Source organism: Lepus europaeus, chromosome 7 (assembly GCF_033115175.1).
Source record: "Lepus europaeus isolate LE1 chromosome 7, mLepTim1.pri, whole genome shotgun sequence".
Taxonomy (NCBI): domain Eukaryota; kingdom Metazoa; phylum Chordata; class Mammalia; order Lagomorpha; family Leporidae; genus Lepus; species Lepus europaeus.
The window spans coordinates 28,256,442-28,328,530 of NC_084833.1; positions in this window are offsets into that span (position 1 = coordinate 28,256,442).

Here is a 72,089-nt window from a genome sequence, read left to right on the forward strand (position 1 = left end):
TTATGAGTATAAAGTTAACTGAAAATAGATGTTTGTAAAAATTAAGAATGGGAATAGAAGAGGGAGGAGGAAGAAGGGTGGAAGCGTGGGTGGGAGAGGTAGGAAGTATCACTATGTTCCTGAATCTGTATACATGAAATTCATGAAATTTGTATACCTTAAATAAATTTTAAAAAAAACTGTAGAATGTTAGATAGTACTTTGAATAATAGATGTTAACTGGAAAAAAGCTGGAGTTCTGCCCGAATAGAAATGGACATTCCCTTTCTATTCAAGGTTAGAATGGTTAGGGTCATTAAGTATGGTTTGGAGTTTATTTGACAAGCAAGGTTGGCAAGACTTACTTTCAGGACCATCCACTGATCAATAAGCTACAAAACACTGACATTATATACTATAGTGTACATAGCTGGCTCTCCTCACTTTTTCTCCTTGTTGTCTGTCTACCTTACTAGGTAACACTTTCTTGTGCAGCAATTTCTGATATGTGATTCTACCACTGGAGAATGTAGTGGGCATGGAGAGAACAATAGGTTTCCATAGCCATAACTAAGGAATCACAATCAAATTTACTCCCTCAATATACTGCAACTTTTGGGGCCAGCACCATGGCTCACTTGGCTAATCCTCTGCCTGAGGTGCCGGCATCCCATATGGGTACCAGGTTCTAGTCCTGGCTGCTCCTCTTCCAGTCCAGCTCTCCTCTGTGGCCCGGGAAGGCAGTGGAGGATGGCCCAAGAGCTTGGGCGCCTGCACCCGCGTGGGAGACCAGGAGGAAGCACCTGGCTCCTGGCTTCGGATGGCGTAGCTCCAGCTGTGTTGGTCATTTTGGGGGTGAACCAACGAAAGGAAGACCTTTATCTCTGTCTCTGTCTCTCTCTCTCTCTCACTGTCTAACCCTATCTGTCAAAAAATATATATATACTGCAACTTTTTAATCTTAGCCTCCTGTAAGTGGATCATAGGACTAAGGAACTCTCATAAACAGACAATGACAATTTCAGAAAAAGCAGGCAATTTGCTTCTAAAAGAAATCTTCTTTGAGAAAGGGTTTGATGAGGCTTCTGATAAGAAGAGTTGAGGCCCTAGGAGAATTAATATGGAGGTGAAGTGTTCTGTGGGACACGAACAGGAGAGAAATAATAACAAGCAAAGTGGTACCAGGGAGAAAAGTTAAAATGAAAGCGAACACACAGAGTCTGTGAGATGTATTTAAATCTCAGAAGCAAACTAGCTCTCCAGGGGAAGCTGCTTTTCATCTTCTGAGTTGACACGAGCCTTTTGAAATCTCTGTGGCTTTGACCTTTCATTATTGCCGAACACAGCCACCTGCCTTCACCCCTCACCCAGCCTCTCAGGTGAGGTTCCAGCGAAGATGCCCTCGGCCACTCAGCAATAGCATGAGGCCTTTGCTGCTTTCACTTCAAAACTGGCCAGATTGTGAGATGTAAGTCTTGGAAGAAAAGATTTTTCTCTCAGCGCCAATGTTTTTGGTGAGAGATGCAATATATCAAAGCGGAAAAGAGATGCAATCATGCAGGGAATGATTTCAAAAACTTTAATGAACCGTTTAAAATAAACTCATTTGAAGGTAATTTAACAACACCACTCCTACAATTAAAAAATACTATTTTAGCATGCAAATGCAGAACATTAGTCCCATGTCAAGATGGAAAATGGAGTGAAACTGAAAGACATTTGAAACATGAATACTATCTCAGTAATTTCTCATCACTCCACAGCACTCTTAGGCAGCCTAATGAAAGAAGCAATTGATTTAAACAACATTTGTTGGAGCAATGGGGTTTGAGGAATTGAATTAACGTGATGGTTGGTTGTAAAAGCCACGCCTGGATTTGGCATGATATTGTTACTAAAATTAATTTCCATACTTTCTTAAGTCTTATTTGGGCACTTTTTTTCTATTTATTCCTAAAATATCAACGAAGGGTTTCCACAATGACTGAAACACTTCATCAGGTCTCTGTGATAGATAGATACACATTTGCTCAAAGATGTCTAGGTTAAGACAAAATTATACTCTCTGGAAAAACAAATTGGACTCCAACTGCTGCCCCCAGGAATTCGATTCACTGCTGAGAGTTCCTTGGAAGGGTAATAGGAATAACAAGCTGGCAAACCAACTAAGCCAAGACAGCAACTCTGAATCCTTTTCTTCACCAGAAAACAGTTGACAAATCACATTCACATAGCACATGTGTAACTGTACCAGGTCTCAGATTTCAATGGTGCTAAGACAGCCTGCACCTTGTGAGCAATTCCCAGTGCCTTCACTTTGTTTGCCATTCAAGAAAGGGGATCAGAAAGCTAGTCAGTGAAAGTGACATTGTAAGTGAAAGGATCTTATAGAAACTCCACACTTTGAAAGTAGGTCATGAATTTTGTACCTTAACTGTTACCAAAAAAGAAAGTAGGTTAAACAATAGTATATATAACATGTATATGTTAATGGGATGTTATTGCCACACAGATTTGCTGCTACAAATTACTGCCTTTTATACATTTAACTTTAGTTTTTTAATAGAAGCCTCAAAAGAAATTCCTAAAACCAGATGCTTGTTTAATAATAACAATATGACTGGTGGTAATTTTTGCTGTGTTTGAACAGTATTGAAATAGCATGTACCAGGCACATAATATACATTTTCTCTCTTGATTCTCATGTGAATTCTCCAAGATAATAATATTGTATTCTTCCCATTTCAAGGAGAAACAAACCAGGGTTCAGACTTTCTGATAAGTGATACAGAACTGGATCCAAGGTCTATGCCTCATTTTGACTTGGTAATCATCTGTCAGCAATGTCTATTGCCCTATGAAACACAAAAATCAAAATGCGAATATAATGCTGTCATTTTTGTTCTTTCTGCCATACAAGGCCTCATGCATCTCAATGAGCACTCTTCTCTTTCAAAGAACTCCCTTGAGAGGCTGCATAAATATTCCCTTCAGGATGCACTTGCTCAATGCTTGCTTTTTTAGAGAGGACCTTCAAATCCAATGTATGAGTCACATGAGAAAACGCATCTCATTTCCCCCCAATCTTTCGGGGATCCTACAAATGTAATTTTAAAATGTTATCTCCATCTTTCTTACCCACTTAATCCCTATAGAAATTTTTTAAAGAGGACTTACAACACGTTTTTAGCAAAGACAGTATCTTTAAAGCAAGCACATAACACTCTGAAGAGACTATTTTGAAGGGCAGAACAGATGCTCAAAATTTTAAATTCTAATATATCTATTTTTTATAACTTTTAGAGCAGTTTTGGGTTCATAGAAATACTGAGAAGAAGGTTCAGAAAATTCTCATATACTGCCTTATCCCAACACAGTTTCCCTGATTAACATATGTATTAGTATAATAAATGAATTATAATTGATGAACCAGTATTGACAATTATTAATTAAGTCCATAGTTAACGTAAAGGTTCAAACTTTTTGTTGTACAGTTTATGAATTTTGACAAATGTATGATGTCATGAATTAACCCTTAGATTATTATACAGAATACTTTGACTGCTTCTCCCTAAGTTCACGGTTCTCCAGCCACTCTTCCCTTCAGCCTTAAATATGAGCACCTAGGAAACATTGATCACATTATTATTTCCAATGTATCAACTTTTGCAGAAATGATATAGTTGGAATCATATTGTATGTAGCCTATTCACAGACTCCTTTCACTTAGCAATATGCTTTTAAGTGGCCTTCATAGCTTTAGTATATCAATTTTAGTTTAGCAACATGTTAAAAGAAGAAATATAAAAATGTCTATCCCCCATCTTTATCTACATTTTAAAATAATGCATAGGAAATTGGCTAAAATACACGAGAATGTGAATGTTGGAGTTATCATATGTGATTTCTGTAATTTCCAGATATGAATTTTAATTGAAGAAATTCTTAAAATATTATTTAGAAAAAAACAAAGAAGAAATCTATCATATGTACTGTATTATTACTTTCAATTTTCCTAGCATTCCATTTAAATATTTTAATAGCCTTTCCTTCTTCATGTCATCTTTTTAAACTGATTTAAAACTGCACATCTTTTAACTGAGAAAGACAAAAGTTCAAGAAAATGAAAACAAAAAGAAAATGGGAAAAACACATTTGGGAAGAGTTGACGGTATCAGATAAGCCCATGTATTCATTAGCTCCCTTATGGATTTATAAACAGTTATGGCCAAAAAAAGCAAACTTTATAGTGACAAATTAAATGTAACTTATTCTTGCTGTGTAACCTCTTCTATCTCAAGAATTTATCTCTCTCAACTCAAATCAAGTAAAACCTGAATCTCATTATAGCTGTGGTGTGCTGAGCCCTTTCTTGACACCCAAACTGTGCTCAGAATTCTGCATGCGTGAGAAACTATGAACCCTGCACCAATTAAGACAGTTTAATAACTGAGGAACCTTGGGCTTAGATGGGTTGAACAAGTGAGAAAGGCGGATTCAAACACATCTCTGCACCAAACCCCTGCTCATATACAAACACTGCCACAAGTTATAATGTACAGAATAAATGCAGCGTCCTGTCCCAAATTGTGTTTTCTCTTCTGTAACCAGTGCTCATGGAGGGAAAGAGAAAGATGTCTGAGTCAAAGACCACCACTTAGAACCTACTGTGAGATTTAGCATATTATACAGGAGACTTAAGTGATTAATATCTTTTCAAAATCCTTGGATAAATATACTGCAGGTCCAAGGTTCCCTGAGAGGTACAGCATATAAGATTTTGAAGATATTTAAACCTAGAGTCACCTTTCAGCCCCAACTTTCCATTTCCCATGCAACTGCTCTTGTCTTCAATTGTTTCATTTATAAGTTGGGGATCAAGTAAAGGGATGGCTGAAGAAAGACAAACTCAACAAAGTCATCCAATTTGGAAAATGTGATGAAGCTCTACATGGGCAGAGATAAAAATGCGACAAAAAAATCACACTGAGTGGCATTCCTGATTCCACCACATGTAAAATGACCTCAGGCAAATTCCTTAACCTCTGTATCTTTATTGCCTCAACTGTAAAATGGGGTTAATAATAGGGCTTGACCCTGGAAGTTGTTGTGAGAATTAAAATGAGAAACTATATAAAACATATAGTGAGATGCCTGTCTTATAGTAATATAATGTTTCTGTTCCTCGGATTGGTATTAGTGGGGCTGTTTTTCCAAGACTTGTAAGGTAAGGAGAGCAGGGGGCAGAGAGTTAATAACCAAGTGAATAATAACTCAGAGTCTATTTTTCATATGTATCAAGGTCATCTCATTAAGATGCTGGAATAGAAGCAAGAACTGAAGAGTTGTGGACAATAACCTGGAGTGATAGAGTAAGGAAGGTCAAAGTCATTGTGAGGAGAATATATGATCCATTGTGCATTTATTGTACATTTACAAAGCAGCATCGCTCAGGTAGTGATGGCTTGCTGAAAAGAACCCTGGCTTTGGCATCAGATAACCTGTGGATAAAATCTTATTCTTACCACTCATCAGTGTGAACACCTGAGAAATTCATTGAAAATGTCTTTTTTTTTTTTTTTTTGACAGGCAGAGTTAATGAGAGAGAGAGAGAGAGAGAGAGAGAGAGAAAGGTCTTCCTTTTTCCGTTTGTTCACCCCCCAAGTAGCCACTATAGCCAGCGCATTGTGGACAGTGTGCTGTGCCGATCTGGAGCCAGGAGCCAGATGCTTCCTCCTGGTCTCCCATGTAGGTGCAGGGCCCAAGGACCTGGGACATCCTCCACTGCCCTCCCGGGCCACAGCAGAGAGCTGGACTGGAAGAGGAGCAACAGGGACAGAACCGGTGCCCCAACCAGGACTAGAACCTGGGGTGCCAGCACCACAGGTGGAGGATTAGCCTAGTGAGCCGTGGCGCCAGCTAAAAATTTCCGAGTCTTTGATTCCTCACCTATAAAATAAGAATAGGATGCCCCTGGTGGAGCTATGAGGATTAAATCAAGAAAGTGTATACATGTAAATACCTAGAAACATTAGGTAGACTTAAATAGGGATTTACTAGTTTCTTGCTTCATTGGGGGGCTAATTGTGCCAAGAAAAAACAAGAAAGCTCTTCAGCTATACATCAGGAAAAATTATTCTCACCACATCCTATTGTCTGTGGTCAAAAAGTAGAACAAGTAAGAAAAATGTAAGTAACCACTAATCTTGTGTTTCTCAAAGAGAATGCAAGGAGTCAGCTGTTCATTTACTTTGACACAGTTTGCTCTCTCTTGTGTCATCATATCAATGAGTGTTCTCTCATCTCTATTTGATAATTAGAATATGCTTCTTCTGAATAAATTTCTATCATTTCGTGTTTTCTACACATTTGTAGGTCAGAGGACCCAGGGTAAAATGAAGCACTGAATTTTGCTTTCACAAACAGAACCAGTGCTCAAGTGAGTCACCATTGCACACAAGAGAAAGCCTCTACTTGGCTTGAAAAATTCAATGCACCTCCTACAAAGCTAGTCTATTTCAATTGAACTCAGACTTTCAGTACTTAATTTGAAATGGAAAACGAAAGCAACCTCAAGTGATTGTGAGAATCATCTGGTAGCAATCTATATTCTGGGGCTTCAGCCTGCCTTCCTGGATTTCTGCTTGGGTCATCTGGGTCTGGGCAATGAATCTTGCTGTGAACCCCAAATCATGGCTGAGTGAACCTGACTCTATCACAGGTTTTTCTCAGCCCCATCTTTTAGCACAGTCTTGAATAAATCCCCTTATACTGGATCAGAATCCCTTGATTAAAGACCAGTTTTTCCACTTAATTCCAAGAACATATGCTGAGGTTATGTACTGTCTTTCCTCCTTACATATTGATAACCTAAAGGAAAACTTTTTAACAGGTAAAAATTGAGTTTATCTCAAACTCCTTAAAAGTAAGCTTTTCAATTCAACACCCTACATGGTGGCTATTATCAGACAAACAGAAAACAATGAGGAAGTGGACAAACTGGAAATTCTATACACTGTTTATGGGGAAGCAAAATGATGCAGTCAGTAAGGAAAATGGCATGCAATTCCTCAAAAAAATTTAAAATAGAATTACTTTCTGATCCAAAAATTCATTACCTGGAATATAATCAAAATAACTTAAAACAAGGTCTCAAAAGATATTTGTACAATGATTTTCAATAATAGTCTTGTTTACAATATCCAAAAGGTGCAACCAATCCAAGTGGCCATTTATGGATTAATAAGCAAAATATAGTATATCTATATAATGGAATATTATTTGCTCTTTAAAAAATAAATTCTCACACAGGCAACAACATGGATAAACCTTGATGACCTTTGTTATCTGAAATATGTTGGTCACAGAATGGCAAATACTGTATGATTCCACTTACGTGAGGCACCTGGAATAGCCAAATTCATAGATACAGAAAGGATGATGTTTTCCAGGGATTATGGAGAAAGGGAATGGGAACTTGTATTTTAATGGGTATAAAGTTGGACAATTCAGTTTTGTGAAATGAAGAGTTCTGATGATTATTTGCACAACAATATGAATATACTTTTTTAAAAAAAAGATTTATTTATTCATTTGAAAGGCAGAGTTACAGAGAGGCAGAGGTATAAAGGCAGAGAGAAGTCTTCCATGCACTGGTTCACTCCCCAATTGGCCACAATAGCCAGAGCTGCACAGATCTGAAGCCAGGAGCCAGGAGCTTCTTCCAGGTCTCCCATGCGGGTGCAGGGGCCCAATAGTCAGGCCATCTTACACTTCTTTCCCAGGCCATAGAAGAGAGCTGGACTGGAAATTGGGCAGCCAGGACTCAAACTGGTGCCCATATGGGATGCCAGCACCATAGGTGGCGGCTTACCCACTACACCACAGTGCAGGCCCCAATGTAAATATACTTAACACTACCAAATGTACCTATACTTTAAAATGGTTGAAAAAGCAAATATCATGCAATGTATATTTTACCACAATAAAGTAAGCACAAAACACATGTCATAACCAAACTCACTAACAGAGCATGTATAATCATTATCCAACCAACAAAATGACAAGTCTTATTTCTTATCTATCAATACTAACCTTGAATGTAGATGGATTAAATTCACCAACTAAAAGACATAGATTGGCTGAATGGATAAAAAGCCATGACCCCACTATATGCTGCCTACTTACTTCACAAAGTTACACACAGACTGAAAGTGAAGAGTTGGAAAAAGATATATCAGGCAAATGGAAACCAAAAACAAGCAGGTGCAACTCTCCCGATATTAGATATAATAGAGTTTTTTTAAAAACTGCAAAAAGAGATAAACACATTATATTTTTATAAAAGATAGTATTAAACAAGAAAGCATAAGAATAATGAACACATAGGCTTCCAACACAAGACCACCCAGATACATATAGCAAATACTATTAGACCTAAAGGGAGAGATAGACTCCAATACAAAAGTAGTGGGTGACTTTAACACGCCACTCTCATCAATGGACAGATCATCCAGACAGAAAATCAATAAAGATACATTGGAATGTAAACGTGCTATCAAACAAATGGACCTAACGTTTACAGGACATTTCACCCAACAGCTACAGAACATATATTCTTCTCATCAGCATGTGGAACATTTTCTAGGACAGATCACATATTAGGCCATAAATCAAGTCAGCAAATTTAAAAAGATTGAAATCATACCATGTATCTTCTCAGGCAATGAAGGAAAAAAACTTGAAATCAACAAGAACAATAGAATACTCATAAATACTTGGTTATTAAACAATATGATTCTGAATTATCAATGGTCAATAAAAAGGAAATCAAAAACTTTCTTGAAATAAATGAAAATCAAGTAAAAATATATCAAAATCTGTGGAACACAGGAAAAGTAATATTAAGAGGGAAGTTTATAGAAGTTTATAGAAGTGGTTAAATTAGTGGACTCATATATCCTATCAAGATTAAATCAGAAATATATAGGTGACCTGAGCAGACACATGAGAAGCAATGAGATTCAAGCAGTAAACAAAAATTTTCCATCAAGGAAAAGTCCAGGACCTAATGGCTTTACTACTGAATTCTACAAAACATTCAAAGAGTAAGTAACTCCAATACTCCTTAAATTATCCCAAAATATTGAACAGGATGAAATTCTGTCAAACTCTTTTTATGGATTTTGTATTAAGATGGCGGAGTAGGGAGGGAGCTTGCTGCTTGAGTCAAGGAGAAGGTACTTTATAAAACATGGAAAGAGGCAGTCTCAGTGAAGAGTTAGGGATAAAACAGCAGAGAAAACTCGATATAAATCAGAGGAACAGAGTGGACCTATGTGGAGGGCAAAGACACATACAACTTAGGACCCTACCAGCTGAGAGCCTTCCACACCACATTGGAGAGCAAAGTGAGACCAGACTGTAGCAGCCCAACCCCATTGGAGAAAAAGCTGATGGAAAACCCTAGAGGGAATCTGGCTTGGATCCCTGTTGGGGATAGTGTACCCACCAAACTAGAGGAGAAAAAACAAAGGGAGGGCATGTTTTATCTCTCTCAAATCATCCTGAAAAGGCATCCTGCAACAAGCTGACAGAGAACAGGAACCATTTTGGACATATGTAACAGCTGTGCCAGCTCATGTCCATATCCAGCAACCAGCCAAATGGAGACTTCTGAGTCTGGTGGGGAGAATAGACAGGGGGCTGTGTGTTCATGACTGTGAGAGGATTGTGTGCTGGGACTGTGAAAACACTGAGGCTGCATGGAATGACTTAGGGTATGTGTGAGACATTGGGAAGTCACTTTGGGAGGCCCCACACAATCAGGGCTCCCTGGTTACCTGGCAAGAGACATTTCTGGGGAATCTGAGCTTATACTGATCTTTTGTGTGATCCTTGTGGCAGAGCAGATCAATAATATTCTCACTGGATCTAGAGCCCAGGTACAGCTCTCTTTTGAGGAGAGCAGCTCAGCTGAGTCTAGACCAATAAGAAAGAAGAAACATCCCCTCTGATAAAAGAGAAAGAGGGAGGGAGGGAGGGAGGGAGGGAGGGAGGAGAGAGGTAGGGGAGGGGGGCAAAGAGAGATAGGAGATTTAACACACCAAACCTGGGTGTGTCACCTCAGATACACCCTTCACACTGGAGTACTGATCAAAGCTCCATGGCCACTCTCACCACATGCCTCTATGTAATCCCTGAAAGCAGACATTCATTAATCCAATCAGACACAGTCCAAAGATAAAAGCCACCACAGTGAAAAATCAATGAGTATCCTCACAAATGCTGACTATCAAACACACCAATCCAAGAAACAAGAACAAGAAAGACAACATGATACCCCCAAATGAACAAAATGCCTCAATACTAGATTTTGAAGATGAAGCAACTGAAGAAATGTCAGAAATGGAATTCAAAGCAAATGTATGAACTAATGAAATACATACATGACATAAAAGAAAATTTCTCCATGAAATTGAGATCTTAAAGAGAAATCAAAATGAAATCTTGAAAATGAAGAATTCAATAAACAAATAAAAAATACAGTGGGAAGCCTTAACAATGAAATCAGTGAACCACAAGAAAGAATATCTGACTTAGAAGACAAAGCACAGGAAATTATACAGCCAGACCAAACGCAAGAAGAAGAAATTAGAAAACAAAAAACACTGTTGAGAATATATTGTATACTGTCAAATGATCCAGCATATGGGTTCTAGGAGTCCTGAAGACATGGAAAGACAGAAAGGATTAGAAGGTGTTTTTAGTGAAATAATAACAGAAAATTTCCCCAATTTGGAGAAAGAAAGGTACATCCAAGTACAGGAAGCACATAGAACTCCTAGTAGACATGACCAGAAAAGATCTTCATCATGACACATTAAAAATTAAGTAAAAATTAAGAAAATATTCTAAAATGTGCACAAGAGAAACACCAGATTACTTTCAGAGGATCTCCAATTAGATTCATAGCAGACTTCTCATCAGAAACCCTACAGGCTAGGAGAGAATGGCAAGATACAGCACAAGTCTTAAGAGAAAAAAAACTGTCAACTCAGAATACTATACCCTGCAAAGCTCTCATTTATGAACTAAGGTGAAATAAAGACCTTCCATAACAAATAGAAATTTAAGGAATTTGGAACTACCTGTCCAACCCTGCAAAAGATACCTAAAGATGCAGTGCACAAGAAACACAGAAACATGGTATCATTGCAAAAGAACATGAAGGAAAGAAAGCTCCAGATAAAAGTACAAAGGAAATCCAAAGTAAAAATAAGAATGTTTATGGAAAAATGAAAGGGCAAAGTTGTTACTTATCAATAGTCATCTTAAATGTAAATGGTCTTAGCTCTCCAGTTAAAAGACACAGACTGGGTGAATGGAATAAAAGACAAAACCCATCTGTTTGCTACTAACAAGAAATACATCTAAACAACAAAGTTGCATGCAGACTGAAAGTGAAAGCATGGAAAAATACAATCCATGCTAACAGAAATCAAGAAAGAGCTGGTGTAGTCATGCTAATATCATAAAAAATAGACTTTAACACAAAAACTGTAAAAGAGACAAAAAGGTGCACTATGTGATGATTAAGGGATCAATTTAATAGGAAATTCCAACTATTATAAACATACGTGCAACTAATTACAGGGCACCTGGCTATTTAAAGGAAAGATTAAGGAATCTAAAGGGAGACAAACTCAAATACAATAGTAATGGGGATTTCAATACCCCAATTTCAGCAATGGACAGATCAACCAGACAGAAAATCAGCAACGAAGCAACAGAGTTAATTGACACTATAGACGAAGTGGACCAAACAAATATCTACAGAACTTTTCATCCTACAGTAGAACACACATTCTTCTCACCTATGCATGGAACCTTCTCTAGGATTGAGTACATGCTAGGCCATAAAACAAGTCTTGGAAAATTCAAAAAACAAAAAAAAAAAGAAAGCAAAATTATAGCATACATGTTCACCATACATGTTGTCAGAACACAATACAATGAAGCAGGAAATCAGCAACTCTGGAATCTCTAGAACATATGAAAACACAAAGAGACTGAACAAATGCTCCTGAATGAACAGTGCTTCACTGTAGATACTAAAAAAGAAATAAAAAAATTTCTGGAAACAAATGAAAACAATACTACAACACATCAAAACTTATGGGATACAGCAAAAGTAATGTTAAGAGGAAAGTTTATAGCAATTAGAGACTACATTAAGAAATTGGAAAGGCACCAAATGAATGAGCTTCAATGCATCTTAAGGATCTAGGAAAACAATAGCAATCCAAACCCAAAAGTAGTAGGAGAAAGGAAATAATTAGAGAAGAAATCAACAAAATTGAAACAAAAAATGCAAGAGATCAGCAAAATGAAGAGCTGTTTTTTTGAAAAAATAAGCAAAATTTATGCACCATTGGCCCAACTAACAAAGAGAGAGAGAGAGAGAGAGAACACCCAAATCAATAGAATTAGAGATGAAAAAGAAATGTAACAGCAGACACCACAATAGCTAAGACATGGAATCAACGGAATCAACCTAAATGTCTGTCAACTAAAGACTGCTAAAGAAATAATGGGTTATGTACTCTATGGAATACTACACAGCATTAAAAAATTAAATCCAGTTATTTGCAACAAAATGGATGAATCTGGAAAACATCATACTTAGTAAAATAAGCCAGTTCAAAAGGGACAAATATCATATTTTCTCCCTGACTTGCAATAACCTATAGAGCACCTAAAAGGAAATTTGTAGAAGTGAAATTGGCACTTCAGTTGTCAGGGAACAGGTTTTTTTTTCTTCATGGAGAAGGGACTGGGAATGGGAGAGGGAGAAGGAGGTGGGGTGGGAGGGCAGATATAATCGGAAGAGTCACTACATTCCTAAAATTTTACTTATTAAATAAGTGGTTTCTTTAGGAAATGAAAACTCTTTTTATGAGGCTGGCATTACTATAATATCAAAACAAATCAAAGACATGACTAAAAGGAAAACTGTAAATCTGTATCTTTAATGAATATAGATGCAAAGGTTCTCACCAAAATACTAACAAATCAAATCTAAAACCACATCAAAAAGATCATACATCATGATCAAGTGGCATTTATCCCAGAAATGCAAGGATGCCTCAACATCTGCAAATCAATAAACATCATGAATGACATCAATACACTGAAGAACAAAAAATCATAGGGTCATCTCAATAGATACAGAGAAAGCATATGATAAGACTCAACACCCCTTCATGATAGAAACCTTCCACAAATTAGGTATAGAAGGAACATTCCTCAAAACTACAAATGCTATATAGCACAATACAACAGCCAATATCATACTGAATGTGGAAACACAGAAAGCATTTCCCCTCAGATGTGGAACAAGACAAGGATATTCACTTTCACCACTTTTACTCAATATAGTAATGGAAATTTCAGTGAGAGCAATAGGTAGGGAAAGAAACAAAGGACATCAAAACTGGAAAAGAGGAAGTCAAATTAACCTTGTTTACAGATGAAAGGATGTTATACATGGCAAAACCTAAACACTCCACCACAGAACTGTTAGAATTGATAAACAGGCATGTTCTGTAGTAGTTTTTCTAAGGTAGACAATGCCCATGAGGAAAATTATATTCTCACTTTAAAATTTTCTTTCCCTTTGGTCTGAAAGGGAGGTTTTTTCTACTTACTGCATACTTCACTGATGGCGAAGTGAATCTAGCTATGAGATTATTATTTAAATTCTTATTTTGGCTATGCTATCACAGAAAAATGTTAGCCATCTCTTTTATAAGGTCTAAAGATTAAATTATGCATCCTACAGATTCCTTCATAATAGAATTAGTTTCCTACCTTGAAGAGAATAGAGAAATGAAAGAACAAGTTGGGCTTAGAATAGAGAAATGAGGGAGCAAGTCCTAGATCGCTTGCTGACAATAGCAATATCACATGAATACTTAGCAAACCGTTTCAACCATTAGATAACAACTTAAGAAAACATTTACCAGAAGGTCCAATGCCTCCTATAAATTTTAAGAATCATGTATTTGAAAACACCTCTGAAATATCTAACATGGTGTAGTTTGTTTAGCACAACCATCTAAAATGTTTTTAGTTTCTTTCTACCAACAAGTCTAAAATATATGATACACAGATTCAGGTCCCACAAATTAAAATGTATCTTTGATTGATTTTAGCAGCTTAAATTTATGGACAATCTTATCTATAAGCCATTTAAAATAAAACTCTTAATAAAATTTCCCCATGTGGATATACAATATGTACACACATATAATATAGCATAATAGACCAATATAGCAATTTTAATAATAGCTTTTAAAATCTTTAACTCTTTTTGTAGATTGCCAATTGATTTGAATTGCTTTTTCTTTTTAGTACTACTACAGAACATGCCTGTGACTATAGACTTGTAGTTCAGGCCACCGAAGATTAGAGATGGGACTGGGGCACTCCCTTGACTTGCATCCTCTGGTCTGCTTTAACACAAACCAGGAGGAAAAGAAAGCTCGGCATCAGAAGCAATGGGTGGCAGGCCTATTAATGGCTGATCTGTACAGTGATCTGCCCTCAAGGAGACCCAACAGGCCAGTCCACTGCAGTGGCTTTCAAAGTGGTAAGCCTGGGCTTCAGCAGAAGTCAGCTTGTGAAGAGCCCTCGCAGCTCTGCCAAGAGTTGGATCACTGGAAATGGACCTGCCCTGGAGTCGAAGGATGCCCAGGTCAGAGCCACAGATCTTATTGGCTCTAAGCTGAAAAGCCCTTCACTCAGCCCAACTTCCAAAGGGACCACTGCAGCTGAGGGGATGGTCAAGTAGGGTCAGCAACATTGCAGGCAGAACTGTAAATTTCTTGTTAGAGATGCCCCCTGCCTTTACCTGGCCAGCTCTCCTCCCAGGCCAGCCAAGTAATGAAAGTCAACAGAGTGCCTTCCCCTAGGAGGTTCACACCTCCCTTAGGATATACCCCATATTAAGAGATTGATAGGTCTGGGCCTCTGAATTTACAAGGCCTAAAGCCCACCAGATTATTATCAAGCCCCTTCTATCAGGTTCTATTTGCCTCTCAATCAGAAAACTTAATTGTAGCTTAGACAGCACCTTTCTTAGCTCCTCTAATAATGACTCTGTCCTTTGTTCTAGGCCCTGTCTAGTGCACTTGGGCCTCATTCCTTTGTAATCATAACCTCTACTCTACCACCAATGGCTCTACTCCCAACCTGTGTGTACTGATGGTCCTCTTCCCCACTTAATGCTGTATAATTGTTCAAACCTGGTAAATGCCACTCTTAGGATCATTGGTTACTATCCTCACTCTGTCTTTTATGACCTTGTCTAAATATGATCAAAGTCGGGGAACTTGGAAGGCTTCCATAGCCTTGGCAACTCATGACGACAGCCTAGGATGGTTACTGGCGCCATAAACTAGAGTGTCAATTTGTTGGGTCAACAACAGGAGCCACTGTGCACTTGCTCCTCATGTGGGATCTCTGTCCTTAATGTGCTGTACATAGTGATTTAATGCTATAACTAGTACTCAAACTGTATGTTTCACTTTGTGTTTCTATGTGGGTGCAAACTGTTGAAATCTTTATACTAAATTGATCTTCTGTATATAAAGAGAATTGAAAATGAATCTTGATGCAAATGGAAGGGGAGAGGGAGCAGGAGAGGGGAGGGTTGCGGGTGGGAGGGAAGTTATGGGGGGGGGGAAGCCATTGTAATCCATAAGCTGTACACTGGAAATTTATATTCATTAAATAAAAGTTAAAAAAATATAAAAAAAAAGAATTGATAAACAAATTCAGTAAAATTTCAGGTTACAAAATAAACATACAAAAACATTGCTTTTTGTATGCTAATGATAAACCCACAAAAGATAAATCAAGAAATAAATTCCATTCACAGTAGCCACAAAAAATCAAATATTTAAGGATAAATTTGACTAAAGAAGTGAAAAATCTCTACAATAAAAATTACCAAACAATAAGGAAAGAAATCATCAAAGAAACAAAAAAAATGAAAAGATATTCTTTGCTCATGAAGCAGAAGAATCAATATCATTAACATACACTACCTAAAGCAAGCTACAGATTCAATGCAATCTCTATCAAAATGCCAATGGCATTCTTTACAAAACTAGAAAAAGCAATCCTAACATGCATGTGGAATCACAAAGGAGCCAGAGTAGTTAAAGAGATCCTGAGCAAGACAAAATAAGCTTGAATTCAAAGTATACTACAAAGCTATAGTAATTAAAATGCATTGATTCTAAGATGGCAGAATAGGGAAAAGTCTGACTAGTCTAAGGTAGGGAAAAATAGTAAAAAAAAAAAAATAGTGGAGAAAGCACATTCTCAGGGGAGAGTAGAAGGGAAAACAGCATGAAGAGAAGGAGAGATGCCATGGATCTGAGTGGAAAGTGCAGACACATATCAATGAGAATGGACACAACTCACGACCCCACAAACCCTGAGCCAGCGAAAGTGCCAGCTTTCAAGAGCAAGGTGAGATCAGACTGCATTATCCCATGCCACTGGTGATATAACCAGAGGGAGAGCCTAGCAGACTATAAATGAGTCCAGCCCAGAGCCCCGAGTGAAACAGGGTGCCTGCTTACCCAGAGGAAAAAAATAGGAGCATGTTTCTCTCTCTCTCTCTCTGCCTACCAACAACAGCACCCAGCAACTGGCTAAGGGTGGGTCCCATTTCAGACATAGGTGGGTAGCAGCTCTGGCAGCTCTTGTGCATCTGCCCAGCAACTGGTGAGGACAGATGCCATCTTCTCAGCGGAGAAACCTGCAATAGCTCGAGTGCATACACTGAGCAACAGACAGGGAGAAGGAGCCAGTCTGACTTTAGCACCAGCTGCAGAGACTCGTGAACACACCCACAACCAACAAGAAGGTATGATTGTGAAATAAGCGAGGCTGTGGCCAGCAGTTATTGAGCACACATGTGATCCAGGGATGTTACCAGAGGGAAAATTCTGCATTCCCCACTGACTTTGAATCTAGCTGAGATGAATGACATGCTGCTGGACTTTCACATAAGACTTATGTGCCCCCAGCCTCTCAATATCTCACAGGCCCTGGGGCAATCAAAAAGTCTAGGTGGAGCATCCACAAGCAGCTGGCTCTGAGAACATCTCAGCCTCTCTGTGAATGGGACAGGCTAGCAGGGCAGAGTGGATTCTCTGCATCCTGTGACAATTGGAGCCCTGAGTGATGAGACTGTAGGAACTCTGACTGCATGGGTGCACAGGGTGTATCTGGGTCTCTAGGCAATAACTGAACACTTCCACTTTCTCAGAGCTCCTTGATGATCTAGGGTGGGACATTGCAGCAGGATCAGTGCCTACATTGAGGACTGCACAGATCATTTGTGCAGTTCCTGTGGAAGCGTGGATGAGTATTGAGCCTGCAAAAGGCTAACACCCTGGCATTGATAATCTTCGAAGAGAGGAGGTGAGGCTATGTTTATGCCAACAGAGGTGACCATACCACCCCCTTTCATTAACAAGAGATCTACCACAACCAACTTGGGTGACACCCTAGATACTCACCCTACCCTGGAACAGTGATCAGAGCTTGCTAACAATACCCAGCACACACCTCTGGGTATTCACTGAAAGGGCAAACATTCCACTAAGCCACAGAGAAATAGTTCAAAGTCACCAAAGGAAAAAAAAAGACATCTATGAATACCTAAAATAAATGAGAAATTCAAGGAATAAGAACAAGAGACAACATGACCCACCCCCAAATGGAACACAAAAACAATTCAATATTAGAATGTGAAGATGAAGATGAAGAGATTGATTAAATGCATCAAATGGAATTCAAAAGATTAACCACAGGATAACTCAGAAGTAATGAGAAGAAAATTCACAAATTAAAGAATTCCATATATGACATGAATGAAAAATTTTACCATGAACATAAGATTTTAAAAGAAATCAAACTGAAATATTAGAAATGAAGAATTCCATAGGACAAATAAAAAATGCAGTGGAAAGCATTAACAACAGTATTGGGGGGACAGAGAAGATTATTCAAGCTAGAAGACAAATTTTTGTAAATTTCGTAGACCAAAGAAAAAGAAGAAATTAGAAAAATTAAAAAGAATGTTGGAGATTTATGGGATACTATCAAATGACCCAACTTCAGGAATTCCTGAAGGTGTGGAAATAGAGAATTGACTACAAGGCCTACTTAGTTAATTACAGAAAATTTACCAAATTTTGAGAAAGAAAGAGACATCCAAGTAAAAGAAGCACACAGAACTCTTAAGAGACATGACCACAGTAAAATATAAAGAAAAAATTCTAAAATGTACATGAGAGAAATATCAGAGTAATTTCAGAGAATCTCCCATTAGACTCATGTCTACCTTCTCAGAAACCCCATAGGCTAGGAGAGAATGGAGAGATATAGTTGAAATATTAAGAGAAAAAAACCCTATCATCCCAGAATACCATACCCTGCAAAACTCATCTATGAATGAAGGGGAAATAAAGATTGCCCATAACAAACAGACATTTAAAGAATTTGTCACCACTTTTCCAGCCTTACAGAAGATGCTTAAGGATGTGCTACACACAGAATCACAGAAAGATAGTCATTATTATGAAAGAATGTGAAGCCAGAAAATCTACTGATAAACTTACAAAGAAAATCCAAAAACAAACAATAGGAATATTTACATAAAAATGGCAGGGCCAAGTCATTACTTATCAATAGTAACCTTGTATGTAAATGGTCTAAATTCTCCACTATAGGATACAGACTGGTTGAATGGATTAAAAAACGAGACCCATTGATTTGCTGCCTACAACAAGTACAACCCACAAACAAGAGATACACGAAGACTGAAGTGAAAGAATGGAAAAAGATATTCCATGCTAATAGAAAGCAAAAAAATCAGGTATAGCTATCCTCATATCATAGAAAGTAGAATTCAACACAAAAATTGTTGAAAGAGACAATAAGGTACCAATCCAACAGGAAGATATGACTATAATAAAAGTATATGCACGCAATGCCAGGGTGATTTGATATATAAAAATGTAATGAATTTATTGGGAGACATAGACTCTAATACAATAGTAATGGGAGACTTCAAGACCCCACTTTCATCAATGGACAGATCAATTAGACAGAATAAAAACAAAGAAACAACAGAGCTAATCAACACTAGGGACCAAATGAACCTAACAGATATCTACGGAACTTTTCATCCTACAGTTGCAGAATATACATTCTTCTCAGTGGTACATGGAACTGTCTCTAGGATAAACTATATGCTAGGCCATAAAGCAAGTCTCAGCAAATTCAAAAAAAATTGAAAATATACGAAGCATCATCTCTGACCACAATGAGTGAAGCTGGTAATTAACAACTCAAGAATCTCTAGAACATATGAAAACACATGAAGACTGAAGATGATCCTGAATGAACAGTGGTTCATACAAGAAATCAAGATATCAAAAAATTTTTGGAAATGAATAAAGATGACAATACAACATGTAAAAACTTACGGGGTACAGAAAAAGCAGTCTTAAGAGGGAAGTTTATAGCAATTGGTACCTACATTAAGAAATTGTAGGTACCAGTGGAAGATGGCCTAAGCCCTTGGGCACCTGCATTTGCATGGGAGGCCTGGAGGAAGCTCCTGGCTCCTGGCTTTGGATCAGTGTAATTCTGTCTGTTACAGCCATCTGGGAGTGAGTCACTCGATAGAAGATTGATATCTTTCTCTCTCTCTCTCTCTCTCTCTCTCCCCCCCCCCTCTCTGTAACCCTGCCTTTCAAACAAATAAATCTTTAAAAAAAAGAAATTGGCTGGGCCTCTTAACTTACAAGGCCTAAAGCCCACCAGATTATTATCAAGCCCCTTCTATCAGGTTCTATTTGCCTCTCAATCAGAAAAATTACTTGTAGCTTAGACAGCACCTTTCTTAGCTCCTCTAATAATGACTCTGTCCTTTGTTCTAGACCCCATCTAGCACACTTGGGCCTCATTCCTTTGTAATCATAACCTCTACTCTACCTCCAATGGCTCTACTCCCAACCTGTGTGTACTGATGGTCCTCTTCCCCACTTAATGCTGTATAATTGTTCAGACCTGGTTAAGGCCACTCTTAGGATCATCGGTTACTATCCTCACTCTGTCTTTTATGACCTTGTCTAAATATGATCAAAGTCGGGGAACTTGGAAGGCTTCCATAGCCTTGGCAACTCATGACAACAGCCTAGGATGGTTACTGGCGCCATAAACTAGAGTGTCAATTTGTTGGGTCAACAACAGGAGTCACTGTGCACTTGCTCCTCATGTGGGATCTCTGTCCTTAATGTGCTGTACAATGTGATTTAATGCTATAACTAGTACTCAAACAGTATGTTTCACTTTGTGTTTCTATGTGGGTGCAAACTGTTGAAATCTTTATACTAAATTGATCTTCTGTATATAAAGAGAATTGAAAATGAATCTTGATGTGAATGGAAGGGGAGAGGGAGCGGGAGAGGGGAGGGTTGTGGGTGGGAGGGAAGTTATGGGAGGGGGAAGCCATTGTAATCCATAAGCTGTACATTGGAAATTTATATTCATTAAATAAAAGTTAAAAAAAGAAATTGGAAGTACAAAATAAATAATCTATCAATGCATCTCAAGTTTCAAGAAAAATAATAACAAACTAAACCCAAAATTAGTAAGAGGGTAAAAATAATTAAAATTAGAGAATAAGCAAAATTGAAACTGAGAAAAAAATTTATAAAAAATCAATTAAATGAAGGGCTGTTTTTTTGGGTTTTTTTGTTGTTGTTTGTTTTGTTTTGTTTTGTTTTGTTTTTTTGACAGGCAGAGTGGACAGTGAGAGAGAGAGAGAGAGAAAGGTCTTCCTTTTGCCGTTGGTTCACCCTCCAATGGCCGCTGCAGTAGGCGCGCTGCGGCCCGCGCACCACACTGATCCGATGGCAGGAGCCAGGTGCTTCTCCTGGTCTCCCATGGGGTGCAGGGCCCAAGGACTTGGGCCATCCTCCACTGCACTCCCTGGCCACAGCAGAGAGCTGGCCTGGAAGAGGGGCAACTGGGACAGGATCAGTGCCCCGACCGGGACTAGAACCCGGTGTGCTGGCGCCGCAAGGCAGAGGATTAGCCTAGTGAGCCGCGGCGCCGGCCAGGGCTGGTTTTTTAAAACAGAAACTAAATTGATAAATCATTGTCTCAACAAACCAAAAAAAAAAAAAAAAGATAAAAAATATCAATCAATAAAATCAGAGATGAAAAAGGAAATACAACAAATACCACAGAAATAAAAAGAATAATCAGGAATTACTACAAAGAGCTGTATGCCAACAAAATGGGAAACATAAAAGAAATGGATAGATTCCATGCAAACTACCAAAATTGGATCATGACAACAAAGAAAACCTACAGACCAATAACCAAAAAATGAAGATTGAATCACTAATAAAAACTCTCCCAACAAAGAAAGTCCAGCAATGATTGGTTTCACTGCTGAATTCTACCAGAAACTTAAAGAACTAATTCCAATTCTCAAGTTATTCAAAATAATTGAACGGGAATGAATCTTCCCAAACTACGTCCATGAGGCCAGCATCACTTTAATTCTTAAACCTGAAAAGATACAACAAAGAGAGAAGTATAGACCAATTTCCCTGATGAACACAGATGCAAAATGCATCAACAAAATACTACCTAATCAAATCCAACAACACATCAGAAAGATCATTCACCTGGATGAAGTGGGATTTATCCCTGGTATTCAGGGATGGTTCAAAATTTGCAAATTCATCAATGTGATTCATCACATTAACAAACTGAAGAGCAAAAAAAAAAAATAATTCAATAGATATAGAATACAAGATCCTTTCATGAAAAAAAAATCTGAAGCAATTTGGCTATAGAAGGGCCATACTTTTAAATAATCAAGGCAATTTATGACAAACCCGCAGCCAGCATCTTACTGAATGGGGAAATTTGAAAGCATTCCCACTAAGATCCAGAGGAAGACAAGGATGCCCACTCACATGATTGCTAGTCGATTAAGACCTGGAAGTTTTAGCCAGAGCCATTAAGCAAAAAAAGAGAGAAAGAGAGAAAGAGAGAAAGAGAGAAAGAGAGAAAGAAAGAGAGAAAGAAAGAGAGAAAGAAAGAGAGAAAGAAAGAAAGAAAGAAAGAAAGAAAGAAAGAAAGAAAGAAAGAAAGAAAGAAAGAAAGAAAGAAAGAAAGAAATCAAAGAGATACAAATTAGAAAGGAGGGAGTCAAACTATCCCTATTTGCAGACAACATGATTCTATATATAGGATAAGCAAAAGACCCCACTAAAAGACTACTGGAACTCATAAAGTAGAAGAATATAAAATTAAGAAACAAATCAATACCCTTCTTATACACAGACAGTTCTATGGCTGAGAAAGGACTTCTAAGATCAATCTCATTTATAATAGCTACAAAAAAATACCTTGGCCAAAGACCTTTATGATAGAAATTACCAAAAAAATAAAGAAATAGAAGAATACACAAAAAAATGAAAAAAACTTTCATGTTCATAAATTGAAAGAGTCAATATCATCGAAATGTCTATACTACCAAAAGCAATTTACAGATTCAACTGTGATACCAATCAAAATGCAGCATTCTTCTCAGATCTAGAAAAAATTACAATGATAAAATTCATTTGGACGCACAAGAGACCCTGAACAGCTAAAGCAACATTATACAACAAAACAAAGCCTAAAGCATAACAATACCTGATTTCAAAACATGCTATAGAGCAGTTATAATCAAAACAGCCTGGTACTTGTAAATGATACAAAATATAGACTTGTAAAATGATGGAACAGAAGAGAAACTCCAGAAATCAATCCACACATTTACAACCAACTTATCTTTGACACAGGAACTAAAATCGATCCCTGGAGCAATGACCATCTTTTCAACAACTGATGCTGAGAAAACTGAATCTCCAAGTGCAGAAGTATGAAATAAGATTCCTACCTTACACCTTACACAAAAAGCCACTCAAAATAGATCAAAGACCTAAATCTACAATGTGATACTATCAAATTATTAGAGAACATTGGGAAAATGCTGCAAGACATTGGCAAAGGAAAAGAATTCTAGGAAAAGACCCCAGAGGCACAGGCAATCAAAGCCAAAAATGACAAATGGGGTTACATCAAATTGAGAAGCTTCTGTACTACAAAAGAAACACTCAGCAAAATGAAGAGGCAACCAACATAATAGGAGAATTATTTGAAAACTATGCAACTGATAAAGGATTAATATCCAGAATATATAAAGAACTCAAGAAACTCAACAACAATAAAACAAAGGCATTTAAACAGGCATTTTTCAAAAGAGGAAATTCAAATGGCAGACACATGAAAACACACTCAATATCACTAGCCATCAAGGAAATGCAAATCAAAACAACAATGAGGTTTCACCTTACCCCAGTTAGAATGGCTCTCATACAAAAAATTAATAAATAACAAATGCTGGTGAGGATGTGGGGGAAATGTATCTAATCCATGGTCACTGAGAATGTAAAATGGTACAGCTACTGTGGAAGACAATATGGAAATGTCTTAGAATACAGACCTATCAAATGACCCAGCCATCCCACTCCTGGGAATTTGCCCAAATGAAAAGAAATCAGCAGATGAACAAGTGATCTGTAACCCAATGTTTATTTAAGCTCCATTCACAATAGTGAACATAGGGAATCAACACAGATTTCCATCAACTGAAGACTGGAAAAAGAAATTATGTTATACCTACACTATGGCATACTAGAGGGCAATAAAAAAAAAAGGCATCCGGTTGTTTGCCACAAAATATATTCAACTGGAAACCATTATACTTAGTGAATTTAACCAGTCCCAGAAGATAAATACTATATGTTTTCCCTGATCTAGTGTAACTATTAGAGTACCTGAAAGGTAATCTATAGAAGTAAAATCAACACATTGAGATTCTATGATTTTTAACAGTCCTTGTCTTGACTGTTGAAGAACACTGTTTTTTTCTTCACAATACTTGTTGAACTCTTTACTCATGGTAGGGTTAACATTATGAGAATAAAGTTAACTGAAAATAGATCTTTGTAGAAAAAAAAAGAATGGGAATAGGAGAGGGAAGAGGAAGAAGAGTGGGAGCATGGGTGAGCTAAGAGTGGGTATGGAGGGAAGTATCACTGTGTTCCTAAATCTGTATGTAGGAAGTACATGAAAGTTTTGTAATTTAAATAAAATTAAAAATAAATAAATATATATACATATGTATAAATAAAATAGCATAGTACTGGCATAAAACCTGATACACAGATCAATGGAATAGAATAGAGAGCCCAGAAATTAATCCACATACATATAGCCAACTGATATTTGACAGAATGCTCAGACCATACAGTGGAGTAACATAGCTTATTCAACAAATGGTGTGGACAAATCTAGATTTATATATGTAGAAGAATGAAATTATATCCATACATCTCACCATATATATTACAGTATTCCTGTAAATATAGTCTTGTAAAACCTTGCTTTTATACCTTTGTGAAATCAGTGGTTTAACATGTTATACTACTGTAGTTTTAATTATCTGTGATTATTTTAAAATTTACTGTATATGGATGAAATGGTCATTTTTCCATTCAATTATTGTTTATAGCCATTGCCTATATTTTCACTAAATTAGGAATTATTTAAACTTCTTATTCAGTGAAGAATTAAGCCTTTTTACTGTAATGTGAATTTAAAATATGTTATCTCAAAAGCTACAAAAAGAAAGGGAAAAGGAAAGAGGGTGGGAGGGAAATGAGGGAAACAGGGAGGCAGGGAGGAGGAAGGGAATACCATTATGTTCTTAGGATTGAATCTACAAGGCACATTGAATCTGTCAAAAACTACATAAAACTTAAAAATAGATAAGTAAATAAAAAATAAAAATAAAAAACCAGAACCTGTGTCCTTGATTAGAATAAATTCTCATGAGAGAAACTTCTTCAAATAATAATAATTTAAAAAAGCATTTCATTCAGTTTGTTATCTGAACATTTCTGCCCTATGTGAATTCTAGGTATTTCTGTCCCACCAAAGAGTAAATTATCACACTGCTTATCCCAGGATAATGGAACAGTGAGTCTGACCCATAGTCTCCTACAAGAAAAATTAATTGCTATGAAAATTGCAAGGAAAGTGTATGCCACCTGTGAAGGTGCAGGGCATTCGAAGGAATGAGAACAGAGTCAGAAAACTAAGAGAGAGAGAAAAGAAAAGTGAGTTTGTGCTCACAAAAGAATTAAGAATGAAGAATGGCTCTGTGGAAAAGAGAGATGCTCAAGAGAAAACAAGTTACCTAAAAAAAGAAGAAGGCATGCTAAATTAATTATGACTTTGAAATATTGCGCCCATTCCTTAAATCTAACACAACCTCCAAAAGAATGAAAAGACACTTGTACAAGTTAGAAGTAACAGAGCCTGTGAGGATTTAGCTGTCTATCAAGACCATTACACAGGATGTTTGGAGAACAGGAACAATTGCACACCCACAGGTCCTAGTGCTTCCTTACAGCCAATTTATTGAATTAGCACTTTTGATTTCACTTCTAAAACAAAATATAAACAGCTGAAAGACCACGGAATAGTAATGTGGATGACAGACCACAGGGCACAAAGTCCTTGAAATTGCGACTTTAAGTCCGATGGCTCTCATAATGAAAATAATATATATATATATAAAACAAGGTGCTTATTAAAGTAGACACTACACTAAGACTCAGGGCTCTTGTTGCATTTTTCCCACTGACATTGATAAAATAAAAGTGTTCATCATTGAAACTTATTAAATTTCCTCTTTATTTTTTATTAGTTGAGCAACTTGGAAAAATCATGTTCTAAGTCCCACTTTCTAAGGCTAATTTCTTCCTTTTCATATTCTTCTCAGAGACTTTTTTTAATTGACTACAAATAAGATATGGAAATTACCAAGCCAGGTGTCAGGTATATCAAAATTATTTCAGTATTGATTATTATTATTTCACTATATTTGATAGGTTTTTCCCCCTTCTCTTCCCCTTTTCTGACATTCTGTTGCCACATTTGATCTTTGAATCTGTTTTTCTATAAAAATACTGTGTTTTCCTGGCATCTATGGGGGTTGCTATTGGTTGGATATGGTTTTAGTGTAATCTGACTCAAGTGTTGGAAGTTTGGGCCTCACTGTGGTGATTTTGAGAGGTGGTGAACTCTTTAATATGTGTGGCCTGGCACCCTGGATGCCAGAAGTAAGTGGGCCAATATCATCAAAGTTCTGCAAGAAAAAGGCTTTAAGCCGAGAACCTTGTATCCAGCCAAATTAGCATTTTATTTTGAGGGTAAAACAAAGGTATTTTTCGATATTGAAGAATTCAGGACATTTGTTTCTTGTGTATCCCCTTTGAAATAATTACTGGAGAATGTGCTTAGTAATCTAGAATGACTACCAAGACATACACGCCATGTGCTTTCCTCCTGCCCGCACACACCACGTCATGTAAAGCACCAATCGTACTCAGAAGGATGGACAGCCAGTGGCTTACTGGACCTAGGCAGGAAAGGTCAGGCGTTGTCTTTGTGTTGCTGTAGCCAAAGGATCCATTGAGCGGGTTTCACGACAGCCATCCGCCTGTACAGGGGGAGACTGCTGCTGGTGGGAGGGGAATCGTCGAGGGAACAATGGATGAGAAGGGGGAGGGCAGGCTTGGGAAATGGTGACAGGAGACTCCTTTCACAGAGGGGTTTGAATAGATTTTTAATTTTCATAATGTGAATCTTAAATCTTTACATTAAAACTTAAAATATATTAAAAAAAATATGCGTGGCCTGGTTCAGTGTGATTAGATCATTGGGAGTGACAGAAAGGACCAGTGAAATTCTCTCAGGACCCCGGATAATTCTTATCAGAGTGAATTGTTATAAAAAGAGCAAACCTGATACCTAAATCCATCTGGCTCCCTGTCTTGCCATGTGGTCTTTCTCTTTTGCAAGTGTTCCCACTGTGATGCCATCTGTCATACGGTGCTATAGCCAGAAAACTCTCACAGGGTCAAGCAGGTGTTCTTGGATATCAATAACTGGGACCTAAATAAACCCCTTTTCTTTATAAAGTACCTTGCCTTGGGTATTTTGGTATAGAACAAAAATGAACTAATACTTGCATCATCAGGAAGTGATAAGAATACCTACATCCGATAAGAAAGCATCAAAGTTGTGGGATGATGGGCAATCCCAGCCATCTTCCAGCCATTTCCCACACATCTGTCTCATTTTTGTGTGATTAGCTAATAAAAAAGAATAGAGTAAGAAGCTACCATTTATTGAAGACTCACCATGCCACAGACCTACGTGAGGTTCTTTACATCTATTGTCTCATTCATCACAAACATACAATTTACTTCCATTCCTATTTTACAGACTAAGCAATCAAAGTTCAAGTAAGAGAAGTGATTTCTCAAAGCTTTTCAGCTAGTAGCACAGCCAGCATTCAGGGAGAGATCTCTTTAATGCCCAAACAAGTTCTCTTAACCCCTGTGTTTCAATATCTTTATTTTTGATCACTTCAAAGCCTTAAAAAAGAGTTTGTCAGGGAAATACGCACTAACTTTGTTCAGAAACTGTAACAAATCCGGTTTGACTTTCTTTTGGGTTCAAAGATCTGACCATTTAAGCCCACCAAGAGACAACCTACCAATGAACACATAATCCCAGATTAGGCTTTGCTATTTGAACAAGAATGACAGATAGATAAATATTATTACTTGGAGTCTACAGTTCTCTAATATTAAATATTTCTATAATACTTCCTCTGGGCTTCTCTCAGCAGTGATGTGTTTTTTTAGCATTTATCCACTTTTTGCTACTTTAATCTGTTCTGAATAGACAGTATTCTCAGTCGGTCAAAAGTGCCATTTTCTTTAACAGCCAAGGTTTTTCACAGTGATACTAAATAATATAAATGATGTTTCATTTGATGACTGGTTTATGCTTTCCGCAGCCCCTAGTGGAATGAGACACTTGGGCTTCCCCAGTAAATTTTGCCAGCTCCCCAATCTGGTACAGCTATCAAGTTCTCCCCTAGAAAATTTAAATCTCTGCTTAAAACACTAACTTCTTTCTCATTTAATTTTTTATTGCCAAGGGTTTACAACTGACTTTATGGCCCTGGAATGATTAATTTTTAATGCCTTTCTTTCCTTATTCTTTGATCAACTTCCTCCATTTTCAATTTGAGTGCAATTGTACCTTTCTAAAAAGCATTTGTCACTTGCTGGTTTGCATATTTCAGTAACCTGAGGTGGTTGTTGCAGAATGGAAGGCAGGCATTCCTGCAGAGAGTAACTGAAAGATAGACAGTAACTCTGTGCCTTTCATGTGACTCCTGTTGATAACAAACTCTCTAGCATCAGTAAATCTTTCAGCTCTAGGTCTTGGCAGGCAATGAATTCCCTGAGAGGGTTATCGTACTAAATCCTGTCATTGTCACGCATAAGGTATGGATTGAGTTGCATCTTTCAAACTACTGAACCATCATTAGGGAAAACAAATAAGAGAGATAAACCTAGAAAACAATTTTTATCCTCTCCTACCTATCCACTAAAAAAAGAAGACAAAAAAAAGAGCAAAAACAAAACCAGAAATTTGTTTTGCAAGTAAAACAGTTCACATATTTTTTAATCTATACAGCATACAGTCATTTAAAATGATATAGGACACTTAATGACAGGAGGAAAATGTTTATATATACTCAGTGAGAAAATGCAGATTACAAAAAAGGGATTGTAGCATAATTAGTTTTAAATGGTATATTTGGGTATTGAATGACTGCAAAAATTTATGATGGTTATCTCTGAGGAAGACTGAAATAACTGTTTGCTTCCGTTGCTTTCTAAGTTTTCCATACAGCTATGCATTGTTTTTGTAATTTAAAACAGATATTTAAAATAGAAACTTCTTACACTTTGGATAATAATTAAAATTAAATATTCACAGGTCATAGTCCAGAGAGTATAGTGAATACATGAGATACACTATGAGAGGGTAAAAATAATTTAATATTTAGCAATACATGGAGAGCACTGATAGGAAAATTCCTAACTTTCAACGTATATGGTCTTCTCACATTTTATGAGCCTCAGAAAGTTTATGTACATTGCTCAGTTCATACAGATTGTCAGTATCAAGGCAGATAAATCTTGGACCTATGCAATTTAAAAATGTTTGTCATTGTCACAATCCCATATTGACTTCATAGAAGTAACTTTCTACACACAATTGACTACCTCATAAATTGCTTCCTTTTTTTAATGCAAACAAGAAATAATGACATTGAGCCCCAATGCTCAACCAATAGTACTAGAACAAAAAAAAAAAATAATAACTAAAAGGGATAAAGAAGGAGGTACCTTCCTCTGAAGGGAGGAAAGAACTTCCACTTTGACTATGACCCTGTTGGAATAAGATCGAAGTCGGCGAACTCAAAAAGCTTCCATAGCCTTGGCAACTCATGACTGGAGCCTAGGGAGATAACTGACGCCGTAAATAAGAGTGTCAAATTGTTAAATCAACAACAGGAGTCACTGTGTACTTACGTCTCATGTGGGATCTGTCATTAATGTGTTGTCCAATGAGAAGTAATGCTATAACTAGTATTGAAACAGTATTTTACACTTTGTGTTTCTGTATGGGTGCAAACTGATGAAATCTTTACTTAATATATACTAAATCAATCTTCTGTATATAAAGATAATTGAAAATGAATCTTGATGTGAATGGAATGGGAGAGGGAATGGAGATAGGAGGGGTGCGAGTGGGAGGAAAGTTATGGGTGGGGGGGAAGCCATTGTAATCCATAAACTGTATTTTGGAAATTTATATTTACAAAATAAAATTTAAAAAAAAGAAAAAGCAGGGAAAAAAAGTAAATTAGCATATGAAAATAATGAGCTTAGGAATGGGAGGGGCAGAAAGGCTCATAAAAAGTATTCACATTGAGAAAAAAGTGAAGGCGATTCATTCCAGTGAGAAGTTGATAGACAGGCCTCACTGCATTTTTAACCTAAAACTGAAATGTATGTTGGATAAAGCTATTCTAGATGTCATTAACCAAAAATCTATGTACATAAGAGTGACTCTAAGCAAATCAATGCGTCAGAGGAAAAATAAATATTTTTTTCAAAATGAAAAAAAAGAAATTATATTTAAAACATTTAACAACCTGTGCCCAAAAATAAATTAATATAAAGTAAAATCTTCATTTTAAGTAAACAAAACCATAGCTATTTATAGAACTGATTATCAGGTGATTTAAGTTGTCTCAAAGATTATTTGTTTAGTAAAATAATTTCCACCAATATCAAAAAATACTGGCATTGTGGCCAGTGCTGTGGCGTAGCAGGTAAAGCATCCCATATGGGTGCCAGTTCAAGTCCATCTTCTGATCTAGCTCTCTGCTACAGTCTGCAGAAGCAGTGGAAGATGGTCCAAGTCCTTGGGCCCTTGCATCCACGCAGGAGACCTGGAGGAAGCTCCTGGTTCCTAGCTTCAGATTGGCGAAGCTCTGGGAGTAAACCAGCGGATAGAAGACCTCTCTCCCTCTTTCTCTCTTTCTCTCTCTCTCTATCTTTCTCTCTCTCTCCCTCTCTCTCTCCCTCTCCTTTTCTCTCTGTGTAACTCTGACTTTCAAATAAATAAATAAATCTTTTATAAAAATACTGGTATCATCTTTTGTTTGTAATACTGTCATTTAGCCCCTACTGGGGTCATTATTTATTTTATTTTTATTGACACATAGTTATATATTTATGAAATATATATGATAACATAGATATATGTGTACGTGGCACAATGATCAGATAAGAATAATTTTCAAATCTATCACTTTAAATATTTATCATTTTTTGGTGGGATGAATGTTTAAAATACCCTCTTCTAGCCTTTTTGAAATACACTCCCATGCCACATACATTTCAGCCTACAATAGACTGCATATACAACAGTGTTTCTATAAGAGTATATTACCTTGTGATATTGTAGCTTAGTTTGTACAAGTACTCTATGATATTCAGACTTTGATGTTCATACAATGACAAAGTCATGAAATGATTCATTCTTGAAATGTATCCTCCTTATACACCTTATGACTCTACACACTCTATTACTGTTAGCCATCATCAGGCTACGTGCAATAGAGCACTAGCACTTATTTCTTTTAAAAATGGGAAAACCTTGTCAGTTGCAGCAACATAGGTGAACCTGGAAGTTACATCAAGTGAAATAATAAGCCAAGCACAGAGAAACAAATCTGACACGATCTCACTAATTTGTGGAATCTAAAAAAGCTGGGCTATAATTTGAAAGAAAAAACAATCAAACTGTTCTAAGGTGATGATCATTAGATCATTTTAGTATTGAATCATGAACTTCTATCATCATCAGTGTTGCTTATGTGCTAAAACCTCTCAAGGTCTGCTGAAGCAGAGCAAAAAAATTTGCTAGTTCTTATAATAATGTCTAAATATTGTGTATAACCAATGGCTCTATAATGAATTAAGTCATAGAAATCATTTGTTAGCATGCCATACTTAATTAAATCCAATCTAAACCTCCTAACACCAAAGACTTTGAATGGCTTACATTTGAATCCTGATTCTATTACCTTTGTTATAAATAATCTTAATTTCCTCACCTATAAAGTGAGAATTATGATGGTTATTTCAGTACTCAAACAAGTCACTGTACATGATACCTAGCATAGAAACCTCATGTAAACATTAATTCTCACTTTTATTAAAATAAGAATTGTTGATGCTTATGAAGGGTGAATGTTCCATGAATTTTCAAAGATTTATATCATTAACCATACAGGCAATTCATTCCTCGTGACTCCATCAATCTCCAAACCTTCCTCTTGTCTCATGACCAATATTCATTCTGAAATAGCAGGTCATTGTTGCAATGCCCCCTATTTCTGCCACTTCTTTCTCCCCTATCCACATCTCTCCAAGGATCTTAGAACCAAAATCCCATAAATGGTACAATTCTCATTTCTTATGACCAAAATAACACAATGACTCCAGGGTTGGGTTCTTTGTGCTACAGTGGACCACAGCTTCACCTGGGGTCTGGCACAGGTGGCATTTCTTGCGAAGAGTTCTGACTCCTCTAGTAAAGTCTAAATTTCCTCTTGCATGAGAAAAGGAAGGAATAGAAGCCAGGGGACATGAGCCAGGCAAGTTGGCTGGCAAGCACAAAGGCAGACCCACAACAGTATTCACCTTGCACCAAAAATAGGGCTAAGGTTGGGGTCACGAGAAAAATAAGTTAGGACGTCTGTCATTCTATGAGTCTGCTGTGTATCCCACTTCCCATGTTGGATCTTTCTCTCCCTTTTTGATTCTATCAGTTAGTATTAGCAGACACTTGTTTGTGTGATCCCTATGATTCTTTGACCTATCAGAGCCATCGATTGCGAACTGAAATTGATCACTTGGACTAATGAGATGGCATTGGTACATGCCAACTTGATGGGATTGTATTGGAATCCCCTGGCACATTTCTAACTCCATCATTTGGGGCAAGTCTGATTGTGCATGTCCCAAATTGTACATCTCCTCCCTCTCTTTTTCCACTCTTAAATTTAACAGGGATCACCTTTCAGTTAAAATTTAAACACCAAAGAATAATTGTGTGTTAATTACAGAGTTCAACCACTAGTACTAGAACAACAACAACAACAACAAATACTAAAAAGGATAAAGTATTACATTGTACATCTAGAGTCAGGACAAGAGCTGATCAGGTCATTGTTTCTTATAGTGTCCATTTCACTTCAACAGGTTTCCCCTTTGGTGCTCAGTTGTCGCTGATCAGGGAAAACAAATGATATTTGTCTCTTTGGGACTGGCTTAATTCACTCAGCATGATGTTTTCCAGATTGCTCCATCTTGTTGCAAATGACTGGGTTTCATTGTTCCTTACTGCTGTATAGTATTCTATGGAGTACATGTCCCATAATTTCTTTATCCAGTCTACTGTTGATGGGCATTTGGGTTGGTTCCAGGTCTTAGCTATTGTGAATTGAGCTGCAATAAACATTAATGTGCAGATGGCTTTTTTATTAGCCAAATTAATTTCCTTTGGGTAAATTCCAAGGAGTGGGATGGCTGGGTTGTATGGTAGGGTTATGTTCAGGTTTCTGAGGAATCTCCAGACTGACTTCCATAGTGGCTTAACCAGTTTGCATTCCCACCAACAGTGGGTTAGTATCCCTTTTCCCCACATCCTCTCCAGCATCTATTGTTGGTATATTTCTGAATGTGGTTCATCATCCTCCCCACTTTCATTCCAAACACTCTGAGTTTCCCCAGATCACTATGATCATTCCTAGCTTTGCACAAGCTATTTTCACTGCTAGAGTGCTCTTTGCCCTTCCACTTTTTACCCATGTGTAGAAGTCTGAGTCTTAACACAAGAACCAGGTCAAATGTGACCTTGGGGAGCATTTCTGAGGCTCAGAGCTAACTCTCCTTGTTATATAGTATCATCAAGCAAAGCATTTGGCCCCATTATAACTCTAATGGTGCTATAGCTCACTTAAAGACAACAATAGTATGTCTTCATTTCTTAGCGTCCAGTCCCTAGCACAGAGGTCCACAGACTTTATACTGTAATAGACCAGTGAGTTCTGTGGCAACTCATCAACTCTCATTGCAGCATGAAATCAGCTATAAATAATAGTATAAAATGAATATAATTTTTATTTCCGACAACATTTTATTTTGTCTATCAACCATAGGGCCCTATCAGAATGTCAAGCACACAGTAGGTGTAGGTAGATATTAGTGAGATAGAATTCCTGGACTCTTCACTTTGAAAGGAAGGTAGAATCCATTTGTTAATTGATAGAGCTTTCACTTTCCCCCTTATACTAACTGGCATATAAAAATTGAAGCTTCCTTCCTGAAGAGGTGAAAATTTACAAAAGAGCAGAGACAAAGTCTAGGAGACAAAGTATCAAGACCTTGGCCTCTTTTGCAAAGGTTCACAGGTACTGAAACTTCAATACATGTGGTGATAATCCAATAGTGTCCCTAACCAAGATCTTATGTTAGGAAAGGTCTCTTGTTAGGAAAGGTCTAGTAAGTCTCCTGATATGAAAAATCACCATACATTTGAGGGAAGACATTGTTTCCAGCTTTGCCGAAAGGCTAACTCCAGACTATATATTTACAACCCCTAGGAAATTTGTTGAGCTAGTTGTAAAATCTCACTAGACAAATTGCTCTTCTATGGCATCATCTAAACATTACTCAGAAAATATTTTTCTTCTAACTTCTGTACCATGTCCCTAAGCAGTCTCCCCGCAAACCCTATGAACTAGACTGTATGGGAGCTAGCCTCTTTATGAAGTATTCCTATATCATTTGCATGCACAGTAGAGAACAGGTCTTTGGACAGAAAGACAGAGCCTGGACACATCAACAGTGTTCAGTTAGCATATTGAGGCTCTAGTCATCCAGACAAGAGCATCCTTAGAAGAAAAGACTGCCTTTTCTTCTACCATGAGCAAGAAGGATACTGAGTATTGCACATGGATACATTCCTGTAAAGTGACATTTGGTTTTCCTGACAAACAATGCAGGCTGTACAAACATCAGTAAATGTTTGGATGACTGCATGAATGAATGATCAACACACAAATAATACAGGAGATATACATCTGAAACACAATTCCAAATGTTTGTCTTCCAAGGTCTCTAAATAAAATGTACCTGAGAACTTCCTCTGGCTTGACTTCCTCCACATGCTTCAAGTGATTTTGTGCACTGTGATGTGAAATATATGGCAACCAGGTTACACGAGAGATGACACAAACTAATGGCTTTTAAAAATATCTTTTTTGCCCTTGATGAGTGTAAGTTCACAGTCCATAGGGCCCTGCCATCCAAATAACACCACGTTAATACTTTTGGCATAGCATTCAATATCATTCTCCAAAACTGTCAAGATCAAAGCAGTGACAGCGTTACATTTCATTACAGTGCATCTGTCAAGTATAACCCAATTGTTTTGCTCAGTGGCCATTCAATCTGCCAGTCAATCTTCACAGGTTTCTCTGAGCCACCCTGCCACATCACTCCTCTAATCTCCAACACCAGAAAAGAAAGCTCTGTCAAATGAAATCATTTGAGTATTAAAATGACTGAAGGACTGATCAGAATAGACATTTGATATTAAGAGATTTGTAAATCAACTTATAAACTATGTGATATACAATATAGGAATCAAGAGGCAATAGCCATTTTATGAAGGAATATCATAACCCTGTCAAATGCTCTACCCTTGTATGCATGAGAGACTTCTGGTGCCAAAAAGTGATGCCATCACAGACCTCATACAACAAAGCTAATGCATTTCTGATTTTACTATTAGTACTGTCTTTTTAATGGCCCTCTTCCAAAAAATAATTTCATCTTTTCTGACATTTCCAATGCGGTCATTTACACAACTGGGTAAAAATGACTTTCTCTCAGCATGTCAACAAAAATTTGTGCTGAAATTTTGGCACACACTTTGCACCCCAGAATTTCTGAAATCGGTATTTCCAGGGACTTTGGGATGTCTTTTTCTTTAATTTTAAGTATATAAACTTCATGTATTTCATATATACAGATTTAGGAACATAGTGATCCTTTTTAATCACTGGTCTCTATAATCCCATCAGGTGATTTTTGGTATCTGAATTTTCTCTTCTGAAAGTCATATGAAATGCATTCTGTGACACAATACTTAAAGAACTCCTGGGATTTCATTAAAATATACAGGAAAAATGTCTTATTACACAAGGAGCAATGGCTAGAAGAGAGTCTGCTGCATTTGAGTTCATGCTATGGACACAATGCAATCAACTTTCAGAAACATTTCCATCGATATTCATGTTCTGACAATTTCAGTAACAGGGTAAATGTATTCATAAGATTTAGAAATTCACATAGGCTTTTTTGACCTTGGACAGGTCACTGCACCACAGAGAGGATCCATCAATGCCGTGGGGAGCCTGATACTTGCCATTCCATCAAACAGGATGTAAGTAGCAAAAACTAAGGAAACAGGCCTAAATCTATTTTAATTATACAAATAAAGCAGAAGAATATGGTAGATAGTATACAGATTCCAAAGCCAAACAACACAGGTTGTTTAGAATTCTGATTCCCTTTTGTGTAAGCAGAGCCAATTTATTCCCTCTCTGTGAGCCTCTGTTTGTATTTGGGGACAATAATAATTGCCTCTTAGGGTTCCAAAATATATGCTACTTGGTGCATAGTAGATACTTAAGCTCCCACATACTAGTTTACTCACCAAATATCAGTGGCTAGGGACAGTCAAAACAGGGAACTGGAAACTCAGTCCAGGTCTCCCATGTGGGTGGCAGGAACCCAATAACTTGATCAGTCACCACTGCCTCCAAAGGTTTGCATTAGCAGGAAGCTGAGAAAGGAGCCACTGCCAGGTTTTAATCAAATCCAGATAAGCTAATATGGGATTCAGGCATCTTCATGAGCCTCCTGACCACTAGGCTAAACAGTCACCTCTATAAATTTATTTTAACTTGGGATTAAGGAGAACATTGATAAAAACATGCATGTTTAAACCCCATGAATACACGAATATTTTCCCTCTTTTTTTAAGCTTGCCTTCATGATTTACCCATTTGTGCCTGTTGAAAAATGGGCTGACACTGTTCCCTCCTTTCTTGAGGATCTGACCTCTCAGGGGCTTCACTTTCCCGTAAGATGACTTTCTGTGAAGCTGGAAAATCCGTCCTAACTTGTAAGACCACTGTCCACTGGCGAAAGGCTTGGACATCAGCTTCTACTGCCCACTCTGCCACAGCGTTCTGCAAACACAATCTTGGCAACTTCACACTGCGATTCTTAGGAGCATCATGTCATCAAACACTCTATGAAACCTCAGGGAAACAAGCAGGCTGGAATTCTTAAACTATCAGAAAAATAACATGCTTTTTGAAAAAGTTGCCACCCACATGATAAACCCCTAAATTTTCCCAGTTAATATATCAAGAAATCACCCAGATGTCTTGTTGTGCTCATTTAAAAGACCAGTTCTCATTTAAAATGCGGCTTCACTTTGATCTTTTCCCAATAGAGAAGTTTGACTTCTACCTGACATTATAAAGAGGCCTCAGACTCCCTAGGCAATTGTGCTTGAGTACCTTAAAATAAATGCTTTATTTTTAAAAGGTATTAATTTTCTGCTTCCCTAGTAAAGGTGTAAAAATTAAGTTCTGTTCAGGACCAAAAGGAGAAAAAAGATAGACAGCTTAGAGGAGCCAGAGCCGTGGCTTAACAGGTAAAGCTGCTGCCTGCAGCACCAGCATCCCATATATGCACCAGTTCAAGTCCTGGCTGATTCAGTTCTGATCCAGCTCCCTGCTCATGAGCTTAGGAGAGTGGAGGAAGATGGTCAAAGTGCTTGGACCCCTGCCACCCATGTGGGAGACCCAGAAGAAGCTTCTGGCTCCTGGCTGTGAACTGGCCCAGCTCTGGCCATTGAGGCCATTTGAGAAAAGAACCAGCCTTTCGAGTAAATAAGTCAATCTTAAAAAAAAAAAAAAAAAGACAGCTTAAATATCAAGATCTTCGACATATAAAAATAACTTTAGGCTGGCGCTGTGGCTCACTAGGCTAATCCTCTGCCTGCTGCACCGGTACTCCGAGTTCTAGTCCCAGTTGGGGTGCCAGGTTCTGTCCCGGTTGCTCCTCTTCCAGTCCAGCTCTCTGCTGTGGCCCGGGAAGGCAGTGGAGGATGGCCCAAGTGTTTGGGTCCCTGCACCCCCGTTGGAAACCAGGAGGAAGCACCTGGCTTCTGGCTTTGGATCAGTGCAATGCACCAACCATAGCGGCCATTTGGGGGGTGAACCAACAGAAAAAGAAGACCTTTGTCTCTGTCTCTCTCTCTGTCTAACTCTGCCTGTCAAAAAAAAAATAAAAAGACAACTCATTTATCATTTATTTTTTTCCTAGTCCAGAAAGCTTATGTTTTACCCTCAAAAATTCTGTAGCAGGGGGGATTTCTAGGCCCTGGAGATGCCAATAATAAATATCCATTTAACCATTAAGATTATTAGGAATAAATTTCATTTGTTTATATATAGGGCATCTACCACACTTGTATAGATAGTGGCCAAGACCAAAAGGGGAAGAATGACTTGCCAATTTCTACATATTTGTCAATGACAGATTTAACCAAGACATCTGACTAAATTCTGTCCTTTTGGGAAATACCATGATAGTCTGTCATATTCCAGATCCTTTAAATTACACTAGAGGATCTCCTAAAATACTCATTTACATTTGTTCAATAAACAATAAGGGCATCTAGAGTTTATAACTAGGACACTATAATTATTTTTCCCTGACCTATAGACATCTACCTCTACCCTTCTCTTCACAAATCTACCAAAAAGAAATCCAAATAAGCAATCTAAAAAGGACTTTGTGCCTCCTCTTTCAAATACTCCACACATACCTCAAAGCATTCTCCCATAGCAAGTGAATCCACCACCAAATTAAGAGGGTGTTACACAGAGGGAAGTGGTGTGGAACCAGTGCTCTTTCTTTTGAAGAGGGCCAGCACATCAGTCATGCCAGGCCAACTGGATGGATAGGAACAAGGTATATCATTTCCTTTGAAGATGTCAAATAGACATGAAATGCTGGAAATGGCATCACTTAAGGGCTCTTCAAAGCTTCCAGAGTGCTAGCCATTTCACACCACCCTCTGAAATGGGAAATATCTCATTAGAGAGACTTACAGTCAATTTGATAACAAAATAGAATGTGTCATTCATCTTGGGACTCAATCATGCTTTAGGCATATTTTGATTTAGCTTCATTTTGAATCAATTTCCCTAGCACATTCACAATGGATTACAGTAGGGAGTTCATAGCATTATAGCAAAGTGAGTGTATCACTTAATATCATGAATGGTGCTTACTCAGCAGCTGGTATCTACATATGCTAGAAGTCTACTCTAATGTCACTATGAGGAGGGACTATTCTGATTGTCATTATTTTGCAGACAGACAGCGTGGCAGCAAGAAATTAAGTGGGGTTACTTATATAATTTGAGTATTCATTTTAGCTAACTTTATCCAAGACTTAGCCAAATGAGATTAGGCAGTCACATAATTTCTCTGATCCTATGTACTCATCAACTATATTAACAAAGATTATTAATCCTGAAACTAATTCCTAAAAGCATTATTTTTAATTTTCTTACTTTTACCAAGTCATAACTTGGAAAAGCACTAGACATAAATCCAAGTGGGCAAAAACTAGAGAAATACAATCCACACTAGCACTCCCAATAGGAACTTTCTGCAAAAATGACATGCTCAGTTATTAACTATTCAATACAGTGGCCATTAACCAGTCATGACTAATGAGCAATTGTGATATAGCTAGTGACACTAAAAACTGAAATTTTAGTTTTATTTAATTTCAATTAATATAAATCTAAACTCAAAAAGCCAAATGCTCCTATTGGCTATAGTACTGGAAGGTATAGGCCTTAACAAGATGTTAATTTCTGGAGTAAGTCTGTCAGAGGACTGATAAGAAGAATGAAGAGACTATAGGAACTGTTTTTTATAATTTGGATGTAGTTAAAAAAAATTTGTATCACAGCTATCCTGGAGCAGGGAAGGTTCCCACTTCATCTGTTTCAGATAAGACCACCTTTTCATCTCCAAGAAGAAAGTTTATCAGAGTCATTACATAGCTTACCATCCAAATTGTGACACTTTTGACAGAGAACTAAGCAAATGTTGGTAATTATACAAGAAAAACAGGCATATGCCAGGACTATTATAAGCAAACTTGAACACAGAGTCAGCCAAATTCAGAAGATCCTGTAATTGCATATGCTCTGGCACCCTAAACCTTAGAAGGCTAAGTTGAGGTTTATAATATCAAGCTATGCCCTACAAAGTATTTTACAGATTACTATCCGCAAACCTAGTAGCGAATCACCTGGGATACTTCTGAAACACTCAAACTCCTAGATTGCCCCCTGATGATCAAAATCTCTAGAGTTGGAGCTTAAAGTCTGAACTACTGAGTAATTTTTATACGCAAGTCAAATACAGAGAAACCACAGATACACCCAAAGACTCTGTCCTATGAGGAGGCAAAACTCAGTTCCATCAAGAGATAATGGAGTATGGGCATTATCATTTCCCAGTTATAGGAATGATGCCATCTGTGAACTGTCTGTGGCAAGTATCATTCCTGAACTCTGTGAAGAAGTGTTCTAAGCAAAGGAGGTCAACAAATTATGCTCACTCTAACCCTTGATGTCTCCTGATCCCTCTAATCTCTGCCACCTGAGGTTGGTCAATATGGAAGGTGCTGAAAGCCAAATCTGATATATTCTTCCCAGAGCTTCCGGGATTGAAGGGGAGAGAGAAATACTAAAACAGTCAAACCAACAAAGAATTCAAGTACAGGTAAGTTCAATAAAGAAATATCAGAAATTTGATGGGACACTAGACACATAAAGATAAGAACTGTTGTTTTCTTATTTACTATTCTATTCCAAGTGTCTATAATAGTGCCTGAAACAGAGAAGATACCAAATATTTGTTGTATGGACAGATATGATGGAGGAAAAGGAAAAACCTAACTTAGAAAGAGTAAATAGATCCCTCTAAGGAAGTAACCCTTTATGTAGACCATGGTAAAGAACTTTTTTAAAAAAAAACTTTACTTGTTTTGAAAGGCATATTGAGAGAAGGAGAGGGAGAGAGGGAGGAAGGAAGGGAGGGAGGGAGAGAAAGAGAGAGAGAAAAAATTATTTTCCATCCACTGGTTCACTTCCCAAATGGTTAGAATGGCCAGGGCTGGGCCAGGCCCAAGCCAGGAGACTGAAACAACATCTGGGTCTCCCACATGGGTGCATGGGTCTATTTGACCATCTTCCTAGGCACAATCTGTGGGAGCACAAGAGTGGAAGTAGGAGCACCATTCCGAAGGTTATTACAAGACTGCAGGAGAGAGATTGTGGAGAATGGACCACAGTGGCAGGCAGAGGAAATGAGGAAAGTTTGCAGATAGTGAATATATTGTAGAGGTAGATCGGGCAGGGGTGGCTGATGGTTTTTAAAATTTATTTATTTATCTTTAAAGTCAGAGTTTTAGAGAGAAGGAAGAGACAGCAAAATCTTCCACCCACTGGTTTACTCCCCAGATAACTGCAACAGTTAGGGCTGGGCCAGACCAAAGTTAGAAGCCAGGAGTTTCATACAGGTCTCCTACATATGTATCAGGGGCCAAAACACTTGGGGCACCCTCTCTGCTTTTCCTAGGCTATTAGCAGGGAGCTGGATGGGAATTGGAGCAGGTGGGACATAAACCAGTACCCATATGGGTTGCCAGCATTGCAGGTATAGGCTTTACCTGCTATGCTACAACACCAGCCTTGGTTGATGGGGTTTTCTTTAATTTATTTTCATTTTATTTGAAAGGCAGAGAAACAGAGAGAGAGATAAATAAAATAGAGATACAGACAGACAGACAAAGAGACACCTTCCATCTGCTGATTCATTCCACAAATACCCACAACAGCTAAGGCTGGACCAAGTCAAATCCAGGAGCCCAAAATGCAGTCTATGTCTCTCATGTTGGTGGGAGGGACACAGCTACTTGAGTTGTCACCTGTTGACTCCTGGGGAATGCATTATCAGGAAGCTAGAATCAGATTCAGTGTCAGGACTCAAAATGAAGTGATCATGTGGGAATCCGGCTTGCCAAGCTGCTTCTTAACAACTGTGCCTTATACTCACCTCTGGCTGATTGTTTGATGTGGGTCATAAGGCAAAGAAAGAATTGCATACAGCTAAGTTCTAGGTTTCTATCCTGAACAGTATTTTCCATGTCACATTTCAAAGAAATCAGATCTTTCATACGTTCATGTGATCTGAGAACATGACTGTGCTGAAGATGCCCCACTCCATCTTACCTCCCAGGAAAAATGAGGATTGAGTCTCCACTGTGAGTAGAGAAAGGCTCATATTGTCAAATCATAAAGATGCTTATCAGGCTTGGAAATCTGTAGTCCCATCCAAGAGTCCTCTTTTCTCCCTTAATAAAAGAGTTATGACAACAATATCTAATAAACTTCACCCATGGGGATATTTTCCCTCTTCAATCAACTTGGGGAAATGGACTTTTAATTATTAAAATACCAGTTGCTAGGTACGTCCCAGAAAGTAACAAGTGAGGAGCTGGTTCTGATCAGAATCCACAGGACAGAGATATTCAGATGGCCCAGACAGTATCCAGGGAGTAGCACTGAGATCAGGTGGAGAAGCCATGGTCAAGACTGAGAACAAAGAATCTGTGACTAAAGAAATGGCCAAAGGATTGTGAAGTATGAGAGAGAAGTAATCTCCAGGGTGACCCAATAGCTTTTACTAAGTGCTTTAAATATCCCCTAGGACCTTCCAGCTTTACCCCATGCCTCAGTCATTCAAATCTTCTGGCTGACGATGACCTCAGTAGCAAAAAGAATGTGGAAAGCAGTAACGTGTTTTCTACCAATACCAAACTAATTATATGAAATGGCCTCTGTTTTTACAATGTAAAAACATCATTTCATCACATATTAATGCTTAAAGCACCATTTCTTCTAATAGAAATGAATAAAATTGGATGCCGCCAATATGTCACCTTTGTGTATGAAAAGGACTCAGCTGATATCTGAAGGATGTACCTACTGATTGCCTATTGTCATAGCATGAGATTAGAGAGGAGAGAAAGTATGACTTCTGATTGTTACAGCCACGACAAGAAAGGACTTCAGTCACATCTTATTAATTTGCCGTGGAACAGAATGTCACATTGACATTTCAAATTATCCTGTTGCTTTGTTCACAGGATTATTTTGAGCTTAGACTCATTGAGTTTCCAGCTTGACTATTTATATGAACTACAACTCTAATTTTCTGATGTCTTGACCTGTATATAGAGCATATTTTACTAGTTATAAAAATGATTAACTCTTCAATCTTTGGAGTCAAAGAGATCTAGGCTCTACTTTCTGACTAGGTCTTCTTGAGCAAGTGATTCATCCTTTTCCTCATTATTGATGAAGAAAATAATATCTACTGTATGTTTCTTTAAAAATCAAATGAGATAATATAGTAATATCACTTAAAACTATACCCAAAAAAGACCATTAGACAATGTTTAGAAAATAATGACAAGTAATGTTTTAGCACTCCCCAGTTGCCAGGTCTTTAGCTATAGAATTTAAACACAATTTAGTAACTTAATCATAGCAGCTACATATATTAGACATTATAATTGTTTATCCATTTTACAGATGAGGAAACTAAGTGCCTGAAAATTAGATTATTTACCAGGAATGTAACTCAGGCTATCATGCTTCAGAGACTATGCTTACTCACTCTCCTATTTGCATCTATCTAGGTTTATTTTTTAATAAGTTACTCATTTTCATCTATTCAAAAGACAGAAAACAGATTTCCTTGACAAAGTTACCTGTTATGATTTGGATGACACTTTGGATGTCCCCAAGGGCCCAAGTGTTGGAGGTATGGTCCCCAGAGCCTTTGGTTAATGGTGAATGGATTAAAGGTGGTGATGCGCATCAAACACGAGGAGGGTACACCTCACAGGTCACTGGGAGGCCTTGAGGCCAAAGGGACTAGTTCTCAGAGGGTGCTTTTCATGAGAGGTTTGCTTAGGCAAGCCAAGTTTGGACTAGCTTCTCTGCTCTGCTTCTTGGCTCATCATGTGATCACCTATCCACAAACACACGAACATCCATCACCCTCATTTGGCACCAGCCCAGTTGGGCTACCTGATCTTGAACTGCGAGCCTCCAAAATCATGGGCCAAAATAAACCTTTTCTAAGAAAATCATCTCAGGAATCTGTTGCAATAACAAAAATCTCTAACACAGAGCCTGTACAAATCTCTAGTCAACAAACCACCCTGAAAGCCAAGTTCACATATTCCATATCCAACTGTTTCTCATTCATAATTTCCAACTAGGTTATCAAATTTAGTACATTCAGACTCAGCACAGTGTATATTGGTCAGCTTTTCATTACTATAGTAAAATAACGAAGACAGACTAAGTTCATCACTTTGGAAATTTCAGTTTAAGATCAAGTGCTTCCCATTGGTTCAGCCTCAGGTGATGGCCTTATTGCTGACAGAGTCTCACGGTAACACAGGACACCAAGACAAGAAATAGGGAGTATATGTCTATATCTATGTCTATGTGATTTCTCTCTCTCTCTCTCTCTCTCTCTCTCTATATATATATATATATATATATAGCCATCAGAATATAATCATCATGGCTGTATAATCATAATTACTCCAATCTAATCATCTCCCACAGGTCCCTCCTTAGGCATCATAACTGGGTTAAATTTCTAGCCTCTTACTGTCATTAACAGATGATTTTGTGGACTCAACTTTTGCATAAATTCAGATGGACAAATATTCAATCCATAGCACAGTTTTAAGTGAATCTCTCATCCTCCCCTGAAACATTCACTAGCCACTGTCTTCCTCATCTCAGTGTATATCTCACTTCCATCCTTCCAGAAGTTACTGTAGACAATTAATGCTCCTCAATATTTCAAATCACAATCTGCTCCATCAATAAGTAATTGTTGTCTCTACATTCAAAACACATACAAGGCTTCCATAGCCCTGGCAACTCATGACTAGAGCCTAGGGAGATTACTGACGCCATGAACAGGAGTGTCACATTGTTAAGTCAGCAACAGGAGTCACTGTGTACTTACACCCCATGTGGGATCTGTCCTTAATGTGTTATCTAATGTGCAGTGATGCTATAACTAGTACTGAAACAGTATTTTTACACTTTGTGTTTCTGTGTGGGTACAAACTGATGAGATCTTTACTAATTATATACTGAATTGATGTTCTGTATATAAAGAGAATGGGAAATGAAAAAAAAACCTGGTGTTAAATTGGAAATGGCATAGAAAATTAATTTTTTAAAAAAATATTATGTAGGATCTCTGTCTTTAATGTGCTGTACACTGTTATTTAATGCTATAACTAGTACTCCAACAGTATTTTTCACTTTGTGTTGCTATATGGGGGCAAACTGTTGAAATCTTTACCTAATATATACTAAACTGATATTCTGTATATAAAGAGAATTGAAAATGAATCTTGATGTGAATGGAAGGGGAGAGGGAGCGGGAAAGGGGAGGGTTGCGGGTGGGAGGGAAGTTATGGGGGGGAAGCCATTGTAACCCATAAGCTGTACTTTGGAAATTTATATTCATTAAATAAAAGTTCAATAAATGAAAAAAAAACACATACAAACTCAACAAATTTTAAACACCTCCTCCATAACGCCCTGGCCCAGGTCACTATAAACTCTTGCAGGATCACTGTGAGAATCTCCTGATAGATCACTCCAGAAATTACTTCATGCTTCTTCATTTAATGCTCAACATTTCATTAGCCTGAAATGACTATGTATCTGACCCATGATAAAAGTCAAAACTTATACAATGACCTATAAAACACTAATATTATTTCTGACCTCATACTCTACCCTTTTCCCTCTTAGCCCGTTTCTGGCATGTACTATTTCTGAACCACACAGGAACATGACCACTTCAGGTCTTTACACTTACTGTTCCTTCTCCTATTAATGCTATCCAACCAGATCTTGACATGTATCTTTTTTTCCCAAAGGAAGCTTTTATTTAAGGAATACAAATTTCATGCATTTCATAAATACAACTACAGGAATATAGTGATTCTTCCACCATACACACCACCATACACCACACAGTCTTCCATAGTGGCTTTACCAGTTTACATTCCCACCAACCGTGGATTAGGATACCTTTCCCCCCACATCCTAGCCAGCATTTGTTTTTTGATTTCTGTTTGAAAGCCATTCTAACTGGGGTGAAGTGAAATCTCATTATGGTTTTGACTAGCATTTCCCTGACAGCTAGTGATTCTGAACATTTTTTCATGTGTCTGTTGGCCATTTGGATTTCCTCTTTTGAAAAATGTCTGTTTAAGTCTTTGGCCCATCTCTTAAGTGGGTTGTTTGTTTTGCTGTTGTGGAGTTTATTGATCTCTTTATATATTCTCGTGATTAATCCTTTATCAGTTGCATACTTTGCAAATGATTTCTCCCATTTTGTTGGTTGCCTCTTCACTTTGTTGAGTGTTCCTTTTGTAGTACAGAAGCTTCTCAACTTGATGTAACCCCATTTGTTGATTTTGGCTTTGATTGCCTGTGCCTCTGGGGTCTTTTCCAAGAACTCTTTACCTGTGCCAATAACTTGCAGGGTTTCCTCAATGTTCTCTAATAATTTGAAGGTATCGAGTCATAGATTTAGGTCTTTAATCTATTCTGAGTGTACTTTTGTGTAAGAGGTAAGGTAAGGGCTTGCTTCATTTTTCTGCATATGGAAATCCAGTTTTCCCAGCACCATTTGTTGAAGATACTATCCTTACTCCAGGGATTGGTTTTAGCTCCTTTGTCAAAGATGAGTTAGTTGTAGATGCTTGGATTGATTTCTGGCATTTCTATCATGTCCCATTGGTCTATCCATCTGTTTTTGTACCAGTACCAAGATGTTTTGATTATAACTATCATGTGGTATGTCTTAAAATCTGGTATTGTGATGCCTCCAGCTTTGTTTTTGTTGTATGGACATTTTGATGATATTGACTCTTCCAATACATGAACATGGAAGATTTTTGCATTTTTGGTATCTTCTAACTCTTTCTTTAATATGTTGTAGTTCTTATTATAGAGATCCTTGACAACCTTGGTTAAATTTATTCCAAGGTATTTGATTTTTTTGTAGCTATTGCTACTCAGGTGGTTGCTGGGTATGGATACTAGCTGCTGCAGCCATTATGCATGTCCAAAATGATGCCCGCTCTCTGTTGGTTTGTTGCAGGTCACCATTTCAGGGAGATCCAGGAGAGAGAAATGTGCTCCCCCCCTTTTTTTCTCCTCTAATTTGGCCTGTACACTATTCTCCACAGGGCTTCAAGCCAGATTCAAGCCAGGCTCCTCCTGTAGCTTTATTGCCATTGGCTTGGGCTGCTGCAGACAGGTCTCACCTCGCTATCTAAAGCTGATACAGAGGCTCTCAACTGTTGGGGTTCTGAGTTGTAGGTGTCTAACACTCTCCACATAGGTACACAGTGTCCCTCTAATTTGCATGGAGTTTTGTCTGCCATTTTCTCCATAACTCTTCCCTGAGACTGCATTCTCTCCACTTTTTTAAACTATCTTCTAGACTAGAGCAGTAAGCTCCTTCCCTATTCTGCCACCTTATTCCTATCAACATGTATCCTTTTTAGCCACTTAGTCTGTACTCACTGATGCCTTTACAGCTTCATATGTACTCATAATACTATCCCCCTTGCTTTATTTTCCTCTATCACATTTATAATTATCTAATGTATGATGTATTTTACTTATTTGTTTTATTTACTGTCTTCCCCACTAATATGGAAGACCCAAGGAGGCAGAAACTGCTGTCTATTTTGTTCTTTGATGTATCCCCAATGCCTAGATTATGTCTGTCACATAGACAAGATCTAATATATGTTTGCTGAATTCATTATTGAATAGGTCTCCCTATTAAGAGACAGGACATAAGATAACATGCCATGAATGATACAATGAGAACTGTAATGGGCAAGCACAAAAACAGAAAGGTCATGTCATACATGTTGTTCTATAATCTCTTTTGCTCACTTAATGTATTAGAAATCTTTTAATCTCAAATAATACAGCTGTATATATCACTGTCTTAAAGGCAACCTAGCAGCCAACCCCTGAGGATTTACCACTTAGGCATTTTCTAAATTTTTAAGTTTCTACCTCCTAAAAACAATTTTGCAATAAATCCCTGTGCATGCATAAAAATTGTTTACTATTTCAATCATTTTCACAAAATAAATTTCAAGTATCAAAATTTCTCAAAAGAAAAACAAATACAGGGTGGAGCCAAGATGGTGGAATAGTGAGGACACGCACCAATAGTCCGGGAAAAGATAGTTTAATTAAAGTGGAGTTACTGTAGCCTCAGGAAAAGGCTCAGGAAAAAACTGCAGAGGAAACTCTTCCGGATCTAGTGGATGTGACACGGAGGACCTACGGGGAGACCAAGGTCGCCCACCGTGTGGAAGCCCAGCTGCAGAGTCTGCGCACCAGCGCTGGAAGAGGAGATGAGACAAAAACCTCAGTAACCCGAGACATTGGCAGGGAAATGAGGGAAAGGCAGAACGAGGCCTGAGGCCCCACTGGGGAAAGTTCACCAGGCTGGCTGGAGGAGAGAGAGAAAACGAATAAAGGGGAACCGGCACGGACACTAGCCTCTCTCTCCACTCACCTTACAAAGCCAAGCAAGACAAAGAGCAGGCGCCATTTTACATATGTAATGTGGCGCCAGCCATTAGGCAAGCAGAAAAAACTGACTTTGGTAGGGAGAAATAACAGGAGGTTAGGATCTAGTGAAAGTGTGGAGCTAACCAACTGAGACTGTGAAAATCTGAGTGGAGGGCAAGAGAACTCAACGAGTACACAAATTCGGTAACCTTGGCAACCCGGTGAGAGACTGCAAAGAAATTTGAGACCACACTGAGGGATGCATAAACTCTTTGTGTGGTCCTAAGGGTAGATCAGATGAATACCCACAGGGGCCAGATTTCATACATCAACTAATCTCAATTCCACTCAGCTGTGTGGAATTACTTCCCAACTCAGTCAAAAAAAATAAAAAGAGAGAGAGAGAGAGAGAAAACAATCTGGGTGAGTCACCTTTGGCACAGCCTTTACCCTGAAGAACCAAACAGAACTCTCTGGCCACACACATCACAGCCTCTAACGATCCATCAAAAGCAGACAGTCCACTTAATCTAGAGTCATAGTATTACGAGAAAAAGCACCACAGTGAAGGAACCAAAGAATATCTCCAATATGCCAAACAAACGCAGAAACTGAGGTAACAAGAACAAGGAAGACACTATGACGCCCCCAAATGAAAAAGACACCCCAACTCAAGATTATGTAGATGATGAGATAGAAGAAATGCAAGAAGCAGATCTCAAAAAATTGATAAGAACATTAAGAAGTTCTCAAAAACAAATTCTTGAACTACAGACATCCTTAATGGACAAGATAGAAAATCTCTCGCACGAAAATGAAATATTAAGGAGGAATCAAAATGAAATGAAACAGCTAGTAAAACATGAAACTGTGATAGTAACGAGAAATCATAATGAAATAAAGAATTCAGTAGATCAAATGACAAACATATTAGAGAGCCTTAAAAAAGAATGGGTGAAGCAGAAGAGAGAATATCGGACTTAGAAGACAGAGAACAGGAAAGGAAACAGGCAAACCAAAGAAAAGATGAGGAAATTAGAAATCTAAAAAATATTGTCAGGAATCTACAGGATACTATTAAAAAACCCAACATTCTGTTCTAGGAGTTCCTGAAGAAATGGAGAGAGAGAAAGGATTAGAAGGCATTTTTAGTGAGATACTAGCAAAAATTTTTCTCAGGTTTGGAGAAGGACAGAGACATCCTAGTACAGGAAGCTCATAGAACCCCTAATAAACATGACCAAAAGAGATCCTCATCACGACACATTGTAATCAAACTCACCACAGTGAAACATAAAGAAAAGATCCTAAAATGTGCAAGAGAGAAACATCAGATTACTCTCAGAGGATCTCCAATTAGACTCACAGCTGACTTCTCATCAGAAACCCTACAAGCAAGGAGAGAATGGCGAGATATAGCCCAGGTACTAAGAGAGAAAAACTGCCAGCCCAGAATATTATATCATGCAAAGCTCTCATTTGTGAATGGAGGTGAAAGAAAGACCTTTCACAGCAAACAGAAACTGAAAGAATTTGTCACCACTCATCCAGCCCTGCAAATGATGCTTAAAGATGTGTTACACACAGAAACACAGAAACATGGTCACCAATATGAAAGAAGATAAAGGAAGGAAACCTCACAGCAAAAGATCACAGAAATCTCAAAGCATATATTAGAAAATATCTTTGGTAAATGGCAGGGAAAATTACTCCTTATCAACAGTTACATTGAACGTTAATGCCCTGAACTGTCCAGTTAAAAGACACCGATTGGCTGATTGGGTTAAGGAACAAAACCCATCTCTTTGCTGCTTACAAGAAACACATCTTTTCAACAATGATGCATACAGACTGAAAGTGAAAGGCTGGAAAAATATATACCATGCCAACAGAAATGAAAAAAAGAGCGGGCGTAGCCATCTTAATATCGGACAACATAAACTTTACCACAAAAACTGTTAAGAGAGACAAAGAGGGGCACTATATAATGATTAAGGGATCCATTCAACACGAAGATATAACGATTATCAATGTATATGCACCTAATTACACGGCACTGGTTTAATTAAAAGATTTGTTAAGGGACTTAAAGGGAGACATAGACCCCAATAAATAGTACTGGGGGACTTCAATACTCCACTCTCAGAGATAGACAGATCAACAGGACAGAAGATCAACAAGGAGACAGTAGATTTAAAGGACACTATAGCCCAAATGGATCTAACAGATATCTACAGAATATTTCATCCTGCATCTAAAGACTTTACATTCTTCTCAGCAGTACATGGAACCTTCTCTAGGATTGACCACATACTAGGCCATAAAGCAAGTCTCAGCAAATTCAAAAGAATTAGAATCATACGATGTAGCTTCTCAGACCATAAAGGAATGAAGTTGGAAATTAGCAACTCAGGAATCCCTAGAGCATATGCAAACACATGGAGATTAAACAACATGCTCCTGAATGAACAATGGGTCATAGAAGAAATCAAAAGAGAAATCAAAAACTTTCTGGAAGTAAATGAGGATAACAGCACAACATACCAAAACTTATGGGATACAGCAAAAGCAGTGTTAAGAGGAAAGTTTATATCATTAGGGGCCTACATCAAGAAATCAGAAAGGCACCAAATAGATGAGCTTTCAATTCATCTCAAGGATCTAGAAAATCTGCAGGAAAACAGACCCAAATCTAGTAGGAGAAGAGAAATAATTAAAATCAGAGAAGAAATCAACAGAATTGAATCCAAAAAAATTACAAAAAATCAGCCAAATGAGGATCTGGTTTTTTGAAAAAATAAACAAAATTGACACACCATTGGCCCAACTAACTAAAAAAAGAAAAGACCCAAATCAATAAAATCAGAGATGAAAAAGGAAACATAACAACAGACACCACAGAAATAAAATGAATCATCAGAAATTACTACAAGGACTTGTATGCCAGCAAACAGAGAAATCTATCAGAAATGGATAGATTCCTGGACACATGCAACCTACCTAAATTGAACCAGGAAGACATAGAAAACCTAAACAGACCAGTAACTGACACAGAAATTGAAACAGTAATAAAGGCCCTCCCAACAAAGAAAAGCCCAGGGCCAGATGGATTCACTGCTGAATTCTACCAGACATTTAAAGAAGAATTAACTCCAACTCTCCTCAAACTATTCAGAGCAATGGAAAAGGGGGAATTCTCCCAAATTCTTTCTATGAAGCCAGCATCACCTTAATTCCTAAGCTGGAAAAAGATGCAGCATTGAAAGAGAATTACAGACCAATATCCCTGATGAACATAGATGCAAAAATCCTCAACAAAATTCTGGCCAATAGAATGCAACAACACATCAGAAAGATCATCCACCAAGACCAAGAGGTATTTATCCCTGGTATGCAGGTATGGTTCAATGTTCACAAAACAATCAATGTGATACACCACATTAACAGACTGCAGAAGAAAAACCATATGATTCTCTCAATAGACGCAGAGAAAGCATTTGATAAAATACAACACCCTTTCATGATGAAAACTCTAAGCAAACTGGGTATGGAAGGAACATTCCTTAATACAATCAAAGCAATTTATGAAAAAACCACGGCCAACATCCTATTGAATGGGGAAAAGTTGGAAGCATTTCCACTGAGATCTGGTACCAGACAGGGATGCCCACTCGCACCACTGCTCTTCAATATAGTTCTCGAAGTTTTAGCCAGAGCTATTAGGCAAGAAAAAGAAATTAAAGGGATACAAATTGGGAAGGAAGAACTCAAACTATCCCTCTTTGCAGATGATATGATTCTTTATTTAGAGGATCCAAAGAACTCTACTAAGAGACTATTGGAACTCATAGAAGAGTTTGGCAAAGTAGCAGGATATAAAATCAATGCACAAAAGTCAACAGCCTTTGTATACGCAGGCAATGCCACGGCTGAGGAAGAACTTCTAAGATCAATCCCATTCACAATAGCTACAAAAACAATCAAATACCTTGGAATAAACTTAACCAAGGACGTTAAAGATCTCTACGATGAAAATTACAAAACCTTAAAGAAAGAAATAGAACAGGATACCAAAAAATGGAAAAATCTTCCATGCTCATGGATTGGAAGAATCAATATCATCAAAATGTAAATTCTCCCAAAAGCAATTTATACATTCAATGCAATACCCATCAAGATACCAAAGACATTCTTCTCAGATCTGGAAAACATGATGCTGAAATTCATATGGAGGCACAGGAGACCTCGAATAGCTAAAGCAATCTTGTACAACAAAAACAAAGCTGGAGGCATCACAATACCAGATTTCAGGATATACTACAGGGCAGTTGTTATCAAAACAGCATGGTACTGGTACAGAAACAGATGGATAGACCAATAGAATAGAATAGAAACACCAGAAATCAATCAAAACTTCTACAGCCAACTTATATTTGATCTAGGATCCAAAACCAATCCCTGGAGTAACGACAGTCTATTCAATAAATGGTGCTGGGAAAATTGGATTTCCATGTGCAGAATCATGAAGCAAGACCCCTACCTTTCACCTTACACAAAAATTCACTCAACATGGATTAAAGACTTAAATCTATGTTGCAACACAATCAAATTATTAGAGTATTGGAGAAACCCTGCAAGATATAGGTACTGACAAAAGACCCCAAAGGACAGGCAGTCAAAGCCAAAATTATGATTTGGAATTGCATCAAATTGAGAAGTTTCTGTACTGCAATAGAAACAGTCAGGAAAGTGAAGAGGCAACTGACAGAATGGGAAAAAATATTTGCAAACTATGCAACAGATAAAAGGTTGATAACCAGAATCTACAAAGAGATCAAGATACTCCACCACATCAAAACAAACAACCCACTTAAGAGATGGGCCAAGGACCTCAAGAGACATTTTTCAAAAGAGGAAATCCAAATGGCCAACAGACACATGAAAAAATGTTCAAGATCACTAGCAATCAGGGAAATACAAATCAAAACCACAATGAGGTTTCACCTCACCCTGGTGAGAATGGTTCACACTCAGAAATCTACCAACAATAGATGTTGGAGAGGATGTGGGGAAAAAGGGACACTAACCCACTGTTGGTGGGAATGCAAACTGGTTAAGCCACTATGGAAGTCAGTCTGGAGATTCCTCAGAAACCTGAATATAACCCTACTATACAACCCAGCCATACCACTTCTTGGAATTTACCCAAAGGAAATGAAATTGGCAAACAAAAAAGCTGTCTGCATATTAATATTTATTGCAGCTCAATTCACAATAGCTAAGACCTGAAACCAACCCAAATGCCCATCAACAGTAGACTGACTAAAGAAATTATGGGACATGTACTCTATAGAATACTATACAGCAGTCAAAAAAAATGAAACCCGATCATTTGCAATATGATGGAGGAATCTGGAAAACATCATGCTGAGTGAAATAAGCCAGTTCCCAAAGGGACAAATATCATATGTACTCCCTGATCGGCGACAACTAACTGAACACCAAAGGGGAAACCTGTTGAAGTGAATTGGACACTATGAGAAACAGCGACTTGATCAGCCCTTGTCCTGACTGTTGATGTACAATGCAATACTTTATCCATTATAGTATTTTTTTTGTTCTAGTACTATTGTTTGAACTCTGTAATTAGCACACAATTATTCTTAGGTGTTTTAATTTTAACTGAAAAGTGATCCCTGTTAAATTTAAGAGTGGAAAAAGAGAGGGAGGAGATGTACAATTTGGGACATGCTCAATTGGACTTGCCCCAAATGGTGGAGTTAGAAACATGCCAGGGGATTCCAATACAATCCCATCAAGGTGGCATGTACCAATGCCATCTCACTAGTCCAAGTGATCAATTTCAGTTCACAATTGATCACACTGATAGATCTAAGTTTCAAAGGGATCACACAAACAAGACTAGTGTCTGCTAATACTAACTGATAGAATCAAAAAGGGAGAGAAAGATCCAACATGGGAAGTAGGATACACAGCAGACTCATAGAATGGCAGATGTCCTAGACAGCACTCTGGCCTCAGAATCAGCCCTTAAGGCATTCAGATATGGCTGAAGAGCCCATGAGAGTATTGTAGGCATGGAAAGCCAAGATACCATGGAAAAGAAAAAAAGAAGAAGACCTAAATGAAAGATCTCTGTGAGTGAGATTCCAGTGGAAAGAACGGGGCCATCAAAGAGGGAGGTACCTTTCTCTGAAGGGAGGAGAGAACTTCCACTTTGACTATGACCCTAGTGGAATAAGATCAAAGTCAGCGAACTCTAAAGGCTTCCATAGCCCTGGCAACTCATGACTAGAGCCTAGGGAGATTACTGACGCCATGAACAGGAGTGTCACATTGTTAAGTCAGCAACAGGAGTCACTGTGTACTTACATCCCATGTGGGATCTGTCCTTAATGTGTTGTCTAATGTGCAGTGATGCTATAACTAGTACTGAAACAGTATTTTTACACTTTGTGTTTCTGTGTGGGTACAAACTGATGAGATCTTTACTAATTATATACTGAATCGATCTTCTGTATATAAAGATAATTAGAAATGGAAAAAAAAAACCTGGTGTTAAATTGCAAATGGCATAGAAAATTAATTTTTTTAAAAAAAATATTATGTAGGATCTCTGTCTTTAATGTGCTGTACACTGTTATTTAATGCTATAACTAGTACCTCAAAAGTATTTTTTTCACTTTGTGTTGCTATATGGGGGCAAACTGTTGAAATCTTTACCTAATATATACTAAACTGATCTTCTGTATATAAAGAGAATTGAAAATGAATCTTGATGTGAATGGAAGGGGAGAGGGAGCGGGAAAGGGGAGGGTTGCGGGTGGGAGGGAAGTTATGGGATGGGGGCAGCCATTGTAACCCATAAGCTGTACTTTGGAAATTTATATTCATTAAATAAAAGTTTAATAAATGAAAAATAATTAAAAAAAGAAAGAAAAAAATAAAATGAAAAAAACCTTGATTTTTTAAATTGGAAATTGCATAGAAAATTAATCAATTTTTAAATAATATCATGTAGGATCTCTGTCCTTAATGTGCTGTACATTGTGATTTGATGCTATAACTAGTACTCCAACAGTATTTTTCACTTTGTGTTGCTATATGGGGGCAAACTGTTGAAATCTTTACCTAATATATACTAAACTGATCTTCTGTATATAAAGAGAATTGAAAATGAATCTTGATGTGAATGGAAGGGGAGAGGGAGCGGGAAAGGGGAGGGTTGCGGGTGGGAGGGAAGTTATGGGGGGGAAGCCATTGTAATCCAAAAGCTGTATTTTGGAAATTTATATTCATTAAATAAAAGTTTTAAAAAAGACAAAAAAATAAATACAATTGTTTTATTACAAAAATATGGATTTTTTTTAATTCAAACAATGTATCTGCTTTAAAAAAAAAAAAGATTCATTTATTTGAAAGACAAAGTTAGAGAGGAACAAAGGCAGAGGCAGAGAGAGAGATTTTCTATCCAGTGGTTCACTCCCCAGATGGCCACAACAGCTGGAGCTGTACTGATCAGGAGCCAGGAGCCAGGAGCTTCTTCCAGGTCTTCCCCATAGGTGCAGGGACTCAAGTACTTGGGCCATCTTCTGCTGCTTTCCCAGCCCATAGCAGAGAGCTATGAGAGTGACTTATTTACTTGAAAGGCTGGTTCTCTCCCCAAATGGCATCAATGGCCAGAGCTGGGCCAGTCCAAAGCCAGGAGCCAGAAGTTTCTTCTGGGTCTCCCACTTGGGTGGTAGGGGCCCAAGCACTTGGACTATTTTCCTCTGTTCTCCCAAGCACTTGAGCAAAGATCTGGATCAGATCTGGTGCAGCAAAGACTCAAACCTGTGCCCAAATGGGATGCAGGCACCACAGGCAGTGGCTTTACCCACTGCATCATAGCACTGGCCCCACTACCTGCTTTTTATAATCTATGTTCATTTCTTCTACCTCAGCACAGGACCAAACCACAATCCTTACCTTCTTTTAAAGTTGAATAAAGTCATAAGACTACGTTTCAGCCAACAGAATGTAAGCTATAGTGATGTCATATACCAAATTGGCCCAGTGAAACCTCTCAGGCAATTCTTTGTCTCAGATGACAATGCCTATAGTGACCTGTTGGAAGGTATTTGGTGAACATGGCAGAGCTTCCAGCAGCCCAGATCCCTGAATGACCACAATGAACATAACCCACCTCCTGCTAAACTGGAAAAACTTAAGATTATTACCTAATCAAGAAAAATGCTTCTATTGTGTTTATAAATGACACAATGGAAAATTTGCACTTTATGTGAAACATAAATTAGCTACCATTTATTCTAGAGAATTATGCACTTTGTCATACTGCCATAACAAAATTCTAACAAATGTGGCAATCCCATAATAGTCCTGTTGTTGGAAAATTTTACAGAGGCTCAAAAGATAGAGCTCAATACAATGGCAAAACATTTGGTAAAATTTGTGTCTTGAAAGGGCAATATCTTCTACATTTGTAGCCACAGAGGAAGTGATTAACAAAGAGATATTGGTACAATATATTGACTATCACCTGTGGCATTTAGGAAAGATTTAGAAGAAAGTGATGAGCTCAAAAAAGAGTTGGTGAATTTGTAAGCAGAAATGAAAGAAAATGAAGAAAATTTAGAAAAATCAGAACTGAAAAAATAAACTGTTAATAAAGAACAAATAGTAAATAATATTAAAAATTACCTTGAAACTTTCATCAATTTTTATTAAATATAAGTATTTAACATTAAAGAAAATATCATAGTAAATATATTTCCTTTATAACCTCACCTTTTAGTTTCCAATGGCTGACAGAAAGGTACTACTAAGTTGAAGCAAAAAGGGAGCACTGAGTTAGGGAAGTGAGAAAATGGATAAGGTTTCAGTCCTGAGTCTTAGGAAATAATTGGGTATGACTACTCACACAAGGAACTCACTAGAAGCAAATAGACCAAAAGGCAGTTAAACATTTTGAGGAAATCATGTTGACAAAGAAACCTGTGCCTAAATATAAAAGGCTTGACTACTGAAGCCTTAAAAGAACTGTTAGGCTGCATAATTTACACAGCAGAAGGCAAACAGAGAGCTGTAGAGTCTTGAGAAAGGTATACCCCTCATCCTTACTTCACACATGGCCATGGTGGATAATGGACAAAGAAGTTGCACCTACAGCAGCTAACAAGGGTCATTCATTAGACAGGGAGCTCCTCCAAGATGGCAGAATCAGTTTCATTTAAACAAATTCCCCTACTTCTAAGAAGAAAAGCCTTCACAATGCCTGCCCAGAAGAGTTTCATCATTGCCGCAAACCAGTGATCACTTTGTGACTCTCATTCTTCCCCTTCCTTAATAATAGTTTTTATTGTAGTTATCAGGTTCCAGCCCCATCACTAGGGGTCTGTCTTTGAACCTAATACGGAATGTGAACAAACTTTATGTTACCTCTCTTAAGGAGGAAGACCAATGTGTTCTCTATGTAGATAGAAGGTAGCACCTGGACATCTCCTGAAAAGAAAGTCAGACTATATAGGAAACTAACTGTTCACAAAAATATTATTCTTCTTCCTGACATTATAGCTAGATTCTATTTCCCATCCTCCTTTACAATCAGATGTGGCCATGTGATTTTGTCTTAGCAAACTGTGAACAGAGAGTAATTTCCAGTTCTGATCTGACCTATTACACACACACACACGCACACACACTACCATCACCACTACCAACACATATCTCCCATGAATTGTCTTCTATCTTCGTTTGCCTTCTGTCACCTGGATATCAATGCCTGGAGGTTGGAGAAGATGTCAGTGCTCAAGACAACCTTGCAAGTTACATGTGAAAGATTTATCCTCAAATGACTGTGTGAAATAAAGGTCCCTTTAACTCTTGTTCAGTGTCCAAGAACTGCCTCCAGTTGATTACTTGAAGCAAATGTAACTATGTTTTCAAGCCACCAATTCTGTTCGAGCCTGTTTATTATAGCACATATGATTCAAAAGTATAAAAATTTTGAAAACGAAAGATCATCTGCTTTGCCCAATCAAAGCCCTTAGGGTGATTGATTGCTAACACTTGTGTATACTTTTCTGAAGTGCTTTCTGCATTTGTTTTTTTTTTTTTTAAAGATTTATTTTAAAGACAGTTATGTTGGGGGGGGGGCGGGTCTTCCATCTGCTGGTTCACTCCCTAGATGGCCACAACAGCCAGGGTTGGCCTGGGCTAAAGCCAGGAACCAGGAGCTTCTTCCAGGTCTCTGACTTGCTTGCAGGAGCCCAAGCACTTAGCCCATCCTCCATTGCTTCCCCAGGTCATTAACAGGGACCTGGATTTGAAGTGGAGCAGCCCAGAATTCAAACCGAAGGACTTTGGTATTAACTTAATTCTCTGAACCAATCTGTATTGGCTTACTTTAGTTAACAATATAAGGGCTTGTATACACAGAATTTACTCTCACTTTTATAAGACCACTCTAGCTGGAAAGCAAAAACATGAATACAGCACAGGTCTGACATTATTCACAACATTTTAATATACTTTGCATAATTTGAATTGACTCAAACAGTTGTTACTTTAACAAATTTAGAGTCCCATCCTTTGAGAGTTCCAGGGATCCTACTGGAAGTCCCAAAGTTGGTAGACTGCATTTGAGAATTTAAACTGTTAAGAGAGTCAACCACTTAGCCAAAAACTAGTACGTATAACCTGAGTATTTTAACCAAAGCTGTGGGGTAGATCTGATCAGAGTTAGGTAATCACTCAAACATTAAAGACAGACAAATCCAATAAAACACGAAACCTTTAAGACACGTGCAAACTCTCAGATAAGTTAACTACAGCAGCACAGAAAAGAGCTGGTCGTCAGTGTAGGAGCCCATTGCTTAGAACAGGGAAACACATCTGAAACAAAGCGGCAGGGAATGAGAGGCTTCCATAGTGGAGAAAAAGTTTTATTAACTGCAAATAAAGACTCATTAGGTTGGAAAGGGTTAATGGATGAAGGTTTTTGTTCCTTTAGGTAAGGCCAGTGGTAGCCAAAGGCATTTTTTCTTCCCCCTCCTAGTGAGGACAGCATTGAATTGTAAATGGAGAGGAAAAAAGCAGTCCAAGGACTAGTCTCCCTAGAGTATCTGGCTGTGGCCTGCAAGGGTGCAACAGGCTACACTGACTGGAAGAGAGTGCAGAGAAAAGCCATGGTCCCCCATTTACAGGGAAGACTGTGCACACCGGGGCCTAGCAGGACTGGCTGTGGGGTTGGGTAGGCACGCTGTTTACAAGATGGTGGCGGGCGATTCAACGGAGGGGAATAACCATAAAGGGGTGGCCACATGGGCGGAATTGGAGGCGCAGTGCCTTAAGGCAGTGTTGGGCTTTTAGGGGTTGCTGCCACACCTGAAGGCTCCACCTTAGTTTTAACTGCCTCTGGGGATTTATGAGCCTCCCTCCGGCCAGTGCAGGCCTTCAGATGATTAGCATTCATTCCTTCCCAAGCAAGCATTTTAACAAACTGATCCCGAAGGTCCCCAGCCTGCAACTTCCGATGGAGACTGTGTTCGACCCTAGCTACAAAATCTGGCTCTCGGGGCTTTTGTCGCACCCCCGCGATGGGAGATTCGGTGGGCCCCTCATCCAGCTTGTACCAAGCATTAAGTCCTGCCTGCCTCACTTGTTCATGGTACAAGCTTGCTGGATCCCCGTAGAGAACCCTTCCCCCATCCCAGCCAGCATAGCATATGTAATAGGGATAGCTGGCTGGGCTGTTTCGTTAGCTTCAGCTCTCACCCGGCAATCCTCCTTAAAGAAGGCGCACCACTTTAGGAACTGTGAACTTGTGAGGACTGCCTTGGCCACGTCCAACCAGTCCTTGGGGACGCATGGGTGATAGGCTATATCTTGCAGCAGGGTTTGGGCCCAGGGGGAATTTGGCCCGTCTTCCACCACTGCCTTGAGAAGCTCCTTTAAGTCCTTCGCTTCCCAGAGATACCACTCCAGAGCTCTGTTGCCGCCTGGAGCTAAATTAACAGGGTAGGCCTGAGGCAGCAGGTTCCCTGGCCCAGAGTTCACTTCCCTATGCTGCTTTATGTCCACCGGATAAGCTTCCGCAAAGGTCGCCTCATTTCTCCTCTCCCCTCCTGGGCAATCATAAGTGCCCCATCACAAAGCTCCCTCCGTGGCTCTACATAGGGGGAGTCCGCCTCTGCCCCGGGGAGGTATGGGGGTGGTCCCGGCCCTTCTAGGGTGGATGGGCTAGGCGGGACGATTTTTACTTTCGTTTTTACCTCAACAGTTCGTGCCTCCACAGGCTCTCTGCATTCCTGATCAAACTTAGCCCATTTTCTCTCCCCGCCATCTTCCTCTGAGGCTTTAGGCTCTCCCAAGTCTTGCACTTCCTCTTTCTCCCTCTCGCCCTCCGAAGCTAGGGTTATAGCATCTGGGTGGAAGGATGCTTTAAGGGCAGTATCAAAGTGTCTCTCCCTCTTAAGGGTGAGTTTTTCCACCCATAACCAAGTGTTCCAAGAAAAGAGATTGGCCATCTGAATCCAAAGGGCCAAGGTTATGACAGCTACCCAGACACTTTTTAACATATAGCGTAAGGCCTTTAAGGCCAGGTCCTTTTGGGACGAAACTGCATAAACCATACTAAGGTTTTCACTTATCCTGAGAGACCGCTTAGCCTCGGCCGAAAAGTAACTGTTCATGCCCCACGTTGGGCGCCAGATGTTGGGTCTTAGTCCACCCGTACAAGGATGGACTGGGTCCGAGGAAAGGTAAGTGCGCGCCGCTCGCCCGTTCCCCAGCCTCCTGGTCCCGAGACAATCCTGCTTTCTGCATTTGTATTTGAACATAAATATATATTTTTCTGGAGCCGGTGCTGTGGTATAGTAGGTTAAAGCCCCACCTGGGGCACTGATATCCCATATGGGTGCCAGTTCAAGTCCCAGCTGCTCCACTTTCAATCCAGCTCCTTATAATGGCCTGGAAAAAACAATGGAAAATGGTCCAAGAGCTTGGGCCCCTGAACCCACTTGGGAGACTCAGAAGAAGCTCCTGGCCCCTGGCTTCAGATCAGCCCAGCTCAGGCAGTAGTGGTCATTTGGGGAATGAACCAACAGATGGAAGACCTCTGTCTCTGCCTCTCTCTGTAACTCTGCCTCTCAAATAAATAAATCTTTTTTAAAAATACACCAAATCACCAAGTAGATAAAATTTAAATAAAAAAATAAAGATCACACATGCTGAGATACTTTTAAAGAGTTCCTATGTGAATTTTATAGATACACATTAATGTGTCAAGATAGTACACTATGACTTGACTAAAATAGGAATTATCCATTTTGAGCTAATGAAAGCTATATGATAAACCTATTAAAAAACCACTTAGTCTTCTCAAAAACAACTTTGGTTGAAACTCAGCAAATGAGATATACGTACATAAGACTACAAAACTGCCCAGGCCGGCGCCATGGCTCAATAGGCTAATCCTCCGCCTGAGGCGCCGGCACACCGGGTTCTAGTCCCAGTTGGGGTGCTGGATTCTGTCCTGGTTGCCCCTCTTCCAGGCCAGCTCTCTGCTGTGGCCAGGGAGTGCAGTGGAGGAATGCCCAAGTGCTTGGGCCCTGCACCCCATGGGAGACCAGGAGAAGCACCTGGCTCCTGCCTTGGGATCTGCGCGGTACACCGGCCGCAGCATGCCAACCGCGGCGGCCATTGGAGAGTGAACCAACGGCAAAGGAAGACCTTTCTGTCTCTCTCTCTCTCACTGTCCACTCTGCCTGTCAAAAAAAAAAAAAAACTGCCCAGAAATATATAGGGGAAAAAAAACCCTCTAGGCCAGAAACTGAAAGTCAAAGCAACAGCAAATCTCCCTGTGTGACTAAAGAAAACAGAATACATCCCATCTGACAGTAATTCTAGGCCCTCAGTATAGACAAAAGCAGACACACAATTGACTAGCAATTGATAGGTTTCCCAGTGTTTTTCATACTTGCTCATCCTTCTCATTTATAGATATTTTCAGACATTCCTTTAAAAACACTGACCACAGAGCTAATACATGGTAAATAATTTCAATCAATTACTGTCTCAGAAAGTAGTGCTTGCCCTGGGATTGTCAGAATAATGTCACATTACTGATGACATTGCTAACTGAGCTTATGAACACTTATGCCATCTTCTGGTTTTTAAAGGTCAAATCTGTATTTGCTCACCGACCGTTACACATTTTCCTGTAAGATCATATAGCTCTGGCTCCACAGAGGGTTGCCTTTCATGTGTCTCTTCACTATCCAGTGCCTCTCATCCTCCTTGGGCACTGGTATGAATAGAGTGAGCATGTTCTCTATTTCCATAGTATTCTGCACAGTCTTGTACCCAGTAAATCAAATTCACTTTTGTCACCACCATCACATATGCAGGGAGCCTAAGTGTCAAACACTGTGTTAAGCTTTTCATGTGCATTTCCTCATTCAATCTAAAAATCTACTTTGTAATTAGGAAAGTAAGACATGGCTTAGTAAGAGCTACTTACAGAGCCAGGATTCAAAGCCAACAAGCTAATCCAAGAGACTATATCCTAAAAAGTCAATGATATTAGTTGATTTTATTGTTTCTTTCTCTTGCCTTTTTCAACAAATGGACCAGATTCACATCACAACACATTATGAGCATCTTAAAATAAGAGATTATGCTTTCTCCTGGCTCCTGCCTTCAGATCAGCACGGTACGCCGGCTGCAGCACGCCGGCCGCGGCAGCCATTGGAGGGTGAACCAACGGCAAAAGGAAGACCTTTCTCTCTGTCTCTCTTTCTCACTGTCCACTCTGCCTGTCAAAAAATAAAAATAAAAAATAAAAAAAGAGATTATGCTTTCTCATGTTAGTATTTCCAGTGCTTATTACCATACTCAGAAAAGAATTACTGCTATCTTGTGACACATCAACAAATATAAAGACACATAAATCCGTTTTCTTCCCCACTTCTAGAGTAGAAGAAGGAGGCAAGAAAAACATCTGAAACCAAAGGGAATGAATTGACATTTCCCTGCTACCAAAAATATATTAAAGAGAGGTTGGACCTCCATAGATTAATATTCTTGACCTTTTAACAAGATAAATAGAAGTACAATTATTAAAACCATCCCTTGAATTGTTCCAGAGATCTGAATATTCAAATATGTTGATCCCATATAATACTATGGTCTGTGTTTTTCAAGCCCTTTGATTGTCCAGAGAAAATAGAGATCATTCAGTGTTTAAGCAGAAATAGGAAAACTCATGGGCCACGTAGGGTTTGAAATGGATTTGGAAAAATGGGTAGAATTCAGATCAAAGCTCCAAATTTTTTGCCTTTCAAGCTAGGAGAACAATAATAGAGTCCATAGACACAGGAATGGTTTGGCATCATGGAAGGTAACATAAATCTCAGCCTAACTAAAATGGAGCGTAGAAATCTAGGGGCCAGTGCTGTGGCTTAGTGGGCTAAACCTCCACCTGTGGCACTAGCATCCTATATGGGTGCCGGTTCATATGCTATCTGCTCTTCTTCCAATCTAGCTCCCTGCTTTTGGCCTGGGAAAGTAAAAGATGACCCAAGTACTTGTGCCCCTTTACCTGTGTGGGAGGCCCAGAAGAATCTCCTGGCTCCTGGCTTTGGATTGACCCAGCTCTGGTAGTTGCAGCTATTTGGGGAGTAAACCAGCAGATGGAAGATCTTTCTCTCTCTCTCTCTCTCTCTCTCTCTCTCTCTCTCTCTCTCTTCCTCTCTCTATCTGTAACTCTACTTCTCAAGTAAATAAATAAATCATTTTTATAAAGAAATCTATAATGATAGGCTCTTAAGGAAATGGTGATTATGATGATGATGGCAATGATGATGATGAAGATAGATGATTACTTCAACAGATACTTTAGCCCTGTGTCTGCTGCCTAACGTTTTATTTTTAGAAAACTTTTATTTGATAAATATAAATTTCCAAAGTACAACATTTGGATTATGGTGGTTTTCCCCCCATAACCACCTTCCCACCTGCAAATCATCCGATTTCCTACTCCCTCTACCATCCCATGCTTCATTAAGATTCATTTTTAATTATCTTTATATACAGAAGATTACTTAGTATATACTAAGTAATGATTTCAACAAATTGCACCCAGACACACAAAGTATAAAGAACAGCAGACCAATAGAATGGTAGATGTCCTAAACAGCACTCTGGCCTCAGAATCATCCCTTAAGGCATTTGGATCCAGCTAAAAAGCCCATGAGAGTTTCTCAGGCATGGAAAGCCAAGACACTGTGGGAAAAAAAAAAAAATAAACCTAAATGAAAAATGCCTGTGAGTGAGATCCCAGTGGAAAGAATGGGCCATCAAAGGAGGAGGTACCTTTCTCTGAAGGGAGGGGAGAACTTCCACTTTGACTATAACCTTGTCTAAATAAGATCAGAGTTGGCAAACTCAAAAGGCTTCCATAGCCTTGGCAACTCATGACAAGAGCCTAGGATGATTACTGACGCCATAAACAAGAGTGTCAATTGTTAAATCAACAACAGGAGTCACTGTGCACTTTCCCCCCATGTAGGATCTCTGTCCTTAATGTGTTGTACTACGTGAATAAAATAGCATAACTAGTAATCAAACAGAATTTTACACTTTGTGCTTCTGTGTGAGTGCAAACTGTTGAAGTCTTTACTTAATATAAACTAAATTGATCTTCTGTATATAAAGATAATTGAAAATGAATCTTCATGTGAATGGGATGGGAAAGGGAACGGGAGATGGGAGGGTTGTGGGTGGGAGGGAAGTTATGGGGGTGGGGGGAGCCACTGTAATCCAAAAGCTGTACTTTGGAAATTTATATTTATTAAATAAAAATTTTTTTAAATTTTTTTTAATTTTAAAAAAGACTAACATCTGAATTTTCTAAAATGTAAAAACTGTTTTTTTCAGTGTTAGGAATAAATGCTTTTCTTAAAAAAAAAAAAAGAGAGAACTGTCTGAAGCCAATTTTTACCGTTGGTTCTCATAGTACAACACATTAAGGACAGAGATCCTACACGGGGAGCAGGTGCACAGTGACCCCTGTTGTTGATTTAACAATCTACACTCTTATTTATGACGTCAGTAATCACCTAAGGCACTTGTCATGAGCTGCCAAGGCTATGAAAGCCTCTTGAGTTCATAATCTCTGACCTTATTTAGACAAGGCCATAGTCAAAGTGGAAGTTCTCTCCTCCCTTCAGAGAAAGGTACCTCCTTTGTTGATGGTCTGTTCTTTCCACTGGGATCTCACTCACAGGCAACTTTCATTTAGGTCATTTTTTTTTTCCAGAGTGTCTTGATATTCCATGCCTGAGAAACTCTCATGGGCTTTTTAGCCAGATCCGAATGACTTAATGGCTGATTATGACTGCTGCCTAACTTTTATGACTCACCCCTTATCTGAATTTAATCCTCATGGGTTGACTTCTACTCTCTTACCCATCCTTATAAATCTTCAATTCCATGGGTCCACAGAAATCTCTACTTACTTTGAACTTATGAAAAAATATTGTGCCTACCTCTTTCTTTTTTTGACAGGCAGAGTGGACAGTGAGAGAGAGAGAGACAGGGAGAAAGGTCTTCCTTTTCCATTGGTTCACCCTCCAATGGCCACTGCGGCTGGTGCACTGCAGCCAGTGCACTGTTCTGATCCGAAGCCTGGAGCCAGGTGTTTCTCCTGGTCTCCCATGCGTGTGCAGGGCCCAAGGACTTAGGCCATCCTCCACTGCCTTCCCGGGCCACAGCAGAGAGCTGGCCTGGAAGAGGGGCAACCGGGACAGAATCTGGCGCCCTGACCAGGACTAGAACCCGGTGTGCTGGTGCCGCAGGCAGAGGATTAGCCTATTGAGCCACAGCGCTGGCAGCCTACCTCTTTCTTGTACACATGATTTTACTTTATTTCATTCCTTAACTTCTCTCATGAGTTAGTCCTATCAATTGCATTCTATTCAGCAAAGTCCTACTTGTGAGCTTTTGTATCCTACATAGTCCCAAGAAATACTCCATAAATACTCTGAGATGAATTTATGATGACTATTCATCTATGACAGTTGATGAAATAGCAATGGGACAGAGGATTTGAAATGGGTAATTCATCATTACTCTCATTGCACTATATACTGAATTTTAATTAGATGGACCATTGGCATTGCAAATGGCTGTTCAGAAAATCAGGGTGCCATTATAGGTCAAGGGTTTTATTTTGCTTGAGACTGAGTGTTGATGACTCTATCATTCTAAAGGAACTATATATTGTACTTCAAGATAATTTTATTCTTGTACCTTGGTCATCAACATTTAGCACAGTTGACTAGGACAATATGTCAGACCAATAAAAATCTGACAGTCCATTTTTCCACTACCCTTTTGCTCATTTATTGCAAAACAAACAAGGATTTTCTAAACTGCATTTGCTGTCTCAGTGAAACAATCCTAGAAATAGAATTTCTCTCCAAACATCCGTGCTTTCTCAAACCCTGCAGAACGTATCACAACCACACTCATTGCACCTGGGAAAACAGAAAATGAAAACAGAATCAATTTTTAAGGAAAAATGATATGTAATAAACTACCTATACCACAAAAAATTTAAAAGCCAGGAATTTTCTATTATAATCATAGTGTCTATTAAACTAACAGAAGAATCATTTCCTTTACAAAAGAAAAATATTGCAAGGTACTATATACAAATAAAATTCCTTACATTTGTGGATTAAATAATGATTGTTTCAATCACTGTGTTCAGGATCAAACACAAATAATATAATTTGTTGTCTTTTTGTGATACCTATTTGAGTAATATAAGCCAAAGTGGTTCTTGTTTGCCACATAATTTCATTCAATGTCACAAACAGTTCTATCAGGTTATATACTTCCCACTCACCTATGAAAAACCAAATGCAAAAAGAAACAGGAAAGTGAAGAGGCAACCAAGAGAAAGGGAAAAATATTTGCAAATTATATAACCAATAAAGGTTTAATAACCAGAATCTACAAAGAGATCAAGAAACTCCACAACAACAAAACAAACAACCCACTTAAGAGATGGGCCAAGGACCTCAAGAGACATTTTTCAAAAGAGGAAATCCAAATGGCCAACAGACACATGAAAAAATGTTCAGGATCACTAGCCATCAGGGAAATGCTAATCAAAACCACAATGAGGTTTCACCTCACCCTGGTGAGAATGGTTCACATTCAGAAATCAACTAACAACAGATATTGGTGAGGATGTAGGGAAAAAGGTATCCTAATCCACTGTTGGTGGAAATGCAAACTGGTAAAGCCACTATGGAAGTCAGTCTGGAGATTCCTCAGAAACCTGAATATAACCCTACCATACAACCCAGCTATCCCACTCCTTGGAATTTACCCAAATGAAATTAAATTGGCAAATAAAAGAGCAGTCTGCACATTAATGTTTATTGCAGCTCAATTCACAATAGCTAAGACATGGAATCAACCTAAATGCCCATCAACAGAAGACCTGATAAAGAAATTATGGGATATGTACTCTATAGAATACTATATAGCAGTAAAAAAAATGAAATCCAGTCATTTGCAACAAAATGGAGGAATCTGGAAAACATCCTGCTGAATAAAATGAGCCAGTCCCAAAGGGACAAATATCGTATATTCTCCCTGATCTGTGACAACGAATTGAGCACCAAAAAGGAAACCTGTAGAAGTGAAATGGACACTATGAGAGGGCTGGCACTGTGGCTCACTTAGTTAATCCTCCACCTGCAGTGCTGGCATCCCATATGGGTGCTAGGTTCTAGTCCTGGTTGCTCCTCTTCCAGTCCAGCTCTCTGCTGTGGCCCAGGAAGGCAGTGGAGGATGGCCCAAATGCTTGGGCCCCTGCACCCAAGTGGGAGACTGGGAAGAAGCTCCTGGCTCCTGGCTTCAAATTGGCACAGTGAGCTGGCCATGGCAGCCATTTGGGGGGTGAACTAGTGGAAGGAAGATCTTTGTCTCTCTCTCTCACAGTCTAACTCTGCCTGTCAAATAAAAAAAATTGACACTATGAGAAATAATGACTTGATCAGCCTTTGTCCTGACTGTTGAGGAACAACTTACTATTTTATTCCTTTTAGTATTTTTTTGTTCTACTTACTGCCATTGGTTGAACTCTTTAATTAACACACAATTATTCTCAGGCATTTAAATTTAACTGAAAAGTGATCCCTGTTAAATATAAGAGTGGGAATAAGAGACAGAGGAGAGGTACAATTTGGGACATGCTCACTCAGACTTACCCCTAATGGTAGAGAAGAAATGTGCCAGGGGATTCCAATTCAATCCCATCAAGGTGGCATGTACCAATGCCATCTTACTAGTCAAAGTGATCAGTTTCAGTTCATAATTGATCATAATGATAGGTCTAAGAGTCAAAGAAATCACATAAACAAGACTAGTGTCTGCTAATACTAACTGATAGAATTAAGGAGAGAGCGATCCAACATGGGAAGTGGGATACACAGCAGACTCATAGAATGGCAGATGTCGGAAACAGCACTCTGGCCTCAGAATAAGCCCTTAAGGTATTTGGATCCAGCTAAAAAGCCCATGAGAGTATTTCAGGCATGGAAAGCCAAGACACTCTGGAAAAAAAAAAAAGAAAAAAAAAACTAGATGAAAGATGCCTGTGAGTGAGATCCCAGTGGAAAGAACAGGCCATCAACAAAGGAGGTACCTTTCTCTGAAGGGAGGAGAGAACTTCCACTTTGACCATGGCCTTGTCTAAATAAGGTCAGAGATTGTGAACTCAAGAGGCTTTCATAGCCTTGGCAACTCATGACAAGAGCCTAGGATGATTACTGACGCCATAAACAAGAGTGTCAATTGTTAAATCAACAACAGGAGTCACTGTGCACCCACTCCCCATGTAGGATCTCTGTCCTTAATGTGTTGTACTATGAGAACCAACGGTAAAACTACTACTCAAACAGTACTCTATATTTTGTGTATCTGTGTGGGTGCAAACTGTTAAAATCTTTACTTAGTATATACTAAGTTGATCTTCTGTCTCTGTTAGTGAGATCCCAGTGGAAAGAACAGGGCCATCAAAGAAGGAGGTACCTTTCTCTGAAGGGAGGAGAGAACTTCCACTTTGACTATGACCCTAGCGGAATAAGATCAAAGTCAGTGAACTCTAAAGGCTTCCATAGCCCTGGCAACTCATGACTAGAGCCTAGGGAGATTACTGACGCCATGAACAGGAGTGTCAAATTGTTAAGTCAGCAACAGGAGTCACTGTGTACTTACATCCCATGTGGGATCTGTCCTTAATGTGTTGCCTAATGTGTAGTGATGCTATAACTAGTACTGAAACAGTATTTTTACACTTTGTGTTTCTGCGTGGGTACAAACTGATGAGACCTTTACTAATTATATACTGAATTGATCTTCTGTATATAAAGAGAATTGGAAATGAAAAAAAAATAATTGAAAATGAATCTTGATGAAGAATGGAATGGGAGAGGGATTTGGAGATGGGATCATTGCAGGTGGAATGGAGGTTATGGGGGAAAAGCTGCTATAATCCAAAAGTTGTACTTTGGAAATTTATAGTTATTAAATAAAAGTTGAAAAACAAAGAAAACCAAATGCAAAGTGTATGCTTTATGGCCTTCACAAATGTAGGCATTCCTCAGGCTGCCTGCTCTGTCTCAGTGTCAGTCTAATTCCCAGAAGTCAGAATCTCAGACACAGGATTCTTCTAAAGATCATTTACTTTGTTGTTGGCCTTTAGACCTGCAATAATGTGTCATATTTCCTTCTCCTCTACCTAGGTTGAGACTGATAACATCACAGTAGGGGCTTCCTACTACTTTATTTGTTGATACAGTTCACTGTGTTTCTATACAGTTAACCTATGATTCTAAGATTCACAAACAAAATTTGCACACAGCAATATGAAGAGTGTGGCAGAAAGGTCAACAAGAATCCTATTTCCAGATCAGTCTTATCTTGGCCCCTGATAAGAGCAATATCTGGGGCCAGTGCTTTGGTTTAGCAGGTAAAGCCACCACCTGCAGTGCCAGCATCCCATATGGGTGCTGGTTCGTGTCCCAGCTGTTCCACTTCTGATCTGGATCCCTGCTAATTAGTGCCTGGGAAAGCAGTAGATGATGGCTCAAGTCTTTGGGTCCCTTCACCATGTAGGAGACCCAGAAGAAGCTCCTGCCTCCTGGTTTCAACCTGGTCCAGCCCTGGCTGTTGCAGCCATTTCGGGAGTGAACCAGCAGATGGAAGACCTCTCTCTCTCTCTCTGCCTCTGCCTCTGCCTCTGCCTCTCTGTAACTCTGCCTTTTAGATAGATGATAGATAGATAGATAGATAGATAGATAGATAGATAGATAAAAAGCAATCTCTGGCATTCCAAAGTGAAGATAAAGATAACTCTCAGTGGCCCACAGATATGGCTGAAGAACACAAGAAAAATAGACTCCTTCCATCAGCCAATATGTGAGAATGATTTAAAATGAGCCTAAATCAAAATTTAATAAAAGAAGAAGTAAAGAAAGCTTTAAAGTATAGAGTGAAAGTGGAAGAAGATTACAGTGTCTGGCTCTCCAAAGAAGAAAATCCTAGTTTTTTTTTTTTTTTAATGTCTTCAAAGATATTAGTGTGTTATCAGTATCTGAGTGACACCACTCTTCCTAACCCCATCCACAAATCCAAGTCATAGCGTGAGAAATATAATAAAGAGTAAATCTAGAGATCAGAATGTTACTTTTGGTGGTGGAGCAGTTAGATCAGAGGAAGCAATGACAGTGATAACCAAATAGGTCTAAGAACTCCAGCCCACATCCACGCAGCACACACAAGAGAAGTACGAATCAGCGAAGCTGGCCTACCTGACCCCATCAGCGTTTCTCACCAGGAAAAACAGGAGCATCTGATCAGAATCTTAGACAGATCCTCACCAAATAATCAGGTATCCCAATGCCTTCAAACCAGGTGTCTACTCCACCTCTGTCCGGAGGGAAGAAAGCTGCAAGGGGCCATAGGAATCATGGGAAAACCACAAGTGGATAAATCAAGAGTAGAGAAGGTCATTTGATTCTAACAGATGGAACCTGTTACACATCAGCACATTCACCATCCCAGAGCTTTGGCCTATTAGCCATCCCACAGCTATCATACTATATTTGGGGAATATATCCCATAATTTCACAACCATCATCTCTCCCTGAGGCCATATAAGCCACACTCCCTACTACCTGGTAGCTTCCAGGAAAAGAGAAAAATACAGATATGAAATTTTTTTAAAAAATATATGAGAATCTAAAAATCCAATTTTACCTAAAGAGACTGTTAAACTTTCAAGGTTGGACTAGATAAGTTTGTTTTATCCCCAGTCAAAAGGTGGGTCCTATATAGAATTATACTAGTACATAAAGTCAACAAAGATACCATTTTTCTATATATCTGAGTATGAAGAGATATAATATGCAACTACCAGATACAACTCACAAAA